General features: G+C 42.2%; 1 protein-coding gene across 1 annotated transcript; it reads left to right on the forward strand.

Annotated features, from left to right (window-relative positions):
- The first annotated feature begins 35,811 nt into the window (after nucleotides 1-35,811).
- Nucleotides 35,812-37,184, forward strand: LOC123430849 (heavy metal-associated isoprenylated plant protein 7-like). The gene is made up of 4 exons (XM_045114685.1): nucleotides 35,812-36,052; nucleotides 36,128-36,303; nucleotides 36,400-36,484; nucleotides 36,583-37,184. Exons 1-4 carry the CDS (start codon nucleotides 35,929-35,931, stop codon nucleotides 37,095-37,097), a joined length of 900 nt encoding a protein of 299 aa, XP_044970620.1. The 5' UTR covers nucleotides 35,812-35,928; the 3' UTR covers nucleotides 37,098-37,184.
- The last annotated feature ends 34,905 nt before the right edge of the window (nucleotides 37,185-72,089 follow it).

Here is a 72,089-nt window from a genome sequence, read left to right on the forward strand (position 1 = left end):
GAAGCAGGGAACTCCTATACGGGTGGCCCTATATATCGCGCTAAAGGGAGCGCGGGAGGTCACAAACTATTTTTTCTGGTTTTCTTTTCTGTTTTTTGCTTTATTTTATAGTTTTGTTTATAATTTAAAATATTATAAATATATATTATAAATGACACTCTACGAAAAATATTTAAAAAATATTGAACAAGCATATGAAAAATGTTGAACAAGTATTTGGAAAATGTTGAATGTCTATAGAAAAAATATATATAATGTATTAAAAATGTTAAATAAGAATTTTATATAAGTTAATCAAGCATTCAGACAATGTTGAAGTTGTATAATTTTCTTTTGATCATGTAGAACAAAAATGATGAATTTCTTTTATCATTGATATAAAAATGATAATCAACATTTAAAAAAAATGTTAAACAAGTATTTGAAAAACTTTAATCCAGCATTTCAAAATATGGAATTGTTTATTTGTTTTTGCCCATGTGTTCAAAAAATGTTAATATTACATTGAACAACTATTAATCAAGCTTTTAAAAAATGTTAAAAGTGCATTAAAAATGTTGACCATGTATTAGAAAAATGTTAATGGTGTACTTCAAAAAAGTCAATCTTGTATTTGAAAATATTAATCAATCATTTGAAAATGTTTAAAGTATTTATAGAAAAATGTTGTCAGTATTTTTCAAAATGTTAATCTTGTGTCTACAAAAAAAGTTGACCATATATTCAAAAATATTAAACCCATAATTGAAAATATAAATATTTATTAAAAAAATTATTGACGTATATCATAGAATGAAAACCAAACAAGAAATAAAGTGAAAAATAAACCAAAGAAAAAAGAATGCAAAAAGAAAGTAAACAAAAAAAGAAAAACTCTTAGAAAATAGAAACAAAACGAAAAGCGAGTGGAAAGTCGCCTTTTTTCCTTCAAGTTGTCTGTTATTCCTTCAGCGAGAGCAACTTTCTTCTCCCTTAGGCCTTGTTTGGTGCGCAGGGTTTGAGGAGGTTTGTAGGGGATTATCCCCGAGGGGATCAAAAACCCCGCGATTCCCCGCATGTCCATTTGGTGGACAGGTTTTGTGGTGAGCAAACCCCTTCAATCCTCTCTAATCCCCCTCGATTTCTTCCTACTCATGCGGTTCAGAAACCTTGTCTCATGGCTCAGGGATTTGACAATTGGTGGGATTTGAGAGGATTAGGTGTAAGGAAGGGATTCGCCCAATTCTCTGAACCCCCCCCCCCCCCTCCACAATCCTCCCCAACCCCTTCCTGCCAAACAAGGTCTTAAGGTTAGATATAGCTCTCCTAAAAAAAGGTGAGATATAGCTCCCGCTTCAAGCGCCCGTTTGCACAAGTGGCGCTCACAGAGCCACACACTTGGGCCAGCCCAATTCACGTGCTCAGTGTTGCCTGGTCGCGGTTGACCGGTGGATGTTCACTTTTCAAGAAAATGATAAACAAAATCAGAAGAAAAGTCACAAAATTATAAAGAGTTAAAAAAATGTTCATAGATTTTAGAAAAGTTCTTTGAAAAAACATATCATCAATTTCAAAAAATCTCATTTAATTTTTGAAAAGTACTCCCTCCGTAAACTAATATAAGAGCGTTTAGATCACTAAAGTAGTGATCTAAACGCTCTTATATTAGTTTACAGAGGGAGTAGATCAATTTGATAGAAAAGTTTAGAAAATTTTAAAATAGTTCATAAATTTTCGAAAAAAGGTTCAAAATTTCTGAAAAACTTCATCGATTTTGTTAAAACCAGAAATTTTAAAAACATTTATTGAATTTTGAAAAAAATACAAATCCAAAAAATATATTTGAAGAAAGCTTCATGTATTTTGGAAAAAATAAGTTCATGATTTTGAAAAAAGTTCGTGCATTTGAGAAAAAGGAAAAAGAATAGAAAAATATATAAATGAAAAAAAGAGAAAACAATTAAGAACCATGCGAAAAATGTCCAACAAACCGGAAAAAGTTCATTTTGGTAAGCTTCCCAAATTCAAGGGCTTTATGCAAACTTGAAAAGAATAAAGTGAAAAGAATATGTAAGAAGGAACATACTTAAGTTGTCCCTAGGTTACTGTGGTTTAGATTTAACGAAGAGACCAGGCGTTCGATTCATGGTGAGCCCGCCTTTTTTTGTTGTTGATTGGAAATAAAAACAGCTAAATGGGTCGCCGAACGTGGAGGGGAGGGGGTGTGCATCAGTTTAAACTATGCATACCAAGTTACACACCTTGATAGGAACTATCATTGTTGGACCGTGTCGTCCTCCAATCTATGAAGATAGGAAAGACTGAGTGAGAGGCCACAACATGCCACCGTGCCCGACATGGGACGATAGGCACGGGTCCAGTGTCATTCAAGTGGTCTCCTCGCTCACGGACATGAGATGGAGTCATCGTGGCCAGGTGGGCTCAACGGCAGCGGAAGGAGCGCTCCATGCTTCATATTGATGTGGTTTTTCTTTAGGGGTTGTAATTGGAGACGACAACATTGTCACTCTTTCCTTGTCATGTTCGTCTGTGCGCTGGGAGTCAAGAGACGCGAGCTTTTACAACATGCCATTTTCACGTTGAGACAAATTTACAATGGGTTGATGGAACAAATGTTAAGCACAAGCCATAACATGTCTCTATTGCGTTGGGACGCGTCCCCATGCCACTACGCCGTGGCTTATCTGAGATCACTAATTAACGGCACACTTGAGAAAAGGCCACTCTCACCTTTTGAGGGGTTGACAAGTGACACATTGCAAGTGCGTCACTTGTCATAACCTTGAAGTTTTCCTTTTTCATATAGATTCGTTTATTGAAAAATGTTTTATCTTTTAATCTGTATGTTCAAATCTTGAACCGTATTCATCATTGAATTTTTTGCATGGGCACTATAGACGCAGCATGCAGGGAGGTTGCAAGCACGTGGTGGAAGAGTCACTTTGAAACGCAATGAGCCCACACATATGCACGAAGGAAAGGCCACCCAGACAAGGAAATTTTTTAAAAGCATTCGACTTCTAGAAAACGTTTAAAAGCATCCGACTGATTTACTCGACATGTAATCCATCTTTGTTGCTTGTAATGCGTCCACGTCAGGCCCACACACCGCTTTTATAATTTCCTCCCCTTATTTCTCATGGGGAACCACATCCACTCACATCTTCCATTCTTCCCCTTACCCCACATCATATCCTACCTTTGTTCTTGCATCTCGATCCCCATGGTTTTCTCTCCGCTCCAGCTACTCGTTCCCCACGGCTATGCGCTGATGCAGGCTGGCGCTAGGGTTGCAGTTGCACACCTAAGCAGGCTCGCAACAGTCGTTGTTGGTGTAGGCGCAAGGCGAGCTAAGTGCCGACGATTTGGAAACTACGCTATGATTGGGATCGTGTAGGGTCGTAGGAGCTCTACATGTGCTTCAAGCGAGCGGAGAATGCTGCAATCAGGGGCTCGCCGGGGGTTTGCAGCACTTCCTCTACTGTGATGGCATCGCCGTGCTGTGATGAAGCTTCGTTGGGTCTCTATTGTTCCCATGGAGCATCGCGGGGGAGGCCACCGATGCTTCGATGGACCATCGATGGGGGCTGCCTTGCTGCTATGGAGCACCACCGAGTCCTATTGCTGCCATGGAGCATCGTCCACAGCCGTCGGGGACGCGTCGTGTTGTGATGGAGTATCATTGTCGTTGCATTGGAGCGTCACTGGGCCGCACGGTGTTGCGTTGGAGCCTTGCTGGACAAGGCACCATTCCCACAATAGGGGCGATGCTGCAATGTCGAGGGTCGTCGATGCACTCTCACCACTGCAAGCTGGGCAAGGTGTTGCAAGTAATCGTCGGGATTTTGTTGGATGGGGTGATGTTGGAAATATGCCCTAGAGGCAATAATAAAATGGTTATTATCATATTTCCTTGTTCATGATAGTCGTCTATTGTTCATGTTATAATTGTATTAACAGGAAACAATAATACATGTGTGAATAAATAGATCACAATGTGTCCCTAGCAAGCCTCTAGTTGGCTAGCTCGTTGATCAATAGATGATCAAGGTTTCCTGATCATGGACATTGGATGTCGTTGATAACGGGATCACATCATTAGGAGAATGATGTGATGGACAAGACCCAATCCTAAGCATAGCACTAGATCGTGTTGTTCGTATGCTAAAGCTTTTCTAATGTCAAGTGTCTTTTCCTTCGACCGTGAGATTGTGCAACTCCCGGATACCGTAGGAGTGCTTTGGGTGTATCAAACGTCACAACGTAACTGGGTGACTATAAAGGTGCACTACGGGTATCTCCGAAAGTGTCTGTTGGGTTGGCACGAATCAAGATTGGGATTTGTCACTCCGTGTGACAGAGAGATATCGCTGAGGCCACTCGGTAGAACATCATCATAATGAGCTCAGTGTGACTAAGTAGTTAGTCACGGGATTATGTGCTACGGAACGAGTAAAGAGACTTACCGGTAGCGAGATTGAACAAGGTATAGGTATACCGACGATCGAATCTCGGGCAAGTTCTATACCGAGAGACAAAGGGAATTGTATACGGGATTGATTGAATCCTTGACATCGTGGTTCATCCGATGAGATCATCATGGAACATGTAGGAGCCACCATGGGTATCCAGACCCCGCTGATGGTTATTGGTGGGAGAGATGTCTCGGTCATGTCTGCATGCCTCCCGAACCCGTAGGGTCTACACACTTAAGGTTCGATGATGCTAGGGTTATATGGAATTGTTATACGAGGTTCTCAAAGGTTGTTCGTAGTCCCGGGTGAGATCCCGAACGTCACGAGGAGCTCCGGAATGGTCCGGAGGTAAATATTGATATATAGGATGGATGGGTTTGGACGCCGGAAATGTTTCGGGCACCACCGGCAAATTGTCGGGACCACCGGAAGGGTTCCGGAGGCCCATCGGGAGGGGCCACAAGCCCCGGAAGGCTATATGGGCCAAGTGTGGGAGGGAACCAGCCCCTGGGTGGGTTGGTGCGGCCCCCACACCCAGACCATGCCGCATCAGAGAGGAAAGGGGGGAACCCTAGGCGCTGGTGGGCCTAAGGCCCACCAGGGGGTGCGCCACCCCCTCTCCTGCTCTGGCCGCCGCCCCCTCTCCCATCTGGGCTGCCGCCACCCCTAGGGTGGGAACCCTAGAGGTGGCGCACCCCTCCCCTCTCCTCCTATAAATAGAGAGGGGTTTGGGGCTGTTGGAGACACAAGTTGATCTCTCCCTCGGCGCAGCCCTGTCCCTCTTCTTCCTCCTCTCCCACGGTGCTTGGCGAATCCGTGCAGGGAGACCTCGTCTCTCCATCGACACCACACCGTCGTGCTGCCGGAGATCTTCCCTAACCTCTCCCTCCTCCTTGTTGGATCAAGGTGTGGGAGACGTCACCGGGCTGCACGTGTGTTGAACGCGGAGGTGCCGTGTTTCGGCACTAGATCGGAATCACACCGCGATCTGAATCGCCGCGAGTACGACTCCATCAACCGCGTTCTAGCAACGCTTCCGCTTAGCGATCTTAAAAGGTATGAAGATGCACTCTCCCCTCTCTCGTTGCTGGTCTCTCCATAGGAAGATTTGAATATGGCGTAGGAAATTTTTGAATTTATGCTACGTTACCCAACAGGTGATGGGCCGCAAGCTCTTGCTAGGACGCGGCATGAGGCATGCATGAGAAAGCATCAGTGTGCCGCGTGAGAAGCCCCACTCTATGTTAGCACAAGATTAATATGGAACCTGATGCTAAAACTGTCGTTAATCATCAATGCCGCTTGAACCCCAAGATGAAGGAAGTAGTAAGAACTAAAATATTGAATCTTCTAGAGGTAGGTATAATTTATCCTATTGTTGATAGTAGTTGGGTATGTCGTGTTCATTATGTTCCTAAAAAAGGAGGTATAACTGTTATCCCAATGATAAAAATAAACTTATCCCACAAGGAATCATAATTGGTTATATAATGGTGGTTCATTTCAGGAAATTAAATGAAGCTACTAGAAAAGATCGTTACCCCTTGCCTTTTATACATCAATCAAATGTTAGAAAGATTATCTAAGAACTCACACTTTTTCTTTCTTGATGTATATTCTAGGTTCTCTCAAATACCTGTGTCTAAAGAAGACCAAGATAAAAATACTTTCACATGCCCTTTTGGAACTTATGCTTATAGGCGCATGCCTTTTGGTTTATGCAATGCACCTAATACCTTTCAAAGATGTATGACTGCTATATTCTATGACTTCTGTGAAAATATTGTTGAGGTTTTTATGGATGATTTTTCTGTATACGGGACTTCTTTTGATGATTGCTTGAGCAACCTTAATCGAGTTTTGCAAAGATTCGAAGAAACTAACCTTGTCTTGAACAGGAAGAAATGCCCTTTTATGGCCAATGAAGGTATAGTACTTGGGCATAAAATTTTCGAATGAGGTATTGAGGTAGACAAGGCCAAAGTTGATGCAATAGGAAAAATGACATGACCTAAAGATATCAAAGGTATAAGAAGTTTTCGTGGTCATGTTGGTTTATATATGTGCTTCATCAAAGATTTCTCAAAGATTTATAGGCCACTAATTAATATTCTTAAAAAATATATTCCTTTTATTTTTTATGATGATTGTGTAGAGGCGTTTGAAATACTTAAGAAAGCCTTGATTTCGGCACCTATTGTTCAACCACCTGATTGGAATTTGCCATTTGAGATTATGTGTGATGCTAGTGATTATGTGTAGCGACCCGACTCAAAACGAGTCAAGCCTCTGTGTATCTGTGCCATCCCTGGATCAGTATGCTGGCACACACAGTACATCAATGTATATATCAAAGTGCAATCACATGTAAATAGCGTAAAACTGATATATACCTTAAATATCTCAGCGGAAGCAGTCAAGGGAGTGGAGTCCCAATAAACACCAACGGCAAGTTGAGTGTAGACCGTAACCCTGAAACGTACTCTTACTCGTCGAAGAAAAATATCTACAACATAAGACGTTGCAGCCGTGTAGGTCAGCATATTGAATATGCCGGCAAGTCACATAAGAGAGGGGTAAAAATAACATCTATACTATATGCATATATGGCAGGTGGGGCTATAAGTTTTTAGCGAAAAGCAAGTTTTCTCCTACATCAAGAGAGGGCTAAAAGCAAAATGTTACTACATTGTTGGTTGTTAACGAGATGGTCCCACCAACCAATTCTCGTACCCATGTTGTCAATAATACCCACATCAATATTATTATTTGTGTTGAGAATTTCAGATAACTTCAGTTCCTTTGGCTCAAGTTGTCCATGACCGTGGACACGGCTAATCGATTAGGTTTGAGTACTCTGCAGAGTTTTGCACACGTTCCCCACAAGATTTGATCGCCTCCGAGTATGTCCTCGCACTTCAGGGTGTTTGAAGACCGGATGATCAAAACATCGTCTTTCAACGGGTCCCTCTGAATCCCTGTCGGTGCCCATCCATTCCTACCGTTCTTCTACATCTGCTAGCACCGCCTGTCCAGAGTCGCCGCGTTGTCCAACCAAGCCAGAGCCCATAATGACTTGTGGCTGTGCAGGTAAGCCTTGGGTCTTGAAAATATCCGTCCGTCTCTTTGAGCCTGGGTGAAGCTTTCCGCAGGATGTCATGGCCTCTACAGCATCCCAGGTCATCCACTGGGTTCTCCAGGGAGCCGATCAACCATCGTTCACCCAGAGTTGCATTGCGTCCAAGGTCTTGAAAAGTCTTGTCTTAACCGGTCTTGATTATTTAATCAACCTCGCATCACTCGTGTTATGCACTCAACCGAAATCCTGTCTACTCAAGCATAGCAATATGAAATTTGTCGTCCCGGGCCAAGTAACGGGGTTGTTGGGTGCCTACCACATGATACTACAATCTATACTAAAATTTCCAAGTACCTAAGCAGCATGCAATTGGGCATAGGATGGTAGAACTACGATGCATAAAACATAGGTGATAGTATGATCAAAGTGACTTCCGTGGCGATGTTGACGAAGAAGAATTTCTCGAGAAATAACTTGATAGACTACTCGTCACTCTCCGATGAAATCTATATAACAAACATATCATTCACATAAGCACTCATACTAGCAACCATTCTAGCAATCAAAACAAAAGACAAAGCGAATAAGAATCCGAAAGAAACTTCACTAAAACTAGGAGTCTTCTACTACATCAACCACTAAATAAATTTTTGTCTAACAGAAAATAAAATACTTAAATAACAGGGAACTAAGATATAAATTTAACTAAGATAAAATAGAGTATTTTTCACAAACTTTTGGAAAGTATTTCCAAACGGGATTTGAAACAGTGGAGAAACCAATTGCAAGTTATCGGGGAACTAGAATTGATTTCATGATAACAAATAAAAATAATTAAAATAAAATTTTGTTGTTGTTGAAAAGTTACTGGTAAATATCAAAAAACAAAATATAACTTGTCACAATTACGAAAAAAAACAAATTAAGAACAATTAATACAAAAGAAATAGCAAGAAAACAAAAAAGGCTAAAACAGAATCTGTTTTGCTTAAAACCCTAAGTAAAAATATTTAAAAAAAATTTAAACTTAAACTACTGAATGATATGATCAATACGAAGCAGAAGCAAAAAGAATCAAATTAAAAGCTATTTTTAAACTCCCGGAATAAGCAAAACAAGCTTTAATTCAAATCTGATCTAACTCAATTTTTATAAATCCAAACATAGACAAATTATATATCTACAGAAACTACATAAAATTTGTGATCCAACGGAAAAAGAATCACCTAATTCGGAGTTATAGACTAATAGATATGAATTTTCTAAGATTGCAATTTTCTGAAAAAACTGCAATACGGGATTTCGTGAATCTCACCATGGGTGACAGAGAGGAAGAACTCCGGCGAGGTAGCTGCTCCGGCGAGGTGGGGAGGTCGCCGGTGGGGTGGGGAATCAGCGGAGGAGGGGTGGGGCGCGCAGGGGTGTGGTGCAGCGAGGGTAGGGGCCATGGGGAGGTCGGCAGGGAGCTCCTGGACTCGACCGGGGCAGGGTTACTCCAGCGAGGTGGCCGGCGGCTAGAGGTGATGAGGGTGGCGTCTCTTTGGGAAAATGGAACGAGGACGCTGGGTGGGTTCTTATAGGGGGCTCGGGAGGAGCTGGGATGGAAGGGAGAGGGAGATCGGGAAGGGAGGATTTCCGTGTCCATGGAAGGTCCTGTGCACATGAGGAAGGAGATAGAGGAAGAAGAAGATCCTGTTGGGCCAGTTTTTGGAAAGGTCTTAATGGGCCACCGTTTATTTCCATTTAAACACGATTTCTTTCCTTTTTCAAAACTAGGAAACTAAAACGATAAAAGGGAAATCAAATCAATTCAGAATATAGAGTTTCTATATACTAAAATTATCAGAAAAATAAAATCTAAATGATGGGCATTTTTCCACGGCCAAAAAAAAAACTTAAAAAAAATGCTTTCCCAAAAAATCCCTAAAAGCATTATTTCTTTTTGCAATTATTTTCTCAAATTAAATTTTGGTTTTTTTTCTTGGCTCAAAATATTTCAGTGAATGCCCCTGGTTTTTGGAGGGTCATTTTCCTCCGCTCTTTCTTGCGTGCAAGAATTTTGTCGGGGCATTTTCTCGAGGAAGAAAAATATAGAAGCAAGGGCAAATATTTTGAAAGGATTGAAATGCAAACTCCGTTCAAATTCTTTATAGTCGAAGAAGTCATGTCATCTTCTCTCTTTGCTTTTAAAAGGTTGAATTTGAATTCATCGGAGATGGGGAAAGTCATTTTATTCCCTCTCATTCAAAAGTTTTTGAAAAGTTTCAAATTTCACATAAGTTTCAATCACTCAAGCAAACAAACAAACAATCTAATAATTATTTTAGCATTCCAAAATTTAGGATGTTACATTATGTTGTTGGTATTGTTCCATGGTAAAGGGTAGATAAGAAATTTAATGCTATCCATTATGCTAGCAAAACTCTAGACAATGCCTAAGGTAATTATGCTACTACTGAGAAGGGATTTTTAGCGGTTGTCTTTGCATGGGATAGGTTTAGACGTTATATTGTTGATTACAAAGTCACTATTCACACTGATCATGCTCTATTAAATACCTTATAAAAAAGATGCTAATCATAGACTGATTAGATGGGTGCTATTACTTCAAGAATTTGACTTGCATATCGCTGATAGGAAGGGAGCTGAAAACCGTGTATTAGATGGGTGCTATTTTTGACTTTTTAGGTTTTCCATACCAAACGAAGTCCAAATGACCTGAAACTTTTTGGTGATTTTTTCTGGACCAAAAGTAGACCAACGAGCATCGGAAGAAGGATGAAGGCCTCATGAGGGCCCCACAAGCCAACAAGGCGCGACCTGGGGGGCGCCCTGATGGCTTGTGCCTCCCTTGTGGCCCTCCCGACTCTGTTCTTTAGCTTATAAATTCTCATCTTCCCTAAAAACACCAAAGGGAGTCTCGAAACACTTTTTACATCGCCGCAAGTCTCTGTTCCGATGGGAGGCCATCTGGAGCTCCGTTCCGGCACCCTGTCGGAGGGTGATCGATCATGGAGGGCCTGTTCATCAACCTTGCTGCCCTCACGATGATGTATGACTATTTCACCACGTACCTATGGGTCCATGGCCAGTACCTAGATGGAAATCTCTCTCTCTCTCTTTGATCTTCAATACAATGATTATCGCATCTTCGCTTTGATCCGTATGATGTAATTCTTTTTGCACGGTGCGTTTGTTGGGATCCAATGAATTGTGGGTTTATGTTCAGATTATTCATGATAAATATTTGAGTCTCCTATGAATACTTATATGATTCTTATGTGCATGATTATGATAACTTCGTATTTCTCTCCGATCTATTGAAATAGTTTGCCCAACTAGATCGATATTTCTTTGGTGAGAGAGGTGTGTTGTGGTAGGTTCAACGTGGTGAATTTATATATCCCAGTGACAGAAGGGGACAAGATGTGTCTTTGTTTTGTTCTACCAAGGATAAAACTATGGGGTTTATTCATATTGCTTGAGTTTACTTTGTCTACATCATGTCATTGTTCTCCATGCATTACTCTATTTTACTTAATACTCTAGATGGATGCTGGATAGCGGTTGATGAGTGGAGTAATAGTAATAGGTGCAGGTAGGAGTCGGCCTATTTGTTTATGGATGTGATTCCTATATACACATGATCATTGTCGTGAATATCCCATAACTCTCCACTTTTCTGTCAATTGCCCAAGAGTAATTTTTTTACCCATCGTATGTATTTTTCATGAGATATGCCATTAAGGAAAGGAATGGCCCCCGGTTCTAATCACAACATATTGATAAAACCTTCATTACCTTGTTGCCATTTACTTGTTTTTATTTTATCTTGTTATCTACAATTATATACACACCTCACTTGCTTGCAAATAACAAGACAAGAGGATTGACATCCCTCTTGCCCGCGTTGGGTGCAAGTTGTTCGTTCTTTTGTGTGTAGCCGCTGAAGATGGTTGTGGTTGATATTCCTATTGGTTTGATAAACCTTGGTTTCATAATTGAGGGAAAATACTTATCGACATTGTGCTATGATAACCCATTCCTCTTCATGGAAAACCCAACGCAGATCACAAGTATCAATGGTGTTATTAGACGTTGTGTACCTGAGCATGAACAGGGACAAATCCTACAAAAGTGTCATTCCAACGCCTACGGAGAACATCATGCTGGTGACAGAACAGCTCACAAGGTATTACAATCTGGTTTCTATTGGCCAACTCTTTTCAAAGATGCCCGTAAGTATGTCCTTTATTGTGATGAATGTCAAATAATTGGTAACATTGGTAGACGTGACAAAATGCCTATGAATTATTCATTTGCCATTGAACCATTTGATGTTTGAAGCTTTGATTATATGGGACCTTTTCCATCCTCTAATGTGTATACTCATATTTTAGTTGTTGTTGATTATGTTACTAAGTGGGTACAAGCTATCACAACTAGTAGTGTTGATCACAACACTTCTATGGAATTGCTTAAGGATATTATTTTCTCAAGGTTTGGAGTCTCTAGATATTTAATGACTGATGGTGGTTCACATTTTATTCATGGTGCTTTTTGTAAACTTCTAGCTAAATATGATTTTAACAATAGAAGTGCATCACCTTATCACCCTCGGTCTAGTGGTCAAGTTGAGTTGAGCACTCGAGAAATAAAATTGATCTTGGAAAAGACTGTTAATAGATCTAGAAAGAATTGGTCTAAGGAACTTGATGATGCTTTATGAGCTTATATAACATCTTATAAAAACCCTATGGGAATGTCCACGTATAAAATGGTCTATGGAAAGCATGTCATCTACCCCTTTAGTTAGAACACAAAGCTTATTGGGCAATTAAAGAACTTAACTATGCCTTTAAACTTGCAGGTGAAAAGAGGCTACTTGATATTAGTTCATTAGACGAATGGACGACACAAGCTTATGAAAATGCCAAGTTGTTTAAAGAAAAGGTTACAAGATGGCATGACAAAGAATCCAGAAACGGGAATTCAATGTAGGAGATCTAGTTCTTTTGTACAATTCTCGTTTCAGATTTTTTGCAGGCAACCTTTGCTCCAAATGGGAAGGCCCTTATGTCGTCGAGGAGGTCTATCGCTCCGGTGCTATCAAGATTAACAACTTCGAAGGCAAAAATCCGAGAGTGGTAAATGGGCAAATAATTAAACACTATATCTTAGGTACGCTCATCAATGTTGAAACTAATATTATTCAAGTGATGACTCCGGAAGAACACATAAGAGAGACCTTATGGAACACTCTAAAAAGCTAAAAAATGAGTAGGTATATGACACGGTAAGTAAACCAACTCCAAAAATTCCCAAAAAAATATGTTCTGTTGGTTTTGGTATTTTAGAAAAAATCTAAAAGTAAAAATGAGTCACGGGGCCTACAAGGGAGGCACAAGCCAACAGGGCACGCCCTGATAGCTTGTATGGCCCTCGTGTGCCTCCCGGACTCCGTTTTCTTCGTGAACATCTTGACCCAGAAAAATTCATTATATATACTCTCGTTTGTTTGACCACCGCATCGTGAGTTTCTCCTTTGTTCTTGTTTTGAGTTTTTTTTTCTGTCAGATTTCTCAAGGTGTGGAAGCTATGTATTCATCCTCCTCCAACAATATCGAGGGCCAAGCTTGGCTATTGCATATGGAGTTTGAACGAGAAGGATATGAGGAAGTTATCTCAGGGGAAGGACCTATAGACTCTATGGAAGTCCATCCCCCTACCTCGGAACACGGGACACTAGCAGACATCTCCACCTCTCTGAATCCCTGCCCACCAATGGGGAGGAGAGCTCAACTAGCCCAGGAAGTGCAAGATGAAGCTACCCCAAGGAGGCCCCTCGGTGGGTTACATGCAAATAACTTTAACTATTTGATTCATAACTACGGAGTTGAGAATATTTTGTGCTTACACATACCTTCAAATTGGGACATATCCCGTCCATGTGAAAGTGATCCAGGAAAAAGCTCTTGGGGACCTATGGTGGAAGTGCAAAAGAACACTACAATAATCGAAGAACTACTTTATGAGATGAGGGAATTAAAAGTTGCCCCGCTATCCATTTCAAAGGACAAGCCTTCTGCATCATCACCATCATCACCTAGGAAGGACAATTGAATACATGAGTATGGGCACCACCCCTAGCTTGTTCCTAGCTTGGGGGAGGTGCCCCGGTATCGTATTACCATCACTTTTACCATTATCATCTATTTTAGTTTGATCCTTAGTTACGTCGTGATTTAGAGAAATAAAATTTCAGATTTGCTTTGCTTAGAATTTTTGCTTTGAGATCTATCTACCCTTGTAACCGAGTATGAGAGTTATATAATAAATATTAGTTTGAGTTTGCTTGTTTCACTCTCATGCATCTATCATAGCAACGAAATAAAAAAAGTAGAAAAATCACATGCTAATCCCATGGGGAGTAATGACTTCACATAGAAGAGGTATGTTAGATAAAAGTTGTTGGGAATAAACAAACATAGCATTGGTCTTTAGTAGAATCTATGCAAGATTATGATAGAGGAGAGGAGATTCACATATAAATACACTATCTTGGACATCTTTTATGATTGTGAGCCCCCACCAAATATTATATAACGATCAAGTGTTGATGTTGGACATGGAAGACAACATAATGATCATGTTTGTTAACATCCACATAGAAGTTATATTGTCATGGACCCTCCGACATGTTATGCTTGCTTTAGATTCTTTGCTAGCCAAAAAATTGCACTAAGTAGAGACACTGTTCAAAAATCCATCTGATTAACTAGTTAACTTGCAAGTTAATCATTACTCTTAGGATGACCGAATTGAATAACACCTATTCATCTTGTTAACTTGCCATGCCGATTAATTGGTCAGTTAGACCGATTAATCAGTTCTCATACCGATTATTCAATTGTCACACCGATTAATCGCTACTCGCTCGTTAACTCATGGGCAAACGAATCCCAAAATTTTGACACATAACCCCTCCCACCCCCTCTTGCTACTAAATACGTATATTTTGGTCCTCCTCCCACTTCCTCATGCTCCTTTCATCCCCTCCTAACTTGGCTGGTGGCTAGCTAGGTCCTCACGAGTGCCGGTCACCACACTACACCTGCAAGATCTAGTTGTTCCGCCATTCTGGTTGCGTGCGTGGACCCCAACCCCCTTGGCCACTCCCCATTCTCTCACATGGGATGCTCCCCAATCTCTTCCTGAATGGTGTCACCAGCAGGCAAGGTACTACCATTATTTCCCTATCTTAGTGGAGAATCAAACATTCATATATTAGTAGATTATGAATTACAATTTTGTGATGAGTGGATGGAACTGTTGGTTTTGGTTGTTCTCGGTAGTATATTGTGTGATGTATGTTAGCAAGTATATGGATAAGTTTAAATGTTTAACTGACAGTTTTTAATTTTGAGATTTTATAGATTTGGATGTATAACGATTATTAATTTTTACCTCTTGTCTACTTTTTATATGCCTACAATGGAATATTTTGGTATATTACATAGCTAGGTGCGTGCATTTATGGTATAATACATAAAAATATAGATATAAGTTGGAAAGTTTATATTTAATCTACCAATTAATGGTTGACCTATTAATCCACTTAATAGGCCGATTCAGTGATTAATCGCTACTCCCAAGCCGACCGAGCAGCTACAGGTTACCAATTTCTTAAACATTGAGTAGAGATACTACTTGTGGATCCATAACCCTTAAATCCAGTTTCCTGCCATGAGAGTCCACCATACCTACCTTTGAATTGAATACAATCCTTCAAGTAAGTTGTCATAGGTGCACAAAGCAATAAAAATTGCCTCTAAATATGTACGATCTTTTATTGTAAGGGAAATAAGCTTTGCATGATCTTGTGATGGCAAAGAGATAAAAGCGACATATTGCATAACAAAGTTTGCTATCACAAGGGGTAATATAAAGTGACGTTCCTTTACATTAAGAGTTTGCACATCCAAAAACTAAAAGCGCATGACAACCTCTGCTTTCCTCTGTGAAGGGCCTTTCTTTTACTTTCATGTATCCATTCTGATGCAAGAGTCAACAACTGTCAATCCCTATTCCTATCTATTAACTCTTTAGATAGCAAGCATCATGTGTTGGGGGGAAAGATCCAGATATATATATCTAGTTGGATGTAGGTGATCATGATTCATTATTGTTGATATTATCCTTGAGTTAAATGAGTTGGGTGGAAAAGAAAATAAAGTCCCTACCTTCCTATGTGACCAACATAAACATTAGCTCTAAAAATATGCAATGAGTGTCAGCAATCATAGAAGACTAAATGATAGTTGAGTATGTGAACTTGCTAGAATAAAACCTCTTACATGGAATCTTCTATGGAATATGCGTTTTGATTGTCTTAATGACTAGAAATAAAGTTTGTTGATTGTCAATAAAGTTTATGCTTAATATTTCAATAATTATGGATATATTATTACTTGTTTATGAGGAGTTATATGATGAGAAAAATTTGCTGCTATGTTAATATTCATTATGCTTTCATGATCATATTTTTTTTTATCGACACCCCTCTCTCAAATCATGTTGTCATTATTATGGAGTTCGACTTTCGCTTGAGGGCAAGCGAGGTATAAGCTTGGGGAGTTGATACGTCCATTTTGCATCATGAATTCTTCTTGATATTTATGTTATTCTTGTCCATTATTCCTAATTATGGTACAATTCTTATGCCTTTACTCTCTGAATATGCAAGGTACGTCACAAAGAGGAAAATTACTGGAAACTGGAATTCTGAACTTGAAAACCAAGAAAAAGGCTGAAAAACCACTGGAATCCAAATGATCTGAAACATCACGGAGAATTATTATGGAATATATAAGAATTATTGGGCCAATAATATATCAGAGCGGGGGCACCGGCTGGCCACAAAGTAACAAGGTGCATGACCCCCTGGGCGCGCGTCCTGATGGCTTTTGGGGCCCCAGCAGGTCTCACGACCGTCCTCTTATCCTATACAGTGTGTTTTACCCTAGAAAAAACCAGAAGGATACTTTTGGGATGAAGCACCGCCTTCTCGAGGTAGAAACCTGGGCAGAGGCCCTTTTGCTCTCCGACAAAGAGATTCTGTTGGGGAAACTTCACTCCGGGAGTGTGAGATCGAAGCTATCGTCATCACCAACACTTCCTCCTTTGTGGGAGGACCAATCCTCATCAACATATTCATGATCACCATCTCATATCAAAACCTATCTCATCTCTTGTATTCAATCATTGTCTCAAAACCTCATATTGGTACCCGTGGGTTACTAGTAGTGTTGATTACAACTCGTAGTTGATGCTTGTTGGTTTACTTGGTGGAGGACATTATGTTCACATACTTAATCATCATTATTATACCTCTGGTCTTGGACATGTTGATGAGGTACTATCAGGGGACGAAGTGTCGCTGTCTTGAGGCGTAAATCTGGGCACATGCCCTTTGCTCTCTAGCAGAGAGATAGTGTTGGGGGAATTCCCCTTCGAGAGGGGGAAATCAAAGACATCATTATCACTAATGCTTCCTCCTTCGTGGGAGGGATAATCTTCATCACCATATTCACCAGCACCATCTAATTTCCAACCTTAGTTCATCTCTTGTATCCAATCTAGGTGTCAAAACTTCAGATTGGTACCTGTGGGTTACTAGTTGTGTTGATTACATCTTGTAGTTGATGCTTGTTGAATTACTTGGTGGAGCATATTATGTTCAGATCCTTAATCATTATTATTATTCCTCTGATCTTGAACATGTTTATGAGGTGTGAGTACTTACTATTTTTCTTGAGGACATGGGAGAAGTATTGTTATAAGTAATCATGTAAAGATGGTATTTATTTGATATTTTGATGATATGTATGTTGTTACTTATCTTAGTGGTGTCATGTGAACGTCGACTACATGACACTTCACCATGTTATGGGCCTAAGGAAAGTCATTGTGGAGTAACACGTAGATGATGTGTTGCGAGAGTGACATACGCTTAAACCCTAGTTTATGTGTTGCTTCAAAAGGGGCTGATTTGGATCCACACGTTTCATACTATATATGGTTAGATTTTATCTTAATTCTGCTTTACTAGTTGTGGATGCTTGCGAGTGGGGGTAATCATAAGTGGATTGCTTGTTCAAGTAAGAATATCACGTTAGCAAAGGTCCACCCACATATCAAATTATGAAAGTAATGAATGTGAATCAACTCAACATGATGAACATGACTAGACAGAAATTCACATGTGTCCTCGGGGGCGCTTCTTCATATAAGAGTACTTTCAGGCATGTCCTTTGCTATAAAAAGGACAGCCTTATCTTGTTGCACACTTGCTACTATCACTACTTGTCACTTGTTACACATTATCTTGCTATAAAACTATCTATCGCTGTTACTTACAACACTTGCAGAGAATACCTTGCTGAAACTCCTTATCGTTTCCTTCTGCTCCTCGTTGGGTTCAACACTCTTACTTACCGAAAGGACTATGATGGATCCCCTATACTTGTGGGTCATCAGGGTTCGACTTGTTGCCGGAGTTCATGTCGATGGATTGGAGGAAGAGTGAGAGACACATAGGTGGAGTGGTGACTGTCGGGCTGGGTAAATAAAGGAGTTCTGGGCGATAGGTTTTAATGACCATCTTGCAACGTTCATATTGCAGATCCTGACCATTTGAACCTCTTCATAATGCAGATCAACACAGAGAGCAAGGGGAAGGAGATGGTGCCACCAAAGGAGCAAGACAAGGGCAAGGATGTGGTGCCACCCTCGAAGGTGACACCCATACAAACCCCTAGCAGACACAATGACCAGCTGGAGGAGCTCCCCAATGACAAGTGCCGTAACTATGGCCACTACCATGAGGTGTGAGGACCAACCAACTTCTGCAAGGTGATCATGCCCTCCCCCAGCTAGAGACCATACCTATGCTGCTGGACTTCACGAAGCACTTCTTGCTGGTGCCACATGAGTTCAAGCTGAATACGAACGCCGACTACTCTTGGAGGGTGACTCTACGGTTGTTGAACGACAGGGTCACCCTCGATCAGGGCTGGGCCACCTTCGTCGTTGCCCATCAGATCAAGATAGGCTTCATGGTGACCTTCAAGTTTGTTGAACGACATGGTCACCCTCGATCAGGGCTGGGTCACCTTCGCCGTTGCCCATCAGATCAAGATAGGCTTCATGGCGACCTTCAAGTTTGTTGAACGACAGGGCCACCCTCGATCAGGGCTGGGCCACCTTTGCCGTTGCCCATCAGATCAAGCTGCTCACTCTTGACATGCTGAAGGCCATCGTGTTCAATGATGATCACATTGAAGTAGTGGTGACCAGCTGCGGGAAAGCACGACAGATGCCTTCGCCGTGAACCCCTAAGACAACCCGACATGCTCCATCTGCTTTACTTTAGTATCGAACTGCTATTTTGAACCGATCTTCTATGTGTGGCACAATATTTATATCTGCTCTACGCTTTGTTATGTGTGTTCTTTCTGAGGCCGTTTTGTGCTAGTAACCACACCACCACGCCGAAGAGGTTACCACACAACACGCGGTGCATGCCACCAAATAACATGTTGTGTGTTTGCACATGCACATGCGGACAACCAAACAATATGCCTAGAGTGACAACTCATGGAGCCTAGAATGTATGCAAGCAGCCAACCAAACTAAGTGCAGATGTTAATTTTCTACCTGTTTTACCTCAACCATGCCTTGTTTACCCACGCACCACGGGACAGTCCGAGCAACTATACCTACCAAACATGCCCTTAGTTACGGCCTAAAAGCGGGCATTGGCGCCCTCTTATTTTTCCCTTCTTTATGTGTTTTTTCTTTTTCTGTAGCTTCAAAAAATGTTCATGAATCCCACATACGAAAAAATGTTCGCAAATACAAACAATGTTTCCAACTACATTTTTTTCTACGAATTTAATTTCTTTTTCACATATTGAAAAATTCATGATTTCGGTAAATGTTCGTTAATGCAATAATTGTTCATGAATCCAAAAAATGTTCATTAGTTAAAAATGTTCTTGAGTTCGTGAATAAAAAACTATTCATGATTTATAACATAGTTAGCAATTTCGAAAAATGTTCATGAATTTACACATAAGGTTCGTAAATTCCAATAATGTCCACGAATTAAAAAAATAATATTTAGAAAAAACGTGAAATGCAATTGTTTTTCATGAATTCACAAAAATATGTATTTCAAAAACTTATTCTTGAATTTATAAATTGTTTGTGAATTGAAAAATAATTCCTGATATAAAAAATCGTTTGCAATCTCAAAAAATGTTCGTGAATTCATAAAAAAGTTCATGAAGTAAAACATTCTTTACAAATTCGAAAAACTTCATGATTTGAAAAATCACGTTAAATAAAAAAGTGTTCAACTTTTCAATTTTTTTTTGCAAATTTGAAAATCAAGAACTTTACAAATAATGAATTTTAGGAAATGTTTTCTATGTTTGAAAAGTGTTCACTTAAATTAAAAAAACTCACAAATTACAAAATTGTCCATGAATTTGGAACAAGTGCGCATGATTTTAAAAAGTACTTGAGTTTGAAATAAATATTCGTGGTTTCAGAAAAAAACTTCACGAGTTTGAAAAAGTTCATGTATTCGAAAAAATGGTAAAAAATTAGAAAAAACTAGTTTAGGTAAGGTTCTAGAACCTACCCAAAACCGGTGAAGAAAACATCCAAAAATGCATGGACCCATACATAGGACTAGGCGCGTGGGAGGGTTTGCGTTTGATCACTATGCCCAGACCTACATGGGGAATATGATCCACCCTCTCCCACCATCTCATGTGCCCTTCGTTTTTTACACAAGAACACTATCACATTTTCCATACACCAAAAAATTAAACCAACTAAGAAAGCATAATTAATTATGTGAAAAACCTCTTGTGATCTGAGCTAATTAAAAATGATGCATGTGGTATCTCTTTCTCCAGGGCTACATGTGCAACATTTGCATTCATAAGCACTTGTACGAGGTAAAAATATAATAAATTCTTCTCAAGAAGAGATAGTGACCTTATATAGATGCAAATGTAATTCTGATAATGGTATTGTATTTCAAAACAGAGGGGGTAGTTTTCATTTGTCATTCACCAAGCAATATTGAGGCGAGAGGTTCATGTACCTACACCGTTGTAGCCGTCGGCTCCCCTTCCCTCCGCTCGTTGCCCGGTGGTAGCTGCTGGGCAGGGGAGCCCTAGTTCCTTATGTCTGGTCTCTTGGTATTAGTTTGTCATATCACGACACCCGGTCGGTGTTAATGTCGTCCTCACAAATAATAGTTTCCAGGCTACCGCCTTGATGTCGTTCTACGACGACATCGAGGAGCTACGGATTTGTGTCTAGGCAAGACCTTTAAGATAATGTTGGATGTCTTGCCGGTTGATCTGCTTTTTCAGCTATGCCCACACCACGTCAGCAATTTCTCTAGCGCTGTTGGATAGCCGAAAGTGTTGTTTTGGAGGTGGCTGGCGTAGTAGCTTTGGTCTCGGCTGAGAGATGCCGCACCTAGATTTTGTTCGGTGGGGAAGATGGATGATGGTTTTGGAGCGTCTAGGCGGCGTTGCCACTCGAGAACTTAAAGGTCACAAGTGTAATTTTTTCACCACAACATACTTTATCTTTGGAGAGAAACCACTATAGTGGTCCTATGGATCGGTCCATCTTCTTTATATATTCTTTCTACCTCGATCAAACACTCTTTTTCAGTTCTTTGCTTTTACTTTTTTGTTGCAAACAAATCTTTCCTACACTTGTGCTTTTAATCCTTGTATTGTACTAACCACCAACACTATTGAGATTGACAACCTCACTAGTTCTGTTGGAACCAAGTCAGTTTCGTATTTGTGTGCGCATGTGTTAAACATTGCACATGTTCCCAAACTCATGTTGGTTCGCTAAACATTAAGGTCACCTACTTTAAGAGTAAACTGTTGATAGCTCCAAACCCTTGCACTTGGGGGGGCCCAACAACTTTCAAGTTTAGAGGAAGCAAGGATCTAGAGAAGGTGGTCGTCTGCAAGACCAACTCCGCGAGACAACAAGCCCGCCATCTAAAAAAGAAGGCAAATGATCAAGAGGAGGAGCCGACCGACAAAAATAAGGGCGCCAGGGTGGGAACAAATGAGGGGTAGGGGTCAGGATGGGACGAGGGTGCACCTCCACCGCCATCGATGCACACATCACTCTGGTCAAGGTAGTTTCAGCCGCCCTACTTGTATATCGCCAAGCAGCTCAGCTATCAACATCAGTCCTGAGCCTCCACCACTGGCCTCGGCCCACTTAATGTTCTCTAGTATGTGTCAACTAGATGACATGGCATATGACGACATAGGGAGGATGTTGAGGGAGATGATCCTTGATGAAGACAGAGGTAACTTTGAGTACGAACAAGTGGATGACTTGTAGTCGGAGGCGTACGCCCAGAAAAGAGGCACATACACCCAATACCCGGACTCATGGACCAAGTAGCTAGAGTAGGACACGTAACCCACGAGACATGCCTTGATCCGTAGGATTGGCCAGCCGATCCAAAGAAGAGGGGTAGGTGAAATGTTTTCAATATGAAACATGAAAAAATGTTGTTCGATGCAGGGTTATCCGCTAGCATCGATCCGATCTATGGCATGGAGCAAAGGGGCACAACATTTTGGTCCAATATTCATTATTGGTTCCATGAGCACAAGAACTTTGAGCCGTGTTGTAACGTAGTAATACGAAATCGTGGGACAAGTTTGCTCAATCATTGAAGGTACATGGTCCAAGAGTCTGTGAGCAAGTATTACGGGAACTACAAACAACTAATCGGTCGGTGGCCAAATAGTATGCAAATCACCGAGGAGGTAAGTTGTTCTCTGTGTGTTTGTCATTTGATTAGATATGCAACTTGTTGGTCGGATAAACTCTATGTGTTGGTCATTTGGCCGGATATACACCATGTTGACACTTCCTTTTTTTTGCTACCCTTCTCGTGCGTGCAACTGCTTTTGAAGGCGAAGAAGAAGAGCTTCACCCTCATGCATTGTTGATTCAAGGTTAATGCCCAACCCAAGTGACACCATTCATCGCCAATTCCGTCAAGACCGACCACAACGAAGTGGGTAATCCAACCGACCCAAGAAAACAACCGCCTAAGAAGGTTAGAAGGGGGTTCCGGGGAAAGAAGTGGGAGGAGGAGAAGGAGAAGCGAGAGAGGGTGACGACCAAGATGGCAGAGAGGTTCGAGGACATCTTCGCGAAACAATAGGAAACATGTATCAAGCGCGATACGAAGGAGTAAAAGAAGATTGAGAGGTTTGAAATCTTGATGGCGGCGTCCGAGAAGAAGAACGACCTTGAAGAGAAGAAGACCGAGCTTGAAGGGAGGAGGGTTGAGTTCGAGGTTGCTTCAGAGGATACCAAAATATTGACCATGAGGATAGACGTGTTGGATCCCGATGTGGCGGTGGTCCGTGTTAGGATGTTGAAGCATTTGGCGGCCAAGATGGAGGCGGCTGATGAGGAGGAGTCATCGAGAAAGTTAGTGAGGAGGCACAGACAACCTGATTGGAAGGGTAAAACTGTTTTTTTCTTTTGCACCGATCAAATATTTGGGTTCACGTCTCTTTTGGTTATGATCGGCCTCTATGGACATGACCGTTTAATTTGTTCATGTTGCCGCATTTGAAATGCAGGAGGCTGGACCTTGACAGACATTTATGGGATGCGGTCAGATGGCCGGCTTCTCTACATGTATACGTGGATAAGTCCGAACTAGTCCGCGTTGAATACTGTGTTTGCTTCAGGGACGACATTGGAGATGCCCTTACTGGGCATGTTCTTTCTTGGCTTATTTTGTTCCTTCTTTCCTTCGGCTGGCTCTTAGTGTTGGAAATATGCCCTAGAGGGAATAATAAAATGGTTATTATGATATTTCCTTGTTCATGATAATCGTCTATTGTTCATGCTATAATTGTATTAACAGGACACAGTAATACATGTGTGAATAAATAGATCACAATGTGTCCCTAGGAAGCCTCTAGTTGGCTAGCTCGTTAGTCAATAGATGATCATGGTTTCCTGATCATGGGCATTAGATGTCATTGATAACGGGATCACATCATTGGGAGAATGATGTGATGGGCAAGACCCAATCCTAATCCTAGCACTAGATCGTATTGTTTGTATGCTAAAGCTTTTCTAATGTCAAGTATCTTTTCCTTCGACCGTGAGATTGTGCAACTCCCGGATACCGTAGGAGTGCTTTGGGTGTATCAAATGTCACAACGTAACTGGGTGACTATAAAGGTGCACTACGGGCACCTCCGAAAGTGTCTGTTGGGTTGGTACGAATCGAGATCGGGATTTGTCACTCCGTGTGACGGAGAGGTATCTCTGGGCCCACTCGGTAGAACATCATCATGAGCTCAATGTGACTAAGGAGTTAGTCACACGATGACGTGCTACGGAACGAGTAAAGAGACTTACCGGTAACGAGATTGAACAAGGTATTGGCATACCGACGATCGAATCTCGGGCAAGTTCTATACCGACAGACAAAGGGAATCGTATACGGGATTGATTGAATCCTTGATATCGTGGTTCATCCAATGAGATCATCGTGGAGCAAGTGGGAGCCACCATGGGTATCCAGACCCCGCTGATGGTTATTGGACAGAGAGGTGTCTCGGTCATGTCTGCCTGTCTCCCGAACCCGTAGGGTCTACACACTTAAGGTTCGATGACGCTAGGGTTATAGGGAATTGTTATAGGAGGTTAGCGGAAGTTTTTCGGAGTCCCGGATGGGATCCCGGACGTCACGAGGAGCTCCGGAATGGTCCGGAGGTAAAGATTTATATATAGGACGGATGGTTTCGGATACCGGAAGTGTTTCGGGCATCACCGGTAACGTACCGGGACCATCGGGACCACCGGAGGTGGCCCCGGGGGACCACCGAAGGGGGGCAACGACCCCGGGAGGTAAGGTGGACCAAGTGGGGGTGGGAACCAGCCCCTAGGTGGGCTGGTGCACCTCCCCACTCAGCCCCTAGGTGGGCTGGTGCGCCCCCCACCCAGGCCATGCACACCAGAGAAGGGGGGAAGGGGGAAACCCTAGGCGCAGGTGAGGCCCAAGGCCCACCTAGGGTGCGCCCCCCTTTCCCTGCCCTGGCCGCTGCTCCCTCCCATATGGTGGCTGCCGCACCACCTAGGGGGGAACCCTAGGGGTGGCGCACCCCCCTCCCCTCCTCCTATAAATAGAGAGGGGTTTTGGCCACTCGGGGACACGGTTTCCCTCTCTCTCGGCGCAGCCCTGCCCTTCTTCCTCCTCCTCTCTGCCGGTGCTTGGCGAAGCCCTGCCGGGAGACCTCGTCTCTCCATCGACACCACGCCGTCGTGCTGCTGGAGTTCTTCCCCAACCTCTCCCTCCTCCTCGCTGGATCAAGGTGCGGGAGACGTCACCGGGCTGCACGTGTGTTGAACGCGGAGGTGCCGTAGTTCGGCACTAGATCGGAATCGCTGCGAGTACGACTCCATCAACCGCGTTCTAGCAACGCTTCCGCTTACCGATCTTCAAAGGTATGAAGATGCTCTTACCTCTCTTTCATTGCCGCTACTAGTCTTATTCTTTTCCGGCGGTATTGTGGGATGAAGCGGCCCGAACCGACTTTACACGTACGCTTACGTGAGATTGGTTCCACTGACAGACATGCACACCGTGCATAAAGGTGGCTAGCGGGTGTTTGTCACTCCTACTCTAGTCGGATTGGATTTGATGAAAAGGGTCCTTATGAAGGGTAAATAGCTTTGGCATATCATCGTTGTGGCTGTCACGTAGGTAAGAAGGTGTTCTTGCTAGAAACCCAAATCAGCCACGTAAAACTTGCAACAACAATTAGAGGACGTCTAACTTGTTTTTGCAGGGTTTGACATGTGATGTGATATGGCCGAAGTTGTGATGTTGCATGTATGATGTATGAGATGATCATGTTATTGTAATAGGTTTCACGACTTGCATGTCGATGAGTATGACAACCGGCAGGAGCCATAGGAGTTGTCTTAATTTATTGTATGAGATGCAACTCCATGTGCTTACTACTTTTACTTCATTGCTAACGGTTAGCTATAGTAGTAGTGATAGTAGTAGTTGGCGTGACGACTTCACGGAGACACGATGATGGAGATCATGGTGTCACGCAGGTGACGATGATGATCATGCGATGCCTGAAGATGGAGATCGAAAGAGCAAAGATGATAATGGCCATATCATGTCACTATATGATTGCATTGTGATGTTTATCATGTTTTTCATCTTATTGCTTAGAACGATGGTAGCATAATAAGATGATCCCTCTTAAAATTTCGAGAACGTATTCCCCTAAGTGTGCACCGTTGCGAAGGTTCGTTGTCTCGAAGCACCACGTGATGATCGGGTGTGATAGATTCTAACGTTCGCATACAACGGGTGTAAGCCAGATTTACACACGCGAAACACCTAGGTTGACTCGACGAGCTTAGCATGTACAGACATGACCTCGAATACAAGAGACCGAAAGGTCGAACATGAGTCGTATGGTTGAATACGATCAGCATGGAGTTGCTCACCATGGTGACTAGTCCGTCTCACGTGATGATCGGACACGGGTTAGTCAACATGGATCATGTATCACTTAGATGACTAGAGGGATGTCGATTTAAGTGGGAGTTCATACTTAATTTGATTAAATGAACTTAATTGTCATGAACTTAGTCTAAAATTGTCTTTATAAATATTGTAGATGGCCAACGTCAACCTCAATTTCAATGCATTCCTAGAGAAAAACAAGCTGAAAGATGATGGTAGCAACTATGCGGACTGGGTTCGCAACTTGAAGCTCATCCTTGAAGCACCTAAAAAGGCTTATGTCCTTGATGCGCCGCTAGGTGACCCTCCTGCTCCCGCAGCAGCCCAGGACATTCTGAACATCTGGCAAACGCGGAGTGATGACTACTCTCTGGTTAGGTGTGGCATGTTATACAGTTTAGAAACGGGGCTCCAAAGGCGTTTTGAGCAACACGGGGCATATGAGATGTTCCAGGAGCTGAAGCTAGTTTTTCAAGCTCATGCCCGTGTCGAGAGATATGAAGTCTCCGACAAGTTCTTTAGCTATAAGATGGAGGAGAACAGTTTTGTCAGTGAGCACATACTCAAAATGTCTGGGTTACACGGTCGTCTGACTTCACTTGGAGTCGAACTTTCGGATGATGCTATAATTGACAGAATCCTCCAGTCTCTCCCACCAAGCTACAAAGGCTTTGTGCTTAACTACAACATGCAAGGGATGGAGAAGACCATTCCTGAGTTGTACTTGATGCTCAAGTCTGCAGAAGTAGAAATCAAGAAAGAGCATCAAGTGTTGATGGTCAACAAGACCACTAGTTTCAAGAAAGGCAAGGGTAAGAAGAACTTCAAGAAAGACGGCAAAGCTGTTGCCGCACCCGGTAAGCCAGATGCCGGGAAGAAGAAAAAGAACGGACCCAAGCCTGAGACTGAGTGCTTCTATTGCAAGGGAAAGGGTCACTGGAAGCGGAACTGCCCCAAATACTTAGCGGACAAGAAGGCCGGCAACATTAAAGGTATATGTGATATACATGTTATTGATGTGTACCTTACCAGCGCTTGTAGTAGCTCCTGGGTATTTGATACCGGTGCTGTTGCTCACATTGGCAACTCAAAGCAGGAACTGCGGAATAAGCGGAGACTGGCCAAGGACGAGGTGACGATGCGCGTCGGGAATGGTTCAAAGGTCGATGTGATCGCCGTCGGCACGCTACCTCTACATCTACCATCGGGATTAGTTTTAAACCTTAATAATTGTTATTTAGTACCAGTTTTAAGCATGAACATTGTATCAGGGTCTTGCTTAATGCGAGACGGCTACTCATTTAAGTCAGAGAATAATGGTTGTTCTATTTATATGAGTGATATGTTTTATGGTCATGCTCCGCTGGTGAATGGTTTATTCTTGATGAATCTCGATCGTGATGTTACACATATTCATAGTGTGAGTACCAAAAGATGTAAAGTTGATAATGATAGTCCCACATACTTGTGGCACTGCCGCCTTGGTCATATCGGCGTTAAGCGCATGAAGAAGCTCCATACTGATGGACTATTAGAGTCTCTTGACTTTGAATCATTTGACACATGCGAACCGTGCCTCATGGGCAAGATGACTAAGACTCCATTCTCAGGAATAATGGGGAGATCAACCGACTTATTGGAAATAATACATACTGATGTGTGTGGTCCAATGAACGTTGAAGCTCGCGGTGGTTATCGTTATGTTCTCACTCTCACCGATGATTTGAGTAGGTATGGGTATATCTACTTGATGAAGCACAAATCTGAGACGTTTGAAAAGTTCAAGGAATTTCAGAGTGAGGTTGAGAATCAACGTGACAGAAAAATTAAATGTCTACGATCTGATCGTGGAGGAGAATATTTGAGTCATGAGTTTGGCACACACCTAAGGAAGTGTGGAATTGTTTCACAACTGACGCCGCCTGGCACACCGCACCGCAACGCAACGGAGTGTCTGAACGTCGTAATCGCACTTTATTAGATATGGTACGATCTATGATGTCTCTTACCGACTTACCGCTATCATTTTGGGGATACGGATTAGAAACTGCAGCATTCACTTTAAATAGGGCACCGTCTAAATCCGTTGAGACGACACCGTATGAACTATGGTTTGGCAAGAAACCTAAGTTGTCGTTTCTTAAAGTTTGGGGCTGCGATGCTTATGTGAAGAAACTTCAACTAGAAAAGCTCGAACCCAAAGCGGAGAAATGCATATTCATAGGATACCCTAAGGAAACTATTGGGTATACCTTCTATCTTAGATCCAAAGGTAAAACATTTGTTGCCAAGAACGGATCCTTTCTAGAGAAAGAGTTTCTCTCGAAAGAAGTAAGTGGGAGGAAGGTAGAACTTGATGAGGTAATTACACCCCCTCTCGAACAGGATAGTAGCACAACGAGGGAAGTTGTGCCTGTGGCGCCTACAACAACTGAAGAGGAAGTTAATGATGATCATCATGAAGCTTCAGATCAAGTTACTACTGAACCGCGAAGGTCCACAAGGGCACGCTCCGCACCAGAGTGGTACGACAACCCTGTGATGGAAATCATGTTGTTAGACAACGGTGAACCTTCGAACTATGAAGAAGCGATGGCGGGCCCAGATTCCAACAAATGGCTTGAGGCTATGAAATCCGAGATAGGATCCATGTATGAGAACAAAGTATGGACTTTGGTGGACTTGCCCGATGACCGGCGAGCCATAGAAAATAAATGGATCTTCAAGAAGAAGACTGATGCAAACGGTAATGTAACCGTTTACAAAGCTCAACTTGTCGCAAAGGGTTTTTGACAAATTCAAGGAGTTGACTACGAAGAGACTTTCTCTCCTGTAGCGAAGCTGAAATCAGTCCGAATCATGTTAGCAATTGCCGCCTTTTATGATTATGAAATTTGGCAAATGGACGTCAAAACAACGTTCCTTAACGGGAACCTTAAGGAAGAGTTGTATATGATGCAACCAGAAGGTTTTGTCGACCCTAAGGGTGCTAACAAAGTGTGCAAGCTCCAGCGCTCCATCTATGGGCTGGTGCAAGCATCTCGGAGTTGGAACATTCGCTTTAATGAGGTGATTAAAGCGTTTGGGTTCATACAGGTTTACGGAGAAGCCTGTCTGTACAAGAAAGTGAGTGGGAGCTCTGTAACTTTCCTCATACTGTATGTGGATGACATATTATTGATGGGGAATAATATAGAGATGTTGGAGAGCATAAAGGCCTATTTGAACAAGAGTTTTTCAATGAAGGACCTTGGAGAAGCTGCATACATATTAGGCATCAAGATCTATAGAGATAGATCAAGACGCCTCATAGATCTTTCGCAAAGTACATACCTTGACAAGATATTGCAGAAGTTCAATATGGAAAACTCAAAGAAAGGGTTCTTGCCAGTTTTGCAAGGTATGAGATTGAGTAAGACTCAGTCGCCGACCACGACAGCAGATAGAGAGAAGATGAGTTATGTCCCCTACGCTTCAGCCGTGGGCTCTCTAATGTATGCCATGTTGTGTACCAGACCTGATATAAACCTTGCCATAAGTTTGGTAGGGAGGTACCAAAGTGATCCAGGTATGGAACACTGGACAGCGGTCAAGAATATCCTTATGTACCTGAAAAGGACTAAGGAAATGTTTCTCGTTTATGGAGGTGATGAAGAGCTCGTCGTAAAGGGTTACGTCGATGCTAGCTTCGACACAGATCCGGATGACTCTAAGTCACAAACCGGATACGTATATGTGTTGAATGGTGGGGCAGTGAGCTGGTGCAGCAGCAAGCAAGAAGTCGTGGCAGCATCTACATGTGAAGCGGAGTACATAGCTGCTTCAGAAGCGGCTCATGAAGGAATTTGGATGAAGGAGCTCATCACCGACCTTGGAGTGGTTCCAAGTGCGTCGGGTCCAATGACACTCTTCTGTGATAACACTGGAGCCATTGCCATAGCCAAGGAGCCCAGGTTTCACCGGAAGACGAAGCACATCAAACGCCGCTACAACTCCATCCAGGACCATGTCCAGAGTGGAGTGATAGATATTTGTAAAGTACACACGGATCTGAATGTTGCAGACCCGTTGACTAAACCTCTTCCACGAGTAGAACATGATCAACACCATAATGCTATGGGTGTTCGATACATCACAATGTAACTACATTATTGACTCTAGTGCAAGTGGGAGACTGTTGGAAATATGCCCTAGAGGCAATAATAAAATGGTCATTATCATATTTCCTTGTTCATGATAATCGTCTATTGTTCATGCTATAATTGTATTAACAGGAAACGGTAATACATGTGTGAATAAATAGATCACAATGTGTCCCTAACAAGCCTCTATTTGGCTAGCTCGTTAGTCAATAGATGATCATGGTTTCCTGATCATGGGCATTAGATGTCATTGATAACGGGATCACATCATTGGGAGAATGATGTGATGGACAAGACCCAATCCTAAGCCTAGCACTAGATCGTATTGTTCGTATGCTAAAGCTTTTCTAATGTCAAGTATCTTTTCCTTCGACCGTGAGATTGTGCAACTCCCGGATACCGTAGGAGTGCTTTGGGTGTATCAAACATCACAACGTAACTGGGTGACTATAAAGGTGCACTATGGGTACCTCCGAAAGTGTCTGTTGGGTTGGTACGAATCGAGATCGGGATTTGTCACTCCGTGTGACGGAGAGGTATCTCTGGGCCCACTCGGTAGAACATCATCATGAGCTCAATGTGACTAAGGAGTTAGTCACACGATGACATGCTACGGAACGAGTAAAGAGACTTACCGGTAACGAGATTGAACAAGGTATTGGTATACCGACGATCAAATCTCGGGCAAGTTCTATACCGACAGACAAAGGGAATCATATACGGGATTGATTGAATCCTTGACATCCTGGTTCATCCGATGAGATCATCGTGGAGCAAGTGGGAGCCACCATGGGTATCCAGACCCCGCTGATGGTTATTGTCCAGAGAGGTGTCTCGGTCATGTCTGCGTGTCTCCCGAACCCGTAGGGTCTACACACTTAAGGTTCGATGACGCTAGGGTCATAGGGAATTGTTATACGAGGTTACCGAAAGTTGTTCGGAGTCCCGGGTGAGATCCTGGACGTCACGAGGAGCTCCGGAATGGTCCGGAGGTAAAGATTGATATATAGGACGGATGGTTTCGGATACCGGAAGTGTTTCGGGCATCACCGGTAACGTACCGGGACCACCGGGACCACCGGAGGTGGCCCCGGGGGACCACCGAAGGGGGGCAACAACCCCGGGAGGTAAGGTGGACCAAGTGGGGGTGGGAACCAGCCCTTAGGTGGGCTGGTGCGCCTCCCCACTCAGCCCCTAGGTGGGCTGGTGCGCCCCCCACCCAGCCGATGCGCACCAGAGAAGGGGGAGGGGGAAAACCCTAGGCGCAGGTGAGGCCCAAGGCCCACCTAGGATGCGCCCCCCCTTTCCCTGCCCTGGCCGCCGCCCCCCTCCCATCTGGTGGCTGCCGCACCACCTAGGGGGGAACCCTAGGGTTGGCGCACCCCCATCCCCTCCTCCTATAAATAGAGAGGGGTTTTGGCCATTGGGGACACGGTTTTCCCTCTCTCTCGACGCAGCCCTGCCCTTCTTCCTCCTCCTCTCTGCCGGTTCTTGGCGAAGCCCTGCCGGAAGACCTCGTCTCTCCATCGACACCACGCCGTCATGCTGCTGGAGTTCTTCCCCAACCTCTCCCTCCTCCTTGCTGGATCAAGGTGCGGGAGACGTCACTGGGCTGCACGTGTGTTGAACGCGGAGGTGCCGTAGTTCGGCACTAGATCGGAATCGCTGCGAGTACGACTCCATCAATCGCGTTCTAGCAACGCTTCCGCTTAGCGATCTTCAAAGGTATGAAGATGCTCTTACCCCTCTCTCGTTGCTGGTCTCTCCATAGGAAGATCTGAATATGCGTAGGAAAATTTTGAATTTATGCTACGTTACCCTACACTTAGGTCGCAGCTTGTGTACTCAGTGTTTTTTTGAAAGATCCAGCTAGATGCTGGCATATATTAAAACATAGCAGGGAGAAGTGCGGTTACAAAAACAAGGATGGTGCTGATCGTAGGATCAAGGAAAAAAAGAAAGAGAACAAGGAAAAGAAACCGGACCCGTACAGAGGTTACATGGTCGTTAATTCATGGCGGGTCCCAGAAAGGGTGCTCCAAGAACGATGCTCCCGCTTGTCTCCAAAGTTCGACGGTTCTTGTGATTGCGCTTTTCATATCTTGCAGCTGCGCTTGCTTGTGTGTGAAGGTGCAATCGTTTCTATGCTTCCAAATCTCAGATAGGATTAGGATGATCATCGTCCTGGTGGCCTTGCGGTGCACAGGTATAGCCGTTGCTACCATAGTGGCGACTATATCGGATGACCTCTTCTTCGCTGCCCATGCATCTGGGTGCAACGAGGCGCAGCTGGCCCGTGAGGCAGCGTGTGCCCAGATCCCTAGTGACATCGGACATTCCCAGAACAAATGTGCGGATGTTTCTAGGTTCCGGAGGCAAAGCTGACAGAAGTACCCATTTGGCCAGCCCCGTCGTTGCAGTCGATTGCTGCACCACAGTCTGTCTTTTAGGAGGAGCCAGGCAAAAATCTTCAGCCTAGGGGGCGCCCTAGTTGTCCAGATTATCTTCTTGAAGTCTGACTTCATGACTCCTTGGAATTGCGCCTTGTACGCAGAGCGTGCCGTATATGCCCCTGATGCCTCAAGGTTCCATCTGATAGTGTCGCTAGTTCCTCCCTGAAGGTGAAGATCCCTATCCTGGAGCCATCTATGGAGTCTAATCGCCTCCTCCCATAGGTGCACATTGTTACCATGGGCTAGGTCTGCTAACCAGGTGTTGTCGGTTAGTGCCTCCTTTACTGTTCTATGCTTCCTCCTGGAGTGCTTGAAGAGAGATGGGAACGCTTTCTTTAGGCTGTCTGCTCCCGTCCACGAGCAATGCCAAAAGGATGTCGTTGCGCCGTTGCCGAGGACAACTGTCGTTGAGGCGTTAAAAAGAGCCCTGTCTGCTTCGTCGCAAGGCAGAGCCATGCCCCGCCATGCCCTGTCTGGGCTCGTCCAGGCCAGCCAAAGCCACCGTAGTCTAAGGGCTCTACTAAAGCGGTTTAGGTCTAGGATGCCCAAACTCCCGTTCTCCACTGGGGAGCAAACTGCCGGCCAGTTTACTTTACACTTCCCTCCACCAAATTCGCCGTCCTCTTGTGCCCAAAGAAAACGTCGCCTAGCCTTGTCTATCTCATCGAAGAACTTCCTGGGCGCCCTTAGCACAGAGAGGGCAAAAGTTGGTAAGGCTGAGAGGACGCTACGTACCAGGACTCGCCTGCCGGCAACATTTAGCAGCTTGCCCTTCCATCCAGCTAGTCTAGCTCTAATTCTGTCTAAGATGAACTGAATATGAACTAGTCTCAGTCTGGATAGAGTGATCGGTAGGCCTAGGTATCTTAGCGGGAAGGCGACAACTGTCCCTCCGAAGTTAGCTAGGATGTGTTGCAGGTCCATGTCGTCACATCGAATAGATGACGCAGTGGATTTTGCCGGGTTGATGTGCAGACCTGACGCGTGTCCAAAATCCCGCAGAATAGCCATTAGTGCTTCGATCTCTTCCGTGGCTGGATTTGCAAAGATGACGGCGTCGTCTGCATAAAGGCTCACTCGTAGAGAGATGTCCCTGCCAGGCAACGGATCAATTATGTGCATCTCCGTTGCCTTCTCCAGAAGTCGGTGCAGGGTGTCGATGGTGATGATGAAAAGAAGTGGAGAGAGCGAGTCCCCCTGTCGTAGACCCCGTTGATGATTGAAGTGTTTCCCGACCGTGCCGTTCAGCATGATGGCCGAAGAGGCTGTGCAAAGGAGCAGCGATACCCAGTCGCGCCAGCGCGCCGGGAACCCGAGCTGCTGCAGTACCTCGAGCAGGTATTCCCATGAAATGCTATCGAAGGCTTTCACGATGTCTAGCTTAAGCAGCAGGGCTGGTTGCTTTTTCCTATGAAGCGATCTAACTATATTCTGCACATATAGGAAGCTGTCTTGTGTTGACTTGGAGCGTAGAAACGCTGATTGCGCCGGGGAGATGATGCTGCTGATCACCGTGGAAAGTCTTCTTGATAGAACTTTGGTGATGAGCTTGGCCACATAATGAATGAGACTAATAGGTCTGAAATCCTGAATCGTAGTTGCACCGTCTTTTTTCGGTAGCAGCACCAACAGAGCGGTGTTTAATTTGCCGAAATCCCCTCTAGCTAGGTTGTAGAAACTACTGAACACTGTCATGATGTCTTCCTTGACTATGGACCAGCAGGATCTGTAGAAGACCCCGGAGAATCCATCCGGCCCAGGTGCCTTCTCCGCCGGTGATGCTTTAATCGCCTCACATACCTCCTCCTCGGAGAAAGGGTTGTCTAAACCTGTATTGCGGACGGATGGTAGATCGAAGATGGACCAATCTACTTGCACCGGTTGCGCGGCCCTGCTACCCATGGACTGTTGGAAATGGTTATGAACGGATTCTTCCTTTTGATCATGCGCCGTGAAGACCTCATCGCCAACCCGGAGGCAGTGGATGAAGTTCTTTCGTTTCCTGGCCGTCGCCTTGGCATGGAAATATTTTGTGCCCGCGTCTCCTAGCCGAAGCCAAGTGAGCCGTGAAGCTTGGCGCCGGCGAGCTCGCTCTAAGGCCGCGAGTCCCAGCAGACGAAGCTTGAGAAGCTTACGGAGATTGAACTCCGCGTCTGAGAGGCGTCGGCTCTCCTGAGCCACGTCCAGGCGGAGCACTATTTCTGTTGCGAGGTGAAATTGAAGCTTAGCTTGGCTAAAAAAACCCTTGCTCCAAATCCTCAGGTCCCGAGCAGTCCTCGCCATCTTCATGCTAAGACGTTGGAAGGGACACGTGGATTGCGCCGGCCTGCTCCATGCCCGTTCCACCGTGACATGGAAACGAGGGAAACTCGGCCAGAAGTGTACTCAGTGTTGACTTGGCTTTCCACCTTTTTTGTTTGTGGGTGACCCTTTCTTCATCATCTTCTTCTTCTTTACACAATGTTCACATGCATGGTTTGAAAAAAAAACATTTCGATAATCACCATTTTAAGTTTCCCCCGTTCTTACTCCGCTCAATTTCTCTCTCACCCTCCGACGCCGTCAGCAAATAACTTTGCCGTGCCCTCCTTGCAAAAAACAATTTGCTGATCGCAGCGTCGACTTGGCACCGTCAACGTTTTCGCCTTGGTAGGTCAATACGAATATTCGCAGACGATGGCACGTCGACGTAGGCAAAGTGTGCACTAATCAATTAGCTCGTGCTAAAGCTAAAAGTTGACCCGTCGTGAAGCGCGCGCGGTCAATCCCACGACAACCCAACCACTTGGGGAAAACATTCTTGACGAACCGCAGAGTTTGGATTGACAAAACCCACGGCACGTCGTCACTCACGTCCCGGACGAACGCATACCTCCACGGCTCGAAGTACATGCGAAGTGGATCGATCCCGCGAGCCTCCGAACCGGTTTTTCCCAACCATCAACAAGTGCTGTGAACCACCTCCAACAATTCTCCAACAAACAAACCGAGGTGCGTGCACACACCCACCTGACACCTGAGACTTACTCTTCAGTGCGTTATAGGAGTACATCGCAGCAGCCAGTGTTCAGCGCATTGCCTATCCAGCTAGCACTTCGTGGAAGCACCAGCTGGGAGGGTCGCCATGGGGGGAGAGACCAAGGTCGTCGAGGAGACCAAGGTGGAGCTGAAGACGGCCGTGTACAAGGTGCACGTCCACTGCGGGCAATGCGCGCGCGACATCGAGACGCAGTTCACCGAGTTCCATGGTATGTATATGTATGTATGGTTTTCTTCTTCTCTATGTTTGTATAGCATAGCACACTGATTGAGGGTGGCTGCAGGGGTTCAGGAGGTGAAACTGGACGCGGGGTCAGGGAAGGTGACGGTGAGGGGCGTTGGGTTCGACGAGGAGAAGCTCAGGGTGAAGGTGTCCAAGGGTTGCAGGAGGAACGTTGAGTACATACCTCCCCCACCTCCCTCCAAAGACATATTCACCGAGATCAAGAGCACCAAAGAGGTAAAACAGATAGAATAATCTCTCTATCTGAAAGCCACCATGTAAGGCGTTTCGTTTGTTTGCATCGTTCATCCTGCTTCCCGTTTCACAATGCAGGAGATCAAGATCATAACTGTGAAGGTCCCCTTGCACTGTCCGGACTGCGCAGTCAGGGTCAAAGAGATCCTACTTGAGCACAAGAGTAATTCCCTCTCTCAGAAATTCCTCTTAAGATGCCAATTGTCCTCATTGTCTATACTGATTCGTGCACATGATGATTATAATTATCAATCAATGCAGGTATTTACGCTGCCAAGACGGACTTTGGCAAGGGCACTTGTGTCATCGAAGGCGTCATTGAGGAGAAGAAGCTGACCGAGTACATCTACCAGAGAACGCGCAAGCACTGCATCATCGACAAGGTAGAGACGACGGTGCGCATCGTGGAGGAGACGGTCGTGGTCAAGAAGAACAAAGAGGAGGTAGTCGACAAGGTGGTTGAAAAGGTTGCAGAGGTTATAGAGGAGAAGATCAAGGAGGTGGTGGCCCCTTACTTCCTCCCCTGCACGCACCCGCACTTCGTCGACTACTCGCACCCGTCGCACCGCTGTGGCGGCGGCTTCGGCGATGGCTGCTCGCCGTACGGTGGTGGTGGTTACGGTTATGGCCACGGGCACGGCTACGGTGGTGGCTGTGGGTCGTCATACAGTATACACTCTGAGCTCAGAGGGTACCAGGACACGTCCTTCTTGCATTGCTCGCATCCTGTTGAGTTCCTCAGTCACGAGAACCCCAATGGATGCTCCGTGATGTAGAGTGCTTGAATTTTGTAGGCAGATTCATGGCAAATGTGTTGAAACTCTAAATAAGAACACCATTAAACTACTCTCTCTGTTTTCATTAACTTTGGACAAACTCTAAATAAGAACACCATTAAACTACTCTCTCTGTTTTCATTAACTTTGGACGTTAGCTTTATCTCAAGTCTAATTTTGTAAACTTCGGCCAATATATATATATATATATATATATATATATATATATATATATATATATATATATATATATATATATATATATACCTATACCTACTAATAAAAAATATATTCTTAATTCGTTATGCTATTTTAAAGAAAACTCCTCCTAATCAACATGCACGCCATTGTTAAGTCAGATTTTCATTTTTTTCAAAGAAAAACCTGATGTTTCTGATAATCAACCCACAGACCAGTTCTATGTTAGATTTTTGTTTTTGGAGAAACACTTGTGATATTTGGTTTAATCAACCTGCAATCTTTACCTAATAATAAAGAGGCTATCGCTTCCGTCGGAAAACCCACCGAGGTGATTTTACAAAAAAGTCTTTACTGTTTATGACATTAAACTCGTAGTAAATATTAAATATTTTTTTAAAATACTCATATCTTTTAAACCGTAACTCCAAATTTAACATATTATACATGGAATTTGATTAGAAAAATATGTAGAATTTAAATGTGATATTATTTTATCTGTTAAACATTTAATAAAAACACTATCTAGGGTGCAATCTTAATAAATAAGTCATTATTCGTCTTTCTTTCATATCGGTACTCATCCGGGTTGGGGATGAACACGTCAACAAAATCAGGATTAGAGATGAAACTGAAGGTCACTTGACTGATTCTTTGTACGTATTAAATCTACATGCAAGCCGTGTTAAAATAGAAGACCTGTGAAATTTTGAACTGCATTTTTGTAGGATAAGACCATCTTTATTTGTATCGTAACTATAAATTCTCAAATTGTAGACATTTTTTATAAATTAAGAGCGTGTGCCGTGTGGTATTTCTTTCTCCCATTGCAACGCATGGGCCCTTTTGCTAGTATATATCAAATGCTTTAAAAAAATACCTATATCTTTTAATCCCTAACTCAAAATTTAACATGTTATATATGGCATTTTATTAGAAAACTATGTAGAATATGAATATGATGTTATTTTACTTGTTAAATATTTATAAATGCTATTTATGGTGCAACCTTAATCAATGACACATGATATGTCTTTTTTTCCATACGAGTGCCGATTTTGATTGAAAATGAACACCTCAGCAAAACTAGGATTAGAAACAAAAAAAATCCATCTACGATCACGCATGCACACATCGCCAAAACCTCACAGAAAAATAAGTTTTATCATCTTATGCCGAGAATAATGTGGCTTAGTATTGATAACATCCAAATGTGTGTGATTATGTGAACACTGAGACCATTGTTGACAAGGGTGAGAAGGAGGATAACTGATAATACAGATGAGATGTCATGTGTTGAAACAAATGCCGTGAAAGAATTGGAGTGTGGAGTTAGGGTCATTGGGTTTGAGGAGTGTACTATTTTCTTTCACCCGTTACAACACACATTCCCTTTTGCTAGTTTTATAAAAAATAATTAAACATTGACATTCACAACAGTAGATCAATATAATTAGAATGATCATGAAACTACTATATATAATGGATTTGGAGTTTCAGATCGTGGCATTGATGAACAAAAATCCGGGCCTACTGTCATGGGGCAATCAGTGAGATCCTTTCCTAATGGGCAAGTGTGGATAACCCATTCATGAGTCGGCTGAGCCATGATCTTCATACTTCTATATGGGTACACCATTGGGCTAAAACCATTATTGCCGTACGCAAACTACACAAATGAATCAATTCTTTTTCCCGATGCATGTCGCTTGTAAATCTACAATCCCTCCCGAGCTCCATGCTTATATACATGTGACAGACATCTTGGGGACATGATCTGCCTTGTTTGAGGGTTTCGTCTGGATAATCAAGGATCAAACATCCACCGACACTAGCGTCCCGTCGTGACGTTGAGGCATGAGGACACCCCATGTATGAATCGATCTGTATTCATTATACTAAACTCTTTTACTTACCATTAAATGTATCATTTTCATATATATATTTCTTTGCTACATTTTAAATAATATTTAATGTATCTTGTCGAACAAGCATAACAATGCATATATATGAAGTTACGTATTTACCGTTCGATTCTAGTACCGATTGTTGAAAATACATTCTTGACCAAAACGATAACTATGCTTTTTTGGTATTTTATATTTTTAAATATTGTTTGAGATAATACTTTGTGAAGATAAAATTATCTATAAATCTAACAATAAAATTATGGCATTACTCAACTACATCTGTTAGTGTGTTTATTTTTATTCTATTTGTTCGTAGTTTCTTAAATATCCAAAAACCATGATAGATCGCTTTAGAGTGTATGAATAAAATAAATAATATGCTAGTTGATTCTAGAGTGTAATAGTACCAAGTTTAGGTAACTGAATCGTGAATTCGAAAGTGTGCATGGTCTGACCACATAATGTGTTGAAATCATAGTTCTGTGCATCAAACGTTCTAGGAGACTGCAAGATATTCACTCTCTCTATATAGTAGAGAACATAAAAAAAGTAAATCATCAAACATTTGTGAAAGATATGTCATGAATAACTAACATCCGGTCCCATGCGAGGAACAACTAGTATACACCGAGTAAAAAATTGGACCCACAAGACACCCGATGCCTTGACCAACCCACGCTCCCTATTCCTAGGGAGCTTGTATAATTTAAGGATATATTTTCACATCACATGTATTTGTTACTACAAAGTTTATATTGTTTTTTATAAACTTGATCAAACATTATGAAGTGTGACTCGGGTAAGAGCTAATACGAGGAATCCATTAAAATGAAGGGAGTACTAATTAAGTTGGGGATTGGATAATTTGCCCCTAGGTTGTTTCAATAACTAGTGGCCTTCACTAATAGAAAATAGGGTTTTCGTCCGGAGCATTAGTCCCGCTCGGGTTTTGGACCAGAACTAATGTCACCACTAGTCCGGTTCAAATGGTCGCGCTTTAGTCCCGGTTCCAACGGCTAGGCTTTAGTCCCGGTTCATTTGGAACCTCTAGTTTCGGTTGGTGATAGCAACCAGCACTAAAGGTGTCGTGGTAGGGTTGCGTCAAACCTGAGCCCCTACGATCCCCTTTAGTCCTGGTTGGTGCTACCAACCGAGACTAGTTGTCCGTCTCTAGTCCCAATTTGTGTCACCAACCGGGACTAAAGATGTCACTATATAGAGTGCTTCGTCCAACCTCAGCCCAAGAGCTATCCTTTCTCTGTTTTCCCCTTTCTCTCCTTTGTTCTCTTCCCCTTGATCGAGCTCATACTCCATTTTTGCCAAGATTTGTCAAGATTTGAGGCACCCCATCTATCCAAGTGTTAATGAAGGTCAACAACTTTGTCCTTTCATCTCCCATTTCTAGATTAGCTCGTGCAATGCTCTATAAGTATATTGATTTGTGGGTTTTAGTTTGGGAGTAATTATGTGGGTGTTTATTCATTTATATGTAATTTGATCTCAGATTTCTCAATGCAATTACTCACAAGGTAATCGATCCAAAAATCCTACCAAGGTTACAGAATGATTTGGTACAATGTCGTGTCAGTTTCAAGTTGGTGTTCCCGCCATCCTTCTTCAATATGATGACGCACGTCCTAGTTCACCTAGTCGAAGAGATTGCCATTCTGGGTCATGTATTTCTACACAATATGTTCCCCTTTGGGAGGTTCATGGGAGTCTTAAATAAATATGTTCATAACCATGCTACGCCAGAAGGAAGCATATCCAAGGGCCATGAAACAGAGGAGGTTATTAAGTTTTGTGTTGACTTTATTCCCGACCTCAAGCTGATTGGTGTTCCTAAATCACGACATGATGGGAGACTGAGTGGAAAATGCATACTAGGAAATGATTCAGTAATATGTAGGGACGTGCATTCTTGGGTGCAAGCACACTACACAGTTCTACAAAATTCTACCTTGGCGGCCCAGTATATTAATGAACACAAGAATATTCTACGCTCCAAACACCCGGAGCAGTCTGATGACTAGATTACACGTGAACACATGGGGACTTTCAGGAGTTGGTTGCAAACACATCTCATGGGTAACGATACTACTGGAGATGACCTGTACTTGTTGGTCAGGACACCATCTTCGGCTGTATTGACTTTCCAAGGGTACGAGATAAATGGGAATACATTTTACACGATCGCCCAAGATAAAAAGAGCACCAACCAAAATAGTGGTGTCCGCTTTGATGCAGCAAACACCAATAGGGCAAAGGACACATATTACAATCACATAGAGGAGATATGGGAACTTGACTATGGACGTGATTTTAAGGTCCCTTTGTTTCGGTGCAAATGGGTCAATCTGACAGGAGGCAGTGTAATTGAAGACCCGCGGTACAGAATGACAACAGTGGGTCACAACAATCTTGGGTACACAGACGAACCATTCGTCCTAGCCAATGATGTGGCGCAAGTTTTCTATGTGAAGGACATGTCTACCAAACTGAGAAAAAGAAAAGATAAGGAAGAGAATACATCATACGATGAGCCAAAGTGGCACATAATTCTTTCAGGGAAAAGAAACATCGTGTGTGTGGAGGACAAGATAGGCATGTTAGAAGATTATGAAAAGTTCCATGAAATTCCTCCCTTCACAGTGAAGACTGATCCAAGCATCTTGTTAAACGATGAAGATTGTCCATGGTTACGGTGCAAAGGGACACACGCGAAGAAAAAGTTTTATACCCCAAGATCCCACTCTAGGATGTGAGTTTTTGGACTTATAGCTGGATAGTTCCACTTCCGACAAAATGGAGGGAATCTTTGTAAGAGTTAGGGTATATATGTATTTTGGCATTTTGGCATTTGCCGTAACCCTCTCAACTTTTTAGCACATGCTATGTTGGTGACATGATGATACCATGCCAAATTTCGACCTGTATAGAGTTCATTTGTAGTGATTTTCAATTTAGAGGGTCATTTAGCTCAAAAAAAATCATTGAATGCGTGAAAATAGCAAATGAAGTCAGAGAGGGTTGAAAAATGATGAGGTGGCTTTGAATGGTGCATATTGAATGCACAAAAAGTCAGGAGTTGAAGTAAGCTTAAAAAATGAAATGCCTTTGTACCAGATGAGTATTCGTCCGAAACCCTGTTATTTCGAAACAGATTGTCCAGTTTGTACACAAAGTGCATCCAGTTTTTTCCGTAACCCTCTCAACTTTTTAGCACATGCTATGTCGGTGAAATGATCTTAACATGCCAAATATTAACCTTTTCAGAGTTCATTTATAGTGATTTTTCAATTTTAGGGTCATTTAGCTAAAAAAATCATTAAATGCACGAAAATAGCAAATGATGTGAGAAAGGGTTGAAAATTGATGAGGTGGCTTTGAATGGTGCATATTAAATGCACAAAAAGGCTGGAGTTGAAATAAGCTTAAAAATGAAATCCCTTTGTGACACATGAGTATTTGTGCGAAACCCTCATACTTCGAAAGAGATTGTCGAGTTTGTACACGAAGTGCATCCAGTTTTTGCCGTAACCTTCTCAATTTTTTAGCACATGCTATATGAGTGAAATGATGATACCGTGCCCAATTTCAACCTTTTGAGAGTTCATTTGTAGTGATTTTAGAATTAATAAGTGCAAATTTAATTATGCAATTTCCTGTTAAAATGATACTATATAGTTGATAGAAATCTTCAGGATGGATCCACAAAAATTTGAATCAACTCATTTGGTTTAGTTTCAAATTGTTATGTATTTTACATGAATTAATTTTAATCTATGAAATTGAATTTGTCAAATAATTAAAACAAAGGAAAAAGGTATAAAACTAAAAGAGCTAAACATAATATGTTTTTGATTAACACACCTATTTAATATATCCTAAAAATTCACAAATTAAACATGCTGATAAAACACAATAATATTAAAAAACAGGAAAGTGAATCACTCAAAAATCTATTTTAAACTAAAGTTATTCACAAACTAGTGATTCACACAAATTTCAAAGAATTCAAATTTAAACTATTCAAATTTGAAACTACCGGCACTAAGAGAAAGTATATAATTTTTTGACCTAAAGAAAAAAGATTCGCCCAAAAAGCCTAAATATTTGGCTGTAAGGAGAAACAAAAGTAAAAAATAAAAGAAAAAACAAAAACAGAAATCATGAAAAAACCCTTTAGTCCCGGTTGCCACAACCAATGGGGACTAAAGGTCCTCCTCCCCGATTGCAGCCATCCTTTAGTCTCGGTTGCAGCCACGCACCGGGACTAAGGTGGGAGCCGTGGAGTTTACCGTGCGTGAGGCCGCAAAGTGATGTGATGTGTTACAAGCTGGGTTCTTATGACTTAGGATCGGGGTTCTGACAACGTGCAACGAAGAATCACTTCAAAGTTCTTATCTAGCACAGGACATAAGAGGAAATGGTTTGTAGGGTACGAAACCACCTTAAAGCTATCCTTTATGATCAATCTATCCAAGAGTTCGTACTGAGATAATACCAAGTTATCCTTTCTAATCGATCTATTCAAGAGTTCATACTAAAATAACACCATATGATACACATCAACCAACTGTAATGTCACCTAGATCCTCTAACGTCACCACAAGTATCCATGAGTTAATTATACGATACACATCAAACAATTTCAGATTCATAATACTCAACCTCAAAGATTGCCCAAATATTTCTATTGGAGAGCGTAGGACAAGAACGTGCATCAACCCCTATGCATAGGTTACCCCAATGCCACCTCAGGAATCCGCAAGTTGAGTGCCAAAACGCACATCAAGTTAATCAATATGATACTCCATCATCACCACAAGTATTCGTAGCAAGACATACATCAAGTGTTCTCAAATCCATAAAAGTATTCAATCCGATAAGAAATCTCAAAGGGAAACTCAATTCATCATAACAAAATAGAGGGGGAAAACACCATATGATCCAACTATATTAACAAAGCCGTGATACATCAAGATCGTGCCATCTCAAAAACAAGAGAGAGAGAGAGATTGAACACATATCTACTGGTACAAACCGTCAGCCCCGAGGGTGGACTACTCCCTCCTCGTAATGGCCTTCGCCGGGATGATGAAGATGGTCATGCGAGATGGTTTACCCTCTCCGACAGGGTACTGTTTTCTCTCCAGATAAGTTTTTCATTGATTCACAGGCGTTGCGGCGGCGGAACTTCTCGTCTAGGGTTATTTTTCATGGTTTATATATTTATAGGAATTTTTGACGTTGGTTTCATGCGAAGATGGGCCACAAGGTGAGCACAAGACACCAGGGTGCGCCTGGGCCCTCTGGCATGCCGTGGTGGGTGGTGCCCTCCTCATGGCTCTTCTATCCCTCCCACAAAGCTTCGGGGTTTCTTTCGTTCCAAAAAATCGTCAAAAAAAGTTTCAGCTCATTGGGAGAACTTTGATTTCTGCACAAAAAACAAGACGACGGTAGTTCTCCGGAAAACAACGTCAATCCGGGTTAAATCTAAATAAATAATATAAAGTGCATAAAAACAATATAAAAGTATTGTAAACATAGGTGAATATGGCATGAATACTTCATAAATTATAGATACATTGGAGACGTATCAGCACCCTGAAAGTTAATTCCTACTCGTCCTCGAGTAGGTAAATGATAAAAGAAATAATTTATGAAGTACGAATGCTAGCATAGTGCATAAGTTTGATCAATGATAATTCTAACCACTTTTCTTAGAATCATAACAACAACTCTTTCTCATAAAACTCATCATAATAAAGTAGCAACCAATTCACATGTTATGGTTCAAGCAATGAATTTTCTTGAAACTTAACAAGCTATGTTCTTAGTCACAAAACAATTGCAATTCAACTTATTCGCAACAAAGTCTAAGTAAGAGCTCCATATAATCAATCATCATACAGTCTTCCATGATTTCTAGTACTCAAAACATATTCTTAGAACAAATGGAATCCATCGAACACACAGAAAGATAGGGGCTTAATGTTATCCTCCCAACTCATTTATCATAGAGATAATTGTCAACAATTATAAATCATGATCGAATATATTTGACTGGTCATATGTGCCTAGATCTTTCTCCACCACATGATGCTTACCAACTAGAGAATAATTGAGGTTGAAATGAGAATGCATACTATTGACTCTTGCATAAAAGTAAATACTGAGAAGTAAAAGATATGCCCTTCACAGAGGGAAGCAGAGGGTTGTCATGCGCTTTTTATTTTTGGATGCTCAATCTCTTAATGCAAAAGAACCTCACGTTATATTTCCCTTTATGATAGCAACCTTTATTATGCAGTCCGTCGATTTTATTACTTTGCCATCGCAAGTTTGTACAACGCTTATTTCCCTTACAATAAAATATCAAACATATTTAGGAGCAATTTTTATTGCTTTATGCACCGATGGAAACTTACTTGAAGGATCTTATTCAATCCCTAGGTAGGTATGGTGTACACTCAAGGCAAGAAACTGGTTTAAGGGTTTTTGGATGCACAAGTAGTATTTCTACTTAGTACGATTTTTTTGCTAGTAAAAGATCCTAAGCAAGCACCACATGTTGGAGGATCCATAACAATATAACTTCTATGCAAATATACACAACCATAACTCATCAGGTTGTCTTCCTTGTCCAACTTCAACTACTATCTCAAGTTTGAAAATAATTAATGGGTATTCACAATCATAGAAGATGTCCAAGATAATATATTTGTATGTGAAATTTCTCTTCCTTATACTAATCATTCATGAATTGCTTGTATGACCAATATTGTGATTGTCAAGCTTCAAAAGATTTCACTTTCTAAACCCAAAGTGAAGTTTATACCATTAGGTATGGTATGCACATATAATTTCAACTTCATGTTATTTAGTTCATTCAACATTTTACTCATAGGATATAAATGCAGCTCAAGAGTAAATATCAAACTACTCTCAAAAGATATAAGTGAAGATCAATGAGTAGGTAAACAATCAAGTAGCTAACTAAGGACTCTCTCTCTCAATAAATATTTTCAGATATGATTATTTTATTCAAATATAAAATAAAACAAAAGACACTCCAAGAATAGCACATATCATGTGGACGAATAAAAATTTAGGCTCAACATAGGCTAACCGATATTTGTTTGATGTACAAAGGTGGGACGCGTTGCATCCCCAAGCTTAGATGCTTGAGACTTCTTGAAATATTTACGTGTGGTGCCTTGGGCATCCCCAAGCTTGAGATTTTATATATCATTCAATCCTCTCATATCCCAGTTTCACCTAAGTCTCAAAAACTTCATCCACACAAAACTTGAAAAGAACTCGTGAGATAGGTTAGTACACATAAAAGTAAATCAACACTTCATGTACTGCCAAGACAAGTTGCATAATAATTTTAAAACATTATATACTTTATAATATCATTTCCACAATTTATATTTACCAATATAAGATATGGAATTTATAGGATAAGTAGATAACAAAAATATGACAGCAATCTGTCCAAACAGAACAGTCTGTAGAATTTCATACAAAACTTGGAGTTGTGTAACTCCAAAAATTCTGAAAATTTAGGACGTGAGAAAAAATTTGTACGATAACACTGTGTAAACATTTCAGAAACTTCCAAAGTTCCAGTAAAATGTGAAAATTCAAACACTACAGAAAAAGTTTCTGTTTTTACACAACACATATTAAACATGTAACTCAAGCATCCTAAGAGGAAATTCTTGGAACTTTTCATTGGAAAACAAAATTATAAATAACATATAAAATATAACAACAAAATAAAATGATGCTCCAAGCAAAACAAATATCATGTGATGAATAGAAATATAGCAACAATGAAGATATACCAATAATGTTGGAGACGAAAGAGAGGATGCCTTTCGGGGCATCCCCAAGCTTAGACGCTTGAGTATTCCTTGGATATTACCTTGGGGTGCCTTGGGAACCCCAAAGATTATGTTCTTGCTGCTCCCTATTCTCCTCATATTGACATCTCACCCAAAACTTGAAAACTTAAATTACACAAAACATAACGGAACTTCGTGAGATGGGTTAGTATGATAAATATAGATCATTCACTTAGGCACTGCCAAGACAAGATTCATAATTGTTCTAAAATAATACCTACTGTATTATATCATTCCAAAAATTTATTTCACTCAATATAAGTTAACACTAAAACAAGCAAATTATGCATGCAAAACAGAATCTGTAAAACACAGAACAGTCTCGGAAGATATGCATTAAACCAATACTTACCTTACTCTAAAAATTCTGAAAGATTAGGACAACGTAGATAATTTTCATACCTAAAATTTGTTAAAATTTCATAATTTTTTGACGCCCCAGTAAAATCATATAAATTATGTACTGGACGTAAAGTTTTTGTTTTTCCACATATTCAAATCAACTATCATCCACACTATCCCAAAGGATTTACTTGACACTTTATTGGGAAAAAGCTATAAAACATGATTAATACAATATCTTAGTCATGTTAACACACAAAATCAGTAGGGGTAAATGTTTGATTGTGTCCCAACAAACGCTTTTCTTTAATGCCTTTTCAGCTAGGCATGATCATTTCAATGATGCTCACATAAAAAGTAGTAATTGAAACATGCAAGAGAGCATCATGAACCACATGGCAAGAAAATTTAAGTCTAGCCCACTTCCTATGCATAGAGATTATGAAAGAAAACAATTTATTGTAGCAAGAATCATCTTGCATAGGAAGGCAAAACAAGCATAACTTCAAAACTTTGAACACATAGAGAGGAAACTTGATATTATTACAATTCCTACAAGAACGTGTTCCTGCCTCATAATAATTTTCAGTAGAATCATGAATGAATTTAACAATATAACTATCACATACAACATTATTTTCATGATTAACATGCATATAAGTTTTACTACTCTGCACATAAGAAAATTTCTTCGCATTCATAATAGTGGGAGCAAACTCAACAAAATAACTATCATGAGACACTTGATTGGCATAATCCAATCTAAAAATAAAATCATGATGAAAAGTTTCATGGTTATCATTATTATTTGTATCATAAGTGTCATCACGATAATCATCATAATAGCAATTTTATTTTCATAATAGTCAATTGAAACCTCTTCCAAAATTGTGGATTCATCACTAAATAAAGTCATGACCTCTCCAAATCCATTTTTATCAATATTGTGAAAAGATTCAACACCCTCCAAAATAGTGAGATCATTACCTAGAGTTGACACTCTTCCTAACCCACATTCATCAATATAATCATCATAAATAGGAGGCATGCTATCATCATAATAAATTTCATCATCACATGTAGGGGGAGTAATTATATCATCATCAAACATAGCATCCCCGAGCTTGTGGCTTTGCATATCATTAGCATCACGGATATTCAGAGAATTCATACTAACAATATTTCTATCATTCTCATCATTCAAGGAATTCACATTAAGCATTTTCATACATTCTAACTCTAGCAATGGAGCACAATTTTCTTTTCCATCATTTTCACGAAAGACATGATAAAGATGAACAGTGATACGTAGAGGCTATATTAGAACACCTACACCCCCTGAGCAAATTAGAGTTGAACCTAGCATTGCTATTATCAAAGATCTTCTATCTCAAGAAGTTGAGGGACATAATATTCACTTCTGTGAAGATGCTGCCAGAATTGCTAAACCTCACGCTAGAGACAAACATAGGCCTGTTGTTGGCATGCCTGTGGTTTCTGTTAAGATAGGAGATCATTGTTATCATGGTTTATGTGATGTGGGTGCTAGTGTTAGTGCAATACCTCAATCCTTATACGATGAAATCAAAGATGAGATTGCACCTGTTGTGATAGAGCCTATTGATGTCACTATTCAGCTTGCCAATAGAGATACTATCTGCCGTGTGGGAATTGTTAGGGATGTTGAAGTCTTGTGTGGTAAAACGAAGTATCCTGTTGATTTCCTCGTTCTTGCTACTGCACAAGATAGCTTTTGTCCCATCATATTTGGTAGACCTTTTCTCAATACCGTCAATGCTCATATTGATTGTGAGAAGCAAACTGTCACTGTTGGCTTTGAAGGTGTGTCACATGAGTTCTATTTCTCTAATTTTGGTAGACAACCTCATGAAAAGGAGTTGCCTAGTAGGGATGAAACTATTGCCTTAGCCTCTATTGCCGTGCCTCCTACTGATCCCTTAGAGCAATACTTGCTTGAGCATGAAAATGATATGCATATGGATGAAAGGGATGAGATAGATAGAGTTGTCTTAGAACAATATCCTATCCTTAAGAATAACTTGCCTATTGCACTGCTTGGGGATCCACCCCCACCTAAGGGTGATCCTGTGTTCGAGCTTAAACAGTTGCCTGATACTCTTAAGTATGCCTATCTTGATGAAAAGGAGATATATCCTGTTATTATTAGTGCTAGCCTCTCGAAGCATGAAGAAAAGAAGTTACTAAAAACTCTTAGGAAGCACCGTGCTTCCATAGGATATACTCTTGATGATCTTAAGGGCATTAGTCCCACTCTATGCCAGCACAAGATCAAAACTGATCCAGAATTCAAACCAGTTGCTGATCATCAAAGGAGATTGAATCCTAAGATGAAAGAAGTAGTAAGAAAAGAAATACTAAAGCTCCTGGAAGCGGGTATTATCTATCCTGTTTCTCATAGCGATTGTGTGAGTCCGGTACATTGCGTTCCTAAGAAGGGAGGCATTACCGTTGTCCCTAATGATAAGGATGAATTGATCCCACAGAGGATTATTACTGGCTATAGGACGGTGATCGATTTCAGGAAACTGAATAAAGCCACTAGGAAAGATCATTACCGTGTGCCTTTTATCGACCAAATGCTAGAAAGACTATCCAAACACACACACTTCTGCTTTCTAGACGGTTATTCTGGTTTCTCCCAAATACCAGTTGCACAATCTGATCAGGAGAAAACCACTTTCACCTGCCCTTTCGGTACCTTTGCTTATAGACGTATGCCTTTTGGCTAGTGTAATGCACCTTCGACCTTTCAAAGATGTATGATGGCTATATTCTCTGATTTTTGTGAAAAGATTGTGGAGGTTTTCATGGATGACTTTTCCGTTTACGGGTCTTCCATTGATGATTGCCTCAGCAACCTCGATCGAGTCTTACAGAGATGTAAAGACACCAATCTTGTCTTGAATTGGGATAAGTGCCACTTTATGGTTAATGAAGGCATCGTCTTAGGACATAAAATTTCCTAAAGAGGTATTGAAGTCGATAAGGCTAAGGTTGATGCAATCGAGAAAATGCCATACTCCACAGATATCAAAGGTATAAGAACTTTCCTTGGTCATGCTGGTTTCTATAGAAGGTTCATCAAAGACTTCTCTAAGATTTCTAGGCCTCTTACCAATCTCTTGCAAAAAGATATTCCTTTTGTTTTTGATGATGATTGTGAGGAAGCCTTCGAAATACTTAAGAGGGCTTTGATAACTGCACCTATTGTTCAACCACCTGATTGGAACTTACCTTTTGAAATCATGTGTGATGCTAGTGATTATGCTGTTGGTGCTGTTCTAGGACAAAGAGTTGATAAGAAGTTGAATGTTATTCACTACGCTAGTAAAACTCTAGACAGTGCCCAAAGAAACTATGCCACTACGGAGAAGGAATTTTTAGTAGTTGTGTTTGCGTGTGAAAAATTCAGGTCTTACATAGTTGATTCCAAAGTCATTATTCACACTGATCACGCTGCTATTAAGTACCTAATGGAGAAGAAGGACGCTAAACCTAGACTTATCAGATGGGTTCTCTTGCTACAAGAATTTCATTTGCACGTTGTCGACATGAAGGGTGCTAATAACCCTGTAGCAGATAACTTGTCTAGGTTGGAGAACGTTCTTGATGACCCACAACCTATTGATGATATCTTTCCCGATGAGCAACTGAATGTCATCAATGCTTCACGTAGTGCACCGTGGTATGCTGATTATGCGAATTATATCGTTGCCAAATACATACCACCTAGTGTCACGTACCAGCAAAAGAAGAAATTCTTCTTTGACTTGAGACATTACTTTTGGGATGATCCTCACCTTTATAAGGAAGGAGTAGATGGTGTTATTACACGTTGTGTACCTAAACATGAACAGGGACATATCCTACAGAAGTGTCACTTCGAGGCCTACGGAGGACACCATGCGGGAGATAGAACCGCACACAAGGTATTGCAATCAGGTTTCTATTGGCCCACTCTCTTCAAGGATGCCCGTAAGTTTGTCTTGTCTTGTGACGAATGTGAGAGAATAGGTAATATTAGCAAACGTCAGGAAATGCCTATGAACTATTCACTTGTCATTGAACCATTTGATGTTTGGGGCTTTGATTATATGGGACCTTTTCCAAAATCCAATGGGTATACTCACATATTAGTTTCCGTTGATTACGTCACTAAGTGGGTAGAAGCTATCCCCACTAGTAGTGCTGATCACAACACGTCCATCAAGATGCTGAAAGAAGTTATCTTCTCTAGATTTGGAGTCCCTAGATATCTAATGACCGACGGTGGTTCACACTTCATTCATGGTGCTTTCCGTAAAACGCTTGCTAAGTACGATGTCAACCATAGAATTGCGTCTCCCTATCACCCTCAGTCCAATGGTCAAGTAGAGATAAGTAATAGAGAGATTAAACTGATTCTGCAAAAGGCTGTCAACAGGTCTAGAAAGAATTGGTCTAAGAAGCTCGATGATGCACTGTGGGCTTATAGAACTGCCTATAAGAATCCCATGGGCATGTCTCTGTACAAAATGGTGTATGGGAAAGCATGTCACTTACCTCTTGAGCTAGAGCATAAAGCTTATTGGGCAATCAAAGAGCTCAACTTTGATTTCAAACTTGCCTGTGAGAAGAGGTTATTTGACATTAGCTCGCTTGATGAGTGGAGAACTCAGGCATATGAGAATGCCAAGCTTTTCAAAGAGAAGGTTAAGAGGTGGCATGATAAGAGGATACAAAAGCGTGAGTTCACTGTAGGTGATTATGTCTTGCTATATAACTCTCGTTTAAGATTCTTTGCAGGTAGGCTTCTCTCTAAATGGGAAGGTCCCTATGTTGTTGAGGAAGTATATTGTTCCAGAGCTATCAAGATCAACAACACGGAAGGTAATTGTCCGGGAGTGGTAAATGGGCAGAGAATCAAGCATTATATCTCAAGTACTCCCATAAACGTTGAAAGCAATATCATCAATACCATAACTCCAGAAGAATACCTAAGGGACATTTATCAACCTGTTTCAGACTCCGAAAACGAAGAGGTATGTGATTCGGTAAGAAAACACGGTCCAAAACTTTTCCAGTAGGAATTTTTCTCCGTTTTGGAATATTTGAAAAAATACAAAAATTGGAAGTAGTCTGGAAAGTGCGCGAGGAGGCGACAAGCCTGCACGGCGCGGGCCCACCCCCTGGCCGCGCCGTGAGGGCTTGTGGCCACCTCGTGCGCCTCCCGGACTCCGTTTTCGTGCATGGGACTCCTTCTAGTCTGGAAAAAATCATTATATATACTTCCGTTTGGTCTGACCCCTGCATCACGCAGATTTCCTTTGTTTTTCGTTTCGAGCCTGTTTCTGTTGCAGATCTAGATCGCCATGACTTCCCCAAAAGCTCCTAAGGACAAGATCTTCGAGAAGGTCATCAATCCTTACCTCACGGAAGTGCTGCAACACCCTCAATCTATCGATATGTGTGAGGGGATGTTGCACATCCGTGATGTTGAGGGGCCTAAGAAGACCAGAAGCGTGGAGACGAGGCTCGAAGCAATGGAGCAACAAGTCTTCAAGTGCCAAGGGATAGTGGAGCATGGACTGAACGCCAACCACATGATGATCACGGAGTTCACCAACAAGCACATGATTGATGCCAATGACATTGGGAAGCATCTCTCCAGGCTCTATGACAGGGTTGATCAACTCTAGGGCCAGATCTATGACCTGCAGAACCAAAACTGTGAGTATGAGTACAGATTTAAATCAATAAGGTTGGCTGCAGATTTGAGGATTTCGGAGACTCGTTCATCTTTCCATGATGGAGCACCTATGCCTTGGAAGACGGAGGATCAAACTCATGTTGCAACAACTCCACCATCACCACCAAAGGAAGACAACTAAGCATTGGTATGGCAATCCCCTTGGCTTGTGCCAAGCTTGGGGGAGTTGTCCCGGTATCGTATCACAATCACATCTTTTGCCTTTACCTTTGTTTTAGTTTTCCTTTTCAGTTTTATTTTTCTCTAGTAGTTTAAATGTCTTAGTGTTTTAGTCTTGAGTTTTGCTTTGTGTCACCCCGATGTATTCTTGCTCGTGAGCCATATAATAAAGAGTGTCTTAGTTGAAGGGCTTTGCCTCTTGCCATGATCAAAAGAGTGAGAATAGAACAAAAGCATGAAAGATCATGTAATGATCTTATGGGAAGTGATGACTTCACATATAAAAAGAATGAGGATTGAAACTTGTTGAGGGTAGGCAAACGTAGACCTTGGTCATTGTTGCAATTAATAGGAAGTGATAAAGAAGGAGAGGTTCACATATAAATATATCATCTCTGACACCATCTATGATTGTGAACACTCACTAAACTGTTACATGCCTAGAAGTAGATGTTGGACAAGGAAGACAACATAATGAATTGTGTTTGCTTGGCTATGAACAATGTTATATGATTAGAGATCCCTGAGCATGTGACGATTGCTTCCACCTCACATTAGCCAAACCTTCCGCACCAAGTAGAAATACTGCTTGTGCATCCATAAACCTTCAAACCATTTTTGCCTTGAGTGTCCACCATACCTACCTATGGATTGAATAAGATCCCTCAAGTAAGTTGTCATCGGTGCAAGCAATAAAAATTGCTCTCTAATATGTATGATCTATTAGTGTGTGGAAAATAATCTTTATACGAACCTGTGATGAGGAAGACATAAAAGCGATAGACTGCATAATAAAGTTCTTTATCACAGGGGGCAATATAAAGTGACGTTCCTCCGCACTAAGAGGACACACATCCAAACCTCAAAAGCGCATGACAACCTCTGCTTCCCACTGCGAATGGCCTATCTTGTACCTTTACTTTTTGTCTCTGAAAGAGTCATGGTGACCTTCACCAATTCCTTATTTTGCTTTTGTCTTGGCTACCGTCACATGCTTGGGAAAGATCTATATTCGTATGTCAACTTGGAGGTAGGCATTCATGAATTATTACTGTTGACATTACCCTTGAGGTAAGCAGTTGGGAGGCAAAACTATAAGCCCCTATCTTTCTCTGTGTTCAGCTGAAACTTTGATCTCATGAGTACCACGTGAGTTGTAGCAATTGTAGAGAACAAAAGAATGATTGAGTATGTGGATTTGCTTTATAAGCTCTTATTGACTCTTTCTGATGTTGTGATAAATTGCAATTGCTTCAATGACTAAAGGCTATCGGTTGTTACTTCTCGGTAAGGTTCTTGATCCATGCTTTACTTTGTGAAGGAATTATCACTTTAGCATGAGAGATTATATGTTGGTATTGCTGTTCTGAGCATGATCATGATGCATGCATGTTCGTATCTTGTTTTGTCAACACCTCTCTCCATAAACATGTGGACATATTTATTGAGCTAGGCTTTCGCTTGAGGACAAGCGAGGTCTAAGCTTGGGGGAGTTGATATGTCCATTTTGCATCATGATTTCATGTTGATATTTATCGCTTCTTTGGCTATTATTTCACTTCACGGTACAATTCTTATGCCTTTTCTCTCTTATTTTGCAAGGTTTATATGAAGAGGGAGAATACCGGCAACTGGAATTCTGGCCTGAAAGTGGAGCAGAGTTGAGATACCTATTCTGCGCAACTCCAAACGCCGTGAAAATCAACGGGGATATTTTTTCCAATTTATCAAAAATACTGGGCCGAAGAAGTGCCAGAGGGGCACCAGGGGGTGCCCACAAGCCTGCACGGCGCGGCCACCCCCCAGGCCGCGCCATGGGGGCTTGTGGGCAACCCACTGGCCCACTGGCCCCCCTCTTTTGCTATATAGAGGGTTTCGTCCAGAAAAAAATCATAGAGGAGCTTTTTCGTGGTTTCGGCGCCGCCACGAGGCGGAACTTGAGCAGAAGCAATCTAGAGCTCCGGCAGGACGATCCTGCCGGGGAAACTTCCCTCCCGGAGGGGGAAATCGTTGCCATCGTCATCACCAACACTCCTCTCATCGGAGGAGACTCATCACCATCAACATCTTCATCAGCACCATCTCATCTCCAAACCCTAGTTCATCACTTGTAACCAATCTCCGTCTCGCGACTCCGATTGGTACTTGTAAGGTTGCTAGTAGTGTTGATTACTCTTTGTAGTTGATGCTAGTTGGATTATTTGGTGGAAGAGTTTATGTTCAGATCCTTGATGCTACTCATTACCTCTCTGATCATGATTATGATTATGCTTTGTGAGTTGTTACTTTTGTTCCCGAGGACATGGGATAAGTCATGCTAATAGTAGTCATGTGAATTTGGTATTCGTTCGGTAATTTGATATGTTGTATGTTGTTCTTCCTCTAGTGGTGTTATGTGAACGTCGACTACATAACACTTCACCATTATTTTGGGCTAGAGGAAGGCATTGGGAAGTAGTAAGTAGATGATGGGTTGCTAGAGTGACAGAAGCTTAAACCCTAGTTTATGCGTTGCTTCGTAAGGGGCTGATTTGGATCCACTAGTTTAATGCTATGGTTAGACTTTGTCTTAATTCTTATTTCGTAGTTGCGGATGCTTACGAGAGGGGTTAATCATAAGTGGGATTCTTTTCCAAGTAAGGGCAGTACCCAAGTGCCGGTCCACCCACATATCAAACTATCAAAGTAACGAACGCCAATCATATGAACATGATGACACTAGCATGACAGAAATTCCCGTGTGTCCTCAGGAGCGTTTTTCCTCCTATAAGACTTTGTCCAGGCTTGTCCCTTGCGACAAAAGGGATTGGGCCACTTTGCTGCACCATTGTTACTTTTGTTACTTGTTGCTCACTACGAATCATCTCACCACACAATCACTTGTTACCGACAATTTCAGTGCCTGCAGATTTTTCCTTGCTGAAAACCACTTGTCAGATCCTTAGTGCTCCTCGCTGGGTTCGACACTCTTACTTATCAAAAGGACTACGATTGATCCCCTATACTTGTGGGTCATCGCAGAGGGAAGCATTGATTTGCAGAGGTGCCAGAGCTCATGCTTTGAAAACAGAGATAATAATTTTGGGTGGCATGCTTTCATTGTAAACGCAATGACTAAGAGTTCTCAACATCTTCCACGCTACACATGCTATCAGCGGTTCCCAAACAGAAAAGTAAAGTTTTGACTCCCCCACCAGCAATCAATCACACTCCATGGCTAGCCGAATCCTCAGGTACCGTCCATACCAACATCAATCCTGGGGGAGTTTTGTTTGCAATTATCTTTTCGATTTGAGCATGGAACTGGGAATTCCACTTACCGGCCCTTTTCTCGTGAATGATAGTGAATAAACACATATCAAGGATAACACGCCTAGCATGGAAGATACCAATAGCCCCCTGTCACCACATGAGCGGTTCGGGCATGCAAAACAGATTATTTCTTGAAGATTTAGAGAGTGGCACATGCAAATTTACTTGGAACGGCAGGTAGATACCACACATAGGTAGGTATGGTGGACTCATATGGCACAACTTTTGGGTTTGTGGAGGTGGATGCACAAGCAGTATTCCCGCTTAGTACAAGTGAAGGCTAGCAAAAGACTGGGAAGCGACCAACTAGAGAGCAACAACGGTCATCAAAATGCATTGAGATTAACTAACATTGAGTGCAAGCATGAGTAGGACATAAATCACCATGAACATGAACATCATAGAGGCTATGTTAATTTTGTTTCAACTACATGCGTGAACATGCACCAAGTCAAGCCACTTGAAACATTCAAAGGAGGATACCATCCTATCATACTACATCATAGTCATCTCAACATTCATGTTGGCAACAAAGGCAAACCATTATAAGCTCCTAGTTAAATAAGCATGGCATAAGCAACTATGATCTCTAAGTTGTCATTGCAAACATGTTTCTCTCACAACAAAGCTGAACTAGGAAAAGTGAGCTAGTCATATTTACAAAAACAAAATAGATCGAGTTCATACCAGCTTTTCCAGGCTCAGTCACTTCATCATAAATCATCATTATTGCCTTTCACTTGCACGATCGAACGATGTGAACAATAATAAGAGTGCTCGTGCATTGGACTACGCTGGAATCTGCAGGCAAACACAAAGGAGAAGACAAAGTAATATGGCTCCTTGAAAGCTAAACAGGTATGCATGCAAGAGCCACTAAACATTGTAACCAATATCTTCTACCTTGACCCAAAGAAAAAGAAAACTATCTACACGGGAAAGCTCCCAACAATCAAAAGAAGAAAAGAAAATCTTTTTGGTTTTTCTCAAATTAGACAGACACACGAAAAGAAAACGAGAAAAAGAAAATAAACTAGCATGGATGATATAGTGGCAAAGTGTGAACACCGGCTAACAAAGTAAAAGCATAAGCAAGAATGTAAAGTCGGTGAGAACACGTACTCCCCCAAGCTTAGGCTTTTGGCCTAACTTGGTCTACTCCCAAGGATGGTCCTGGAGAAACCTAAAATCATAATGGGGGTTATACGGGAGCGCTGCAGCCACTGCCTGAATAGCTGCCTCACGAAGACGAGCAGCCTTTGCCTCCCTCTCATACTCCTCTGCCTCTCCTCTGGTTATGTAATATCTCCGTTTTACCTGAAAGTCAAAGAGAGCAGGAGTAGTAAGGGTAATATGGAAAACACGCTGTCGGTTAAATATCAGACGGTATAGGAGGGATTCATCATCCCTCTCAAGGAACTGGTAGGGTGTCAAAGCGATGCGGTCAAGGAAAGTTGTATGGAGCGGGGGATCTCCTTCGCGGATGGGTACTCACAGAAAATTTGCTATGCGAGTGGCATAGATCCCAGCAAAGAAATCCCCTTCAATAGCATTCTTATTCAGTCTCATTGCTATAATAGCTCCCATGTTGAAGCTTTTGTGACCTGTCACTGCGGTCTTAAGGATACTAAGGTCGGGTGCGCATAGGTGACAATGCTCAATCTTGCCATTTATGCATCTGCCTATGAAGAGGGCAAAGTAATGCAAGGCAGGAAAATGAATACTCCCCATGGTAGCTTGCGTAATGTCTCTAGTTTCTCCAACCGTAATACCAACGCGTCCCTAGGTTGGTAAGGATCAGGCTCCCGAATCGCAAGACGGGGACCTCTCTTGCTTGAGGAACCACCATGAAAGTTTCTCCTGAACATCTTCCTTTTCTGAAATTTTCAGTGACCCTAAGGAAAGGTGAACAAGGTTCAACTAAACTAGTAGCAACAACTCCAATAAGTGCCTAGAGACCATAATACGCATCAAAACTACTTGGGACCAGCTAGAATCAGCATGCAAAGCTCAAGAACATGGTCACCAAGGCAACAAAAATACGCGGAGTATAAGGCACTAGAGCAAAAACTATTTGGACCAATGGAGAAGTCACTTACCAAGGAGTAATTTCCCCAAAACAGTTCGGAGAACGGTGATTGAGCAAAGAGATCGAAAATCCCAGCAAGAGGAGCAAGAACACGGGTTTGAGCTGCTAAACGATTTTTTGGAGGTAGGAGAAGCGGATGAGAGCAAGAATGAGTGGAGGGGGTGCCTGTGGGCCCCACAAGCTTGGTGACGCGGCCAGGGGGGTGCCCACGCCCCTATGGCTTGTGGCCCACTGGTGTGTCCCCAGACAGACTCTTTGTCCCAGTATTTTTCAAAAAATCCAAAAAAAATCATACTTGATTTTCACAGCGTTCGGAGAACTTTGATTTTCGGGGTACTTTTCTACCAGACGCTAAAACGGAAAATAGGGAAAACTAAACTAAATCTATCATTTTTCTTCTAAGCAACCTAAGGTGAAAGCTTGGAACAGAGGTTTGTGACTCCTTGATTCATCCATCTCATGGTCATCGAAAGAAATCCGTCAAAGGGGTTGATCAAATCCCCTCGACAAAACTTTCTCGAATCGCAAAAGAAGACGGAGAATTTTCGAATAGTCACTAGGTCACCTCAATGGGGATGTGTATCTCCCCAACAAGCAAATCATAATTCATCTTGACACGAGGAATAGGGCATTCAAAGCTCCCAATAAGAATCGATGAAGTTTTTTCGATAGCATTGATGCAATGTACTCGATATTGTTTCTTCGGAAAGTGCACCGTATGCTCATTACCGTTGACATGGAAAGTGACATTGCCTTTGTTGCAATCTATAACAGCCCCTGCAGTGTTTAAAAAGGGTCTTCCGAGGATGACAGCCATGGCATCGTCCTTGGGAATATCCAAGATAACAAAGTTTGTTAAGATAGTGGTGTTAGCAACCACAACAGGCACATCCTCGCAAATGCCGATAGGGAAAGCAGTTGATTTGTCACCCATTTGCAGAGAGATTTCAGTGGGTGTCAACTTATCCAGTTCAAGCCTACGATAAAGATAGATGCATAACACTAACACCGGCTCCAAGATCGCATAACGCAGTTCTAACGTAGTTGCCTTTAATGGAGCAAGGTATAGTGGGCACACTGGGATCACCTAGTTTCTTAGGAGTTCCACCCTTGAAAGTGTAATTAGCAAGCATGGTGGAGATCTCAACCTCAGGTATCCTCCTCTTATTAGTCATAATATCTTTCATGTACTTAGCATATGGAGACATTTTGAGCATATCCGTCAAACGCATTTGCAGAAAGACGGGTCTGATCATCTCAACGAAGCGCTCAAAATCCTCATCATCCTTTTTCTTGGATGGTTTGGGAGGAAAGGGCATAGGTTTCTGAACCCATGGTTCCCTTTCTTTACCGTGTTTCCTAGCAGCGAAGTCATTCTTATCGTATCTTCTATTCTTAGGCTGTGGGTTATCAAGATCAGGTTCAATCTCCACATCCTTTTCATTGCTAGGTTGAGCATCTTCACGAACATTACTATTGATATTATCATTAGGCTCATGTTCATCACCAGACTGTTCAGCATCGGAAACAGAGGCATCGTTTGGAATCTCAGGTGTAGCAACAACAGGGTTGCTAGCGTGCAGGTTCCTTTCATCTTTCTTCTTCTTCCTAGGATGACTAGGTGCATCAGTGCTAACTCCTTGAGAATCTTGTTCAATTCTCTTCGGATGACCCTTAGGATACAAAGGTTCCTGGGTCATTCTACCGCATCTAGTAACGACTCTGACAGAATTGTCATTCAACTCATTGAGCAAGTCATTCTGAGCTTTGAGTACTTGTTCTACCTGAGTAGTAACCATAGCAGCATGTTTACTCAGAAAGTTAAGATCATTGACATTTCTGTCCACACAAGCACTTAAATGACTAAGCATACGAGCATTCTGTTCCAATTGTCTGCTAACATAATCATTGAAACTCTGTTGTTTGGCAACGAAGTTATCAAATTCATCCATGCATAAGCTAGCAGGTTTATCAAAAGGAATATCACTCTCATCAAACCTATGCAGAGAATTTACTTCTACTACCTGTATCGGGTTATCGAGACCATGGATCTCTTCGATAGGTGGTAGGTTTTTGACATCTTCAGATTTAATGCCTTTCTCTCGCATAGATTTCTTGGCTTCTTGCATATCTTCAGGATTGAGGAATAGAATACCTCTTTTCTTCGGAGTTGGCTTAGGAGGTGGTTCAGGAATAGTCCAAGCATTCTCATTGCACAAGATGTTATTCAATAGAATCTCAGCTTGTTCTACAGTTCGTTCCCTAAAAATACTACCAGCACAACTATCTAAGTGGTCTTTGGAAGCATCGGCAAGTCCATTATAGAAGATATCAAGTATTTCATTCTTCTCAAGAGGGTGATCAGGCGAAGCATTCAGTAGCTGGATGAGCCTCCCCCAAGCTTGTGGGAGACTCTCTTCCTCAGCTTGAGCAAAGTTGTATATTTCCTACAAGGCAGCTTGCTTCTTATGGGCAGGGAAATATTTTTCAGAGAAGTAGTAGACCATATCCTGGGGGCTACGCACACAACTAGGAGCAAGAGAAGTGAACCAGGTCTTAGCATCATCCTTTAGCGAGAAAGGAAACAACTTGAGGATAGAGTAGTGGCGGATCCTTTCCTCACTAGTGAATAGGGTGGCTATATCGTGCAGTTTGGTAAGATGGGCTACAACCGTTTCAGACTCATAACCGTGAAAAGGATCAGATTCGACCAGAGTGATTAACTCAGGGTCGACACAGAATTCATAATCCTTATCGGTCACAAAGATAGGCGAAGTGGCAAACATCGGGTCGTATTTCATCCTAGCATTCATAGATTTTTCTTTCCACTTGCGTAGAAGTTTCTCAACATCATAGCTATCCTTACACGCAAGAAAGTCCTCAGCTATCTCTCCCACCATAACATAGCGCGTATCAGGCATAACAGGCATAGTAGCAGGTTCTACTTCAATAGTATCAGCAGTTTCAGAAGTATCATCACATCTAGCAGCAACTCTAGCAATATGTGCATCAAGGAATGCACCAAGTAGCAAAGAAGTATCAGGCATAGCATCATCAGGCATAGTATCAATCATAGCATCATCATGCATAGTATCAAGCATAACATCATCAGGCATAGTATCAAGCATAGCATCATCAAGCATAGTATCAAGCATAGCATCATGGGCACTAGAAGTAGCATCATCAAGCACAAGCGACATATCAAGATTTCTAATAGGAGGTGAAGTTGCAAACTTACTCAAAACTGAAGGTGAATCAAGTGCAGAGCTAGATGGAAATTCCTTACCTCTCCTCGTAGTGGAAGGCAGGATTTTAGTTCTTGGATCTTTCGGATTCCTCATAGTGATCAGCAGACGTCAATCCCAAGTGACTCCGAGAATATAGCGGTGCTTCCCCGGAAACGGCGCCAGAAAAAGCCTTGACAACCCACAAGCGTATGGGATCGCATCAGTTTTTGAGGGTAGAGTATTCAACCCAAATTTGTTGGTTCTCCAAGGAGAAGCGAAAGAATATTCTCAAGTATTAGCAGCTGAGTGTGTCAGATTCAACCACACCTGAAAGATTAGTGTCTCCAAGCAAAGTATCAGTAGCAAAGTAGTATGATAGCAACCGTGCCAGAAACAATCTGTTGACAAGGCAGACTATTCCTAACTGTTGTATCAATGGCGCCAGAAAAAGGTACGTTGACGAGCAACTATTCTTCCCCGACAACAGTGTCGGAAAAGATCTTGCAACGAGTAACAACGGAGTAGCAAGGAACATCAGTAGCAGCAGCAGCAAAGTAACAACTGTAGCAACAGCAACAAAGTAACAACAGTAGCAACAGTAGCAGCAAAGTGGCCCAATCCCTTCTGTAGCAAGGGACAAGCCTAGACAAAGTAACGTAGCGAGGACCAGTAGTAAAAGACTCGTAGGAAGTGGATCGGTGATGGATGAGTATGACGGATGTGATTCATCATGTAACAGCTATAACACGGAGAGATATGTAACTAGCTCCCGTTCGTCAATCTAATGTAGGCATGTATTCCGTATGTAGTCATACGTGCTTAGGGAGAAGAACTTGCATGACATCTATTGTCCATCCCTCCCGTGGCAGCAGGGTCCTAATGGAAACTACGGGATATCAAGGTTCTCCTTTTAATAAAGAACCGGACCAACGCATTAACACGCGGTGAATACATGAACTCATCATACTATGGTCATCTCCGGGAGTGGTTCCGGTTATTGTCACTCCGGGGTTGCCGGGTCATAACACATAGTAGGTGACTACAACTTGCAAGATAGGATCTAAAACACACATATATTGGTGACGACATAATAGGTTCAAATCTGAAATCATGGCACTCGGGCCCTAGTGACAAGCATTAAGCATAGCCAAGTAGTAGCAACATCAATCTAGAACATAGTGGATACTAGGGATCAATCCCTGTCAAAAACTAACTCGATTACACGATAGATCTCATCCAACTCATCACCGTCCAGCAAGCCTACGATGAGATTACTCACAAACGATGAAGAGCATCATGGAATTGTCGATGGAGAAAGGTTGATGATGACGATGGCGACGATTTCCCCTCTCTGGAGCCCGAAATGGACTCCAGATCTGCCCTCGAGATGAAGAACAGGATGTGGCGGCGCCTCCGTATCGCAAAACGCGATGAAACCTTCTCTCTGATTTTTTCCAGGCGAAACGAAATATATAGAGCTGAGTTTGGGGGTGGTGGTGCCACGTGGGCCCCACAAGCCAGCACGGCGCGACCTAGGGGGGTGCCCGCGGCCTGTGGGCTTGTGGCCCACTATCACGCCCCCTCCGGTGGATCTTTGCGCAGGTATTTTTCTTTTATTCTAGAAAAAATCTTCATAAATTTTTAGGACATTCCGAGAACTTCTATTTCTGCACAAAAACAACACCATGGCAATTCTGCTGAAAATAGCGTCAATCCGGGTTAGTTCCATCCAAATCATGCAAATTAGAGTCCAAAACAAGGGCAAAAGAGTTTGGAAAAGTAGATACGACAGAGACGTATCAACCACCTCAATTCATTTTTTTATTTTTGTCTTTAAAAAACCAAACTAGTGAAAAACAAGAAATTAAAAGATTCAATTGCGAGATCTAAAATATAACTTCAAGCACTCACCTCCCTCGCAAAGGCGGCAGAAAAGAGATTCGTTGACAGGATGTGAGTGCCGCTTACCTAACCTCCCCGACAACGACGCCAGAAAAGAGCTTGATGTCTACTATGCAACTTTATTCGTGTAGACTATGTTGGGCCTCCAAGCGGAGAGTTTTGTAGGACACTAGCAATTTTCCCTCAAGTGGATGACCCAAGGTTTATCAGTCCATGGGAGGTGTAGGTTGAAGATGGTCTCTCTCAAACAACCCCGCAATCAAATACAAGAAATCTTTTATTTCCCCAACACACCCAATACAATGGAAAATTGTATAGGTGCACTAATTTGGCGAAGAGATGGTGATACAAGTGTAGTAATGATAGTAGATATAGATTTTTGTAATAGTAACAATAAAAATAGCAAGGTAGCAAGTAACAAAAGTGATCACAAACGGTATTGCAATGCTTGAAAACAAGGCCTACGGTGTGTACTTTTGCTAGTGCAATCTCTCAACAATGCTAATATAATTGGATCACATAACTGTTGGGAATATGCCCTAGAGGCAATGATAAAATAGTTATTATTATGTTTCCTGTTCAAGATAATCATTTATTATCCATGCTATAATTGTATTGAATGAAAACATACATACATGTGTGGATACATAGACAAAACAATGTCCCTAGCAAGCCTCTAGTTGGCTAGCCAGTTGATCCAGGATAGTCAAGGTTTTCTGACTATATGCAAGTGTTGTCACTTGATAACTGGATCACATCATTAGGAGCATCATGTGATGGACTAGACCCAAACTATGAACGTAGCATGTGATCATGTCATTTTGTTGCTATTGTTTTCTGAGTGTCAAGTATTTATTCCTATGACCATGAGATCATATAACTCACTAGCACCGGAGGAATACCTTGTGTGTATCAAATGTCGCAACATAACTGGGTGACTATAAAGATGCTCTACAGGTATCTCCGAAGGTGTCCGTTGAGTTAGTATGGATCAAGACCGGGATTTGTCACTCCGTGTGACCGAGAGGTATCTCGGGGCCCACTTGGTAATACAACATCACACACAAGCCTTGCAAGCAATGTGACTAAGTGTAAGTCACGTGATCTTGTATTACGGAACAAGTAAAGAGACTTACCGATAAAGAGATTGAAATAGGTATGCGGATACCGACGATCAAATCTCGGGCAAGTAACATACCGAAGGACAAAGGGAATAACATACAGGATTATATGAATCCTTGGCACTGAGGTCCAACCCATAAGATCTTCGGAGAATATGTAGGATCCAATATGGGCATCCAGGTCCCACTATTGGATATTGACCGAGGAGTGTCTCGGGTCATGTCTACATAGTTCTCGAACCCGCAGGGTGTGCACACTTAAGGTTCAATGATGTTTTAGTATAGTTGAGTTATATGTGTGGTTACCGAATGTTGTTCGGAGTCCCGGATGAGATCACAGACGTCACGAGTGTTTCCGGAATGGTCCGTAAATGAAGATTGATATATAGGATGGTTTCATTTGGTCACCGGAAAGTTAGTGGGCTGGTGGATCCAGCACAAGAGGGCTATGGCGCCACAAGTGAAAAAACCAAAGGAAAAAAAGGAAAGAGGGAGGTGGGAAGGAAGAGCAGGACTCCTCCTTCCCCAAACCCAATTGGAGAAGGACTCCTCCTCTCCCTTCGGCCGGCGCACCCTTGGGGCCCTTGTGCCCCAAGGCTAGCCCCTCCCCTCCCCCTATATATATTGGTGGTTTTAGGGTTTTTGAGACATAACTTTGCCACATGCAACTCAAACCTATACCACATAGTTTTACCTCTAGATCGGATTTCTGCGGAGCTCGGGCGGAGCCCTGCAGGAGTAGATCACCACCACCACCGGAGCGCCATCACGCTGCCGGAGAACTCATCTACTTCTCCGTCTCTCTTGCTGGATCAAGAAGGACGAGATCGTCATCGAGCTGTACGTGTGTTGAACGTGGAGGTGTCGTCCATTCGGCGCTAGATCGGAACGGATCGTGGGACGACGGTGATTTGAATCACGAAGCTGTACTACTACATCAACTGCGTTTCTTAACGGTTCCCGCTTAGCGATCTACAAGGGTACGTAGATCTAATCTCCTCTCGTAGATGGACATCACCATGATAGGTCTTCGTGTGCGTAGGAATTTTTTTGTTTCCCATGCAACGTTCCCCAACAGTGGAATCATGAGCTAGGTTCATGCGTAGATGTTATCTCGAGTAGAACACAAAAGGTTTTGTGGACGTTGATGTTTGATTTCGTGCCCTCCTTAGTCTTTTCTTGATTTGATGGTATTATTGGATTGAAGCGGCGCGGACTGACATTACTCGTACGCTTACGAGAGACTGGTTTCATCGACAGACATGCATCTCGTTGCATAAAGATGACTCACGGGTGTCAGTTTCTTCAAGTTTAGTTGAATTGGTTTTGACCGAGGCGGTCCTTGGAGACAGGTTAAATAGCAATTTGCACATCTCCGTTGTGGTTTTTGCGTAAGTAAGATGCGATCATACTAGATACCCTTAGCAGCCACGTAAAACATGTAACATCAAATTAGAGAACGTCTAACTTGTTTCTGCAGGGTATGCTTGTGATATGATATGGCCAATGACGTGATGTGATATATTGGATGTATGAGATGAGCATGTTGTAATAGTTAATATCGACTTGCACGTCGATGCTACAGCAACCGGCAGGAGCCATAGGGTTGTCTTTAAACTAACATTTGTGTTTGCAGATGTGTTTACTATATTGCTAGGTCGTAGCTTTAGTAGTAATAGCATAAATAGCACGACAACCTCGATGGAGGCACGATGATGGAGATCATGGTGTGGTGCTGGTGACAAGAATATCATGTCGGTGCTTTGGTGATGGAGATCAAGAAGCACAAGATGATGGCCATATCATGTCACTTATGAATTGCATGTGATGTTAATACTTTTATGCACCTTATTTTGCTTAGAATGACGGTAGAATTATAAGGTGATCTCTCACTAAAATTTCAAGATGAATTATTGTTCTCCCAGAGTGTGCACCATTGCGACAGTTCGTCGTTTCGAGACACCACGCGATGATCGGGTGTGATAGACTCAACGTTCACATACAACGGGTGCAAAATAGTTGCAGACGCGAAACACTCCGCTTAATCTTGACGATCCTAGCATGTGCAGACATGGCCTCGGAATACATGAGACTGAAAGGTCGAGCATGAATTGTATAGTTGATATGATTAGCATAGAGATGCTTACCACTGAAACTATTCTCAACACACGTGATGATCGGACTTTAGTTAGTGAATTTGGATCATGTACCACTCAAATGACTAGAGAGATGTACTTTTTGAGTGGGTGTTTATCAGTAATTTGATTAGTTAAACTCTAATTATCTTAAACATAGTCTAAGTCCACTTTGCAATATTTGTGTTGTAGATCAATGGCTCATGCAGTAGCAACCCTGAATTTTAATACGTTCCTAGAGAAAGCTAAGTTGAAAGATGATGGAAGCAACTTTGTAGACTGGGCTCATAATCTAAAGCTGCTCCAGCAAGCTGGAAAGAAGGATTATGTCCTTAATGCTACGCTAGGAGATGAACCACCCACTACGTCTAGCCAAGATGTTTTGAATGCCTGATTAACACGTAAGGAGGACTACTCAGTAGTTCAATGTGCAGTCTTGTATGGCTTAGAGCCGGGACTTCAACGTCGCTTTGAGCGTCATGGAGCATACGAGATGTTCCAGGAGTTGAAGTTTATCTTTCAGAAGAACGCCCGGATCGAGAGGTATGAGACCTCCGATAAATTCTATGCTTGCAAGATGGAGGAGAATTTGTCTATCAGTGAACATGTGCTCAAAATGTCTGGGGGTACTCAAACCGTCTAGCTGAGCTCGGGATTGAACTCCCGCAAGAGGCTATTACTGACAAAATTCTTCAATCACTGCCACCTAGCTCTAAGAGCTTTGTGTTGAACTATAACATGCAAGGGATGAACAAGTCACCCGTCGAGTTATTCGCGATGCTAAAAGTCGCAGAGTCAGAACTCTGAAAAGAGCATCAAGTGTTGATGGTCAATAAGACCACTGGTTTCAAGAGAAACGACAAAGGCAAGAAGGGTAACTCCAAGAAGAGCGGCAAGCCTGTTTCCAATCCGACGAAGAAACCCAAGGCTGGACCTAAGCCTGAAACAGAGTGTTATTATTGCAAGGGACTGGGTCACTAGTAGCGCAACTGCCCCAAGTATTTGGCTGATAAGAAGGCGCCCAAGGAAAAATCAGGTATATTTGATATACATGTTATTGATGTGTACTTAACCAACTCTTGTAGTAGTGCCTGGGTATTCGATACCGGTTTCGTTGCTCATATTTGCAACTCGAAGCAGAAACTGCGAAATAAACGAAGGCTGGCGAAGGATGAGGTGATGATGCCCGTGGGAAATGGTTCCAAGGTTGATGCAATCGCCGTCTGCATAGTCTCACTTCAGTTACCATCAGGATTAGTTATGAACTTAAATAATTGTTATTTAGTGCCTGCGTTAAGCATGAACATTGTATCTGGATCTTGTATATTGCGAGACGGTTAATCGTTTAAGTTAGAGAATAATGGTTGTTCTATTTCTATGAGTAATATATTTTATGGTCATATTGAATCTTGATAGCGATGATACACATATACATAACATTGAGACCAAAAGATGTAGAGTTAACAATGATAGCGCCATGTTTTTGTGGCAGTGCCGCTTAGGTCATATTGGTGTAAAGCGCATGAAGAAAATCCATTCCGATGGGCTTTTGGAGTCACTTGATTTCGAATCACTTGACACGTGTGAACCATGCCTCATGGGCAAGATGACTAAGACTCCTTTCTCTGGAACAATGGAGCGTGCAAGTGACTTGTTGGAGATCATACATACCGATGTGTGCGGTCCAATGAGTGTGGAGGCGTGCAACAAATATCGTTATTTTCTCACCTTCACTTACAATTTGAGTAGGTATGGATATATCTACTTGATGAAGCACAAGTCTGAAACATTTGAGAAGTTCAAGCAATTTCAGAGTGAAGTGGAAAATCAGCGTAACAAGAAGATCAAGTTCCTACGTTCTAATCGTGGGGGTGAATATCTGAGTTTCAAGTTTGGTGCTCACTTAAGACAATGTGGAATTGTTTCACACTTGACACCGCCTAGAACACCACAGCGTAATGGTGTGTTCAACGTCATAATTGTACTTTGTTAGAGATGGTGCGATCTATGATGTCTCTTACTGATTTGCCGTTATCGTTTTGGGGTTATGCATTAGAGACAACTACATTCACTTTAAATAGGGCACCATCAAAATCCGTTGAGACGACACCATACGAGTTGTGGTATGGCAAAAGACCAAAATTGTCGTTTCTTAAAGTTTGGGAATGTGATGGTTATGTCAAAAAGCTTCGGCCTGAAAAGCTGGAACCTAAAGCGAAAAAGTGCGTCATCATAGGTTACCCAAAGGAGACAGTTGGGTACACCTTCCATCTCAAATCCAAGGTCAAAGTGTTTGTTGCTAAGAATGTAGCTTTTCTTGAGAAGGAGTTTCTCTCGAAATAATTGAGTGGGAGGAAGTTAATGATGATGATCATGAAATTGTGGATCAAGTTCCTATCGGACCTCGTAGGTCGACAAGATAATGTACTACTCCTGAGTGGTATGGTAATCCTGTCTTATCAATCATGTTGTTGGACAACAATGAAACTGCGAATTATGAAGAAGCAATGGTGGGCCCAGATTCCAACAAACGGCTGGAGGCCATGAAGTCCGAGATAGGATCTATGTATGAAAACAAATTGTGGACTTTGGAAGTATTACCTGAAGGCCGCAAGGCTATTAAGAACAAATGGATCTTTAAGAAGAAGACGAACGGAGACGGTAATGTGACCGTTTATAAAGCTCGACTTGTGGCAAAGGGTTTTTCACAAGTTCAAGGAGTTGAATACGTTGAGATGTTCTCACCAGTAGCGATGCTTAAGTACGTCTAAATCATGTTAGCAATAGCTGCATTTTTCGATTATGAAATCAGGCAGATGGATGTCAAAACGGCGTTCCTTAATGGTTTTCTTAAGGAAGAGTTGTATATGATGCAACCCGAAGGTTTTGTCGATCCAAAGAATGCTAACAAAGTATGCAAGCTCGAGCGATCTATTTATGGTCTTGTGCAAGCATCTCGGAGTTGGAATAAGCGCTTTGTTGAGGTGATCAAAGCATTTGGGTTTATACAAGTGGTTGGAGAATCTTGCATTTACAAGAAAGTGAGTGGGAGCTCTCTAGCGTTTCTAATATTATATGTGGATGACATATTGCTGATTGGAAACAATGTGGCTTTTTTGAGAGCGTAAAGGATTACTTGAATAAAAGTTTCTCTATGAAGGACCTAGGAGAAGTTGCTTACATTCTAGGCATTAAGATCTATAGGGATAGACCGAGACGCCTGATAGGACTTTCACAAAGCACATACCTTGATAAAGTTTTTGAAGAAGTTCAAAATGGAACAGTCCAAGAAGGGGTTCTTGCCAGTGTTACAACGTATAAAATTGAGTAGGACTCAGTGCCTAGCAACTGCAGAAGATAGAGAACAAATGAGTTCCGTCCCCTATGCTTCAGCCATAGGTTCTATCATGTATGCAATGTTGTGCACTAGACCGGACGTCAGCTTGGCCATAAGTACGGCAGGCAGGTTTCAAAGTAATCCAGGAGTGGATCACTGGACGACGGTCAAGAATATTCTGAAGTACCTGAAAAGAACTAAGGAAATGTTTCTTGTTTATGGAGGCGACGAAGAGCTCATTGTAAAGGGTTACGTCGATGCAAGCTTTGACACTGATCCGGATGACTCTAAGTCGCAAACCGGATACATAGTTATTCTTAATGGGGTGCGAAAAGCTGGTGCAGTTCCAACATCGTAGCAGATTCTACATGTGAAGCGGAGTACATGGCTGCCTCGGAGGTAGCTAAGGAGGGTGTCTGGATGAAGCAATTTTTGATGGATCTTGGAGTTGTGCCGAGCGCACTAAATCCAATAACTCTGTTCTGTGACAACATTGGTGCAATTGCTTTAACAAAGGAACCAAGGTTTCACAAGAAGACCAGGCACATCAAATGACACTTCAACCTCATCCGCGACTACTTCGAAGGAGAGGACGTAAATATTTGCAAAGTGCACACGGATCTGAATGGAGCAGATCCGCTGACTAAACCTCTTCCACGGGCAAAACATGATCAACACCAGAACTATATGGGTGTTAGATTTATTACAATGTAAATCGCATGGCGATGTGAGGACTAGATTATTGACTCTAGTGCAAGTGGGAGACTGTTGGAAATATGCCCTAGAGGCAATAACAAAATGGTTATTATCATATTTCCTTTTTCATGATAATCGTCTATTGTTCATGCTATAATTGTATTAACAGGAAACAGTAATACATGTGTGAATAAATAGATCACAATGTGTCCCTAGCAAGCCTCTAGTTGGCTAGCTCGTTAGTCAATAGATGATCATGGTTTCCTGATCATGGGCATTAGATGTCATTGATAACGGGATCACATCATTAGGAGAATGATGTGATGGACAAGACCCAATCCTAAGCATAGCACTAGATCGTATTGTTCGTATGCTAAAGTTTTTCTAATGTCAAGTATATTTTCCTTCGACCGTGAGATTGTGCAACTCTCGGATACCGTAGGAGTGCTTTGGGTGTATCAAACGTCACAACGTAACTGGGTGACTATAAAGGTGCACTACGGGTACCTCCGAAAGTGTCTGTTGGGTTGGTACGAATCGAGATCGGGATTTGTCACTCCGTGTGACGGAGAGGTATCTCTGGGCCCACTCCGTAGAACATCATCATGAGCTTAATGTGACTAAGGAGTTAGTCACACGATGACGTGCTACAGAACGAGTAAAGAGACTTACCGGTAACGAGATTGAACAAGGTATAGGTATACCGACGATCGAATCTCGGGCAAGTTCTATACCGACAGACAAAGGGAATCGTATACGGGATTGATTGAATCCTTGACATCGTGGTTCATCCGATGAGATCATCGTGGAGCAAGTGGGAGCCACCATGGGTGTCCAGACCCCGCTGATGGTTA

Source organism: Hordeum vulgare, chromosome 2H (genome assembly GCF_904849725.1).
Source record: "Hordeum vulgare subsp. vulgare chromosome 2H, MorexV3_pseudomolecules_assembly, whole genome shotgun sequence".
Taxonomy (NCBI): Eukaryota; Viridiplantae; Streptophyta; class Magnoliopsida; order Poales; family Poaceae; genus Hordeum; species Hordeum vulgare.

What these genes read in the sequence shown, in the direction of transcription:
- LOC123430849 (XM_045114685.1), top strand. Translation starts at nt 35,929, where the DNA reads ATGGGGGGAGAGACCAAGGTCGTCGAGGAGACCAAGGTGGAGCTGAAG. An exon ending in AGATCAAGAGCACCAAAGAG is followed by an intron (nt 36,304 to 36,399) that starts GTAAAACAGATA and finishes TTCACAATGCAG; the next exon opens with GAGATCAAGATCATAACTGT. An exon ending in GATCCTACTTGAGCACAAGA is followed by an intron (nt 36,485 to 36,582) that starts GTAATTCCCTCT and finishes CAATCAATGCAG; the next exon opens with GTATTTACGCTGCCAAGACG.